Source organism: Bidens hawaiensis, unplaced genomic scaffold (assembly GCF_021521415.1).
Source record: "Bidens hawaiensis isolate Kalapana, Puna unplaced genomic scaffold, B.hawaiensis_p1.1 tig00012228_1, whole genome shotgun sequence".
In the NCBI taxonomy this organism is placed as follows: Eukaryota; Viridiplantae; Streptophyta; class Magnoliopsida; order Asterales; family Asteraceae; genus Bidens; species Bidens hawaiensis.
In genome coordinates, this window is record NW_027491987.1 from 285638 (window position 1) to 357726 (window position 72089).

At 34.6% G+C, this 72089-nt stretch overlaps 1 protein-coding gene and 1 pseudogene across 1 annotated transcript; both read left to right on the forward strand.

The window, feature by feature from the left end:
- The first annotated feature begins 24980 nt into the window (after positions 1-24980).
- Positions 24981-26309, forward strand: LOC143540359 (uncharacterized). The gene is made up of 2 exons (XM_077033445.1): positions 24981-25434; positions 26257-26309. The coding sequence occupies exons 1-2, from the start codon at positions 24981-24983 to the stop codon at positions 26307-26309; spliced, it is 507 nt and encodes a 168-aa protein (XP_076889560.1).
- A 14448-nt stretch (positions 26310-40757) lies between these two features.
- LOC143540360 (ethylene-responsive transcription factor TINY pseudogene) lies at positions 40758-41423 on the forward strand (annotated as a pseudogene).
- Positions 41424-72089: the final 30666 nt, after the last annotated feature.

Below are 72089 nucleotides of genomic sequence, written 5' to 3' on the forward strand. Positions count from 1 at the left end.
CTAAACATTTCCTCAAATGGACACGTGAAAAGTAGGATGAATCCCCGCGAGCTCCTCGGGCAATTCCAACCTATACGCTTCCTCACCAACATGGGACAATATACGGAACGGACCAATAAACCTTAGACTAAGCTTCCCTCTCTTACGAAAACGAATAATACCCTTCCAAGGAGAAACTTTCAACATAACCCGATCCCCAGCCTCAAACACAATAGGTTCCCCAATTACGCTCTGACATAATCCATTCCACCTGTAAGGCTTCGTTCTAAACGTTGGCTATCTGTTTCAAAATATTGGGTTTAAGAAAAAGCTAGTAAGATTTCACACGAATAGGTTTCGGTCTCTCCTTCCTGCTCAACGCGTCGGCTACCACGTTAGCCTTACAGGGATGGTGCATAATCTCCAAATCGTAATCCTTAATCAACTCTAGTCACCGATGCTGACGCATATTCAATTCCTTTTGCTCGAAGAAATACTTTAAGCTCTTATGATCTGTATAGATAACACAAGGGACACCGTACAGATAATGTTGCCACAACTTAAGTGCAAACACAACCGCCACAATCTCCAAATCGTGGGTAGGATAATTCGCCTCGTGAGGCTTTAACTGCCGCGAGGCATAAGCCATGACTCGGCCTCGCTGCATCAGAACACACCCAAGCCCCTGGTAAAAGACATCAGAATAAACAACCAGATCATCATTGCCATCGGGTAAAGCTAAAATCGGGGCATTAGTCAACTTGTTCTTTAATTCGAGAAAAGCCTCCTCCTGCTCGGTACCCCAAACAAACTTAACACTTTTCTTGGTCAACTTGGTCAATGACGAAGCAATTTTTGAAAAGTCAGGAATGAAGCGGTGGTAATACCTTGCCAAGCCAAGAAAGCTACGAATTCCGGACAGAGGCTTGGGAGATTCCCATTCGTTTACGGCTTCCACCTTTGTAGGGTCAACCAAAATACCACTCAGGTTAATAACATGACACAAGAACTGAACCTCCCGTAACCAAAAAGAACACTTAGAAAATTTCACATACAACTTGTTCTTTCGCAGAGCTTCCAAAACTTCCGTGAGTTGACCGGCGTGATCGTATTCACTTTTAGAATACACAAGAATGTCATCAATGAACACAATAACCGAACGATCGAGCATCGGCCTACACACCCGGTTCATAAGATCCATGAACACAGCCGATGCGTTGGTCAAACCGAAAGACATCAAGAGGAATTCATAATGCCCATAACGAGTGCGGAAGGCAGTCTTAGGGATATCTTCCTCCTGAATTTTCAACTGATGATACCCGGACCTAAGGTCGATCTTCGAGAATCAACTAGCTCCTTGGAGCTGATCAAATAAGTCGTTGATCCTTGGTAGAGGGTACCGATTTTTGATAGTGAGTTTATTCAATTCACGGTAGTCAATGCATATCCGCATGCTACCGTCCTTTTTCCTAACGAACAGGATTGGGGCACCCCAAGGTGAGATGCTCGGTCGAATGAAGCCCTTGTCGAGCAAGTCTTCCAATTGAGCCCTAAATTCTTTCATTTCATTCGGTGCTAGACGATAAGGGGCTCGAGCAACGGGTTTTGCGCCCGGCACAAGGTCTATCTGGAACTCGACCTCGCGGTCCGGCGGCACATCTGACAAATCATCTGGAAATACATCCGGGAAATCCCGAACGATAGGAACATCACCGACGGTAGCCACCTCGTTTTTCATATTTATAGCATACGCTAGATACGCCTCGCAACCCCGCTGCATCAACCTTCCCGCCTTAAGCATAGATATAATATGTGGCATCGCACCATTCCAGTCATCGAAGATCGTAATTTGGGTCCCATCCGGGGCCCTCAGACGAACAAGTATCTTACCACAAATGACCTGAGCATCAACACTCGCGAGCCAGTCCATCCCGAGCACCACATCGAAACAACCAAGCGGCATCAAATACAACCGCACCGGAAATTTATACCCAGAAAACTCGATGGAACAACCTTGAATAGCCCTAGACACGGAAACGGATTTTCCTACGGCGACCTCAACCTCAAACACATCAACCACGCGCTCGGGCGATTTATTCAATGAGGAACAGAAAGCGGTAGACACAAAACTTCTACTGGCGCCCGAATCAAACTAAACTGACGCCTGTAATTCATCAAGTAAAAAGGTACCTGGGATAATGTTATACTACTGCTTAGCAACAGGATCATCACATACGATTCCAAAGGAATAAGGAATTATAACGGTGGAATAAAAGCTAAATAAGGAAAAGTACCTTAAACAACATCCGCATCATCCTTCGCCTCCCTCTTGGAGATGTTGAAGGCCCTCACCCTGTCCTTTGGCTTCTCTTCCATATTCCCCCTCGAGGAAGTCCCCTGACCGGACCCCCCCCCCCCCCCGCCTTACTGGTAGGACAGTTTGATGCCAAGTGACCGGAACCCTTACAGCGGAAACAAGTCAACGTCGGACACTCGAAATAGGGGTGTCCAACCTCATCACAACGAAAACAGGAGCCAGACCCACTCTTACATTCCCCCTTGTGCGGTTTCCCGCACTTCTTGCAATTACCGAACGCCGCATCCCTCCTAAACTCAAAAGTCTCAATCTTTACCCTTTTCTCAGATGAATTGAAATGGCTTCCCCCGGGCCGTTTACCGAACGAATTTGTGTTCCATGTCTTCCTAGTCTCGGTCAGCGGTAATTTTTCCCTCTGATCATATAATGTACCTGCTAGGGTAACTACCGAGTGAAAAGAGTTCATGTCGGTGGTCACCACACCCCTACGAATATCTGCCGGAAGCCCCTTCACATACTTTTAATCCTCTTGGCTTCGGGAGTAACCAAATCGGGACATAAACGGGCCATCTGGTTAAAATTGGTGGTATACTCTTGATGCGTCATATTACCCGCCTCCAAGGTCAAGAATTCCTGTTCAATCTTATCCAATTCATGTGGTGGACAAAAACTGATCAAGAACTAATTTCTTCAAATCATCCCACGTCATCCTCCTAATCGAACGATCACCCATGGCCTGCGCCATATTATCGCACCAACATAGTGCCTCGGAACGAAACGAGGCAGTAGCATAGGTCACCATGTCATCCCCCTTACACTTACTAACTCTCAGAACGACTTTTATCTCCCTCACCCATTGATGTGCTGCAAACGCATCCTTTGTACCATTGAAAGAAGTAGGGTCACATTTCCTAAAGTCACCGTACGAACAACCCCGGGTAGACACACTAATGGTCCGCACCTCATCTTCATGCCCACTCGGCACATACACCTCCTCTTCCTCTTCGACCTGCACCTCCTTACTCTTCCGTCCCTTATCCGAACTCTTACCAACCAATGACTCCTCCATGGCGCTAACGGCCTCAACAACGATCTCGGGAATGGCGCTATGAAGCACCTGGTAAACCTCATCCGCGATTGCCGCGCGCATAGCAGGATCTAAGGCGGGGTTATCCCCCTCCCCATGAATCGGGGCTTCCTGCTGGGAAGTAGGAATCTCATTCTCGGTTTCAGCACGTGGCTTACGACCACGACCACGTACACTAGGACGACCTCTCTTAGCTGCTCGAGTATTAACCATGACTTATCCCTACAAAGACAGAATTTTAACACAGTCAAGTACAAGTGGCATTTAGAACATGTAAGGTAAGGGTAAACTGCTAATGACGTTGATCAAGTGTAATTAGTCGTTTACTTTACCCGCCCATCCTAATCACCCCTGTCCCTAACCACATTAGCCTTCTATCTAACACTTAAACAGTTAATCACATACTGGAAAATTTTAAATTCAAAGGGATGACTAAATAATTTAAAGTTACCTCTTGGCGTGCAGCTACTCGCGGTGGGCATACTGGTCTCTTTTCTTACAGTTCGAGTCCAAGCATTCGGGGATGCTCGGATCCCTCGAACCATGGCTCTGATACCAACTTGTAAGACCCCGAATCCCGGGAATCCTATAGTTGGTATTCATACAAAATACTTAACTCAAAAACAGTTCATTTCGTTAAAACAACCATTTCAGAGTATAATTCAGCGGAAAATCATAATTAATATAACAAGTTCCCAAAACCCGGGAATTATGCCCAAAATCAAACTTCAATGTATTTAATAAAACTTTAAAAGAAAAGTGTTCATCATTAAAACTTCCGACTAAGTATGCCCTCCACTATCCAAGTAGCCTCGTGCACGTCCAAGCGGAAACGCATACTCCTCCTAACTTGAAACTCACACTAACATGCACACAAAGTCAGCTTGAGCTGAGTGAGTTCAAGTTTTAATAATTGACATCTAAAATAATAATAGTCATAATCATTCCAAGAGTTTTAAAAATAAAACAGGTTACAACAGTTAGGCTATCATCAATAATAAGTAATCATCCTTGTATATGTATATAAACATCCTTATAATCATATATGAACATCCTTATAATTATATATAAGCATCCTTGTAAGTATATATGAACATATGAAAGAGCATGGACAGGATCTAGATCTTATGATTACAACGATACATGATGTTTAGGTATACGATTAAGGTCGATATACGTTAGGATTGATACGAATGATGTTGTGAGAATGAATAGGCAGAGTAACGAGAGAGAATTGATAAACACACTTCAAAAGACTTACATTAATGAATAATTTACAGCATATATATAGGGGATGACCACATTCGTTAACATAACAGCTAACGAATGTGTCATTCGTTACATTAAACCACACGAATGAACTCTTCATTCGTTAATACATTTAACACATGACGAATAGCCCTCATTCGTTAATCTGGGTTAACGAATGAGCTTACAGATTAGACGAATGTGTTACATTCGTTACGGGGTAACGAATGTAACATTACATTATATCAAATGGCCCATTTAGCCATATTTACATTAAGATCCCTATACTTTAAACTAATTACATTAATGTCCTGATAAAGACTGAGACGTACAAAACGTGTATCAACAACATACTTATAATTATATATAAACATCCTTATAATTATATATAAACATTCTTGTAAGTATATATGAACATACTTATAATTATATACAAACATCCTTATAATTATATATAAACATCCTTATAAGTATATATGAACATACTTATAATTATATATAAACATCCTTGTAAGTATATATGAACATACTTATAATTATATATAAACATCCTTATAATTATATACCTACATATACTTCATCCACATAATAACATCAGGGTCGAGCACACGTACAACCCAAACACGTAACATCTCATCCAAGTAATAACATCAGGGTCGAGCACACGTACAACCCAAACACATAACATCTCATCCAACGTATGCAAACATAAAGTAGGCATACATAACAACCGTAGTCGATAACGACTACTAACATCGCCAAATATTGGTCATACAATAATACATACATACGATAATATCATCTCAACGCCTACCATATACAAGTAAGCCCATCCAAAATAATTTTTAAACAATTCATCAAGCAAAATCGCTTAGGTGTGCATGCTAGCCTAAAATATTAAAAGAGTAAAAAGGGGGCATCATGAACTCTCCTGACACAAGACACGTATTCACCACGAGCTAGATAATCCCTAAGTAATCCTAAAACTCAAACACCTGTCGGTTTACATACAAACATTACAAACGACATCGAACAGACTCGTTTATCCTACGAGATGTTCTAACATGGTTCGAGTTACATAAAACCTCGACCTCCTCAAACTCAATCATTACAGCCCCCGGGGCCTTACATTCACCAACACGACCCTTAGATACTCCCGGGAATAAAGAATTCCCAATTTACCTCTGGAAGCACTAGGTGACACTAACACGCGCGTCTAAGAGTCGTTTAGGCCATTAACATCCAAATCAGCCCCGTGTGGACCCAACATGATAAAATCACAGCCAATAAGTCCACACGACACTACACGAGTCAAATGGGTTGGTAACTCGCAAGTACAACGCACCAACTATTCAATAAACGCAATTGCGTGTTGTACCGACCCGTTTGAGCAACCGACAACCAATTCAGCCCCATAACTTATAAAAATGATTTTCCAACAGCCCGTACATCAAACCAAATTCCCCCGAGCTGAATTGGTCGTTAATCACTTCGACCCTCGCGTTAAACGCATAAAACTACAATTCTAGTCAACCGAACACTAACAATCAAACTACAACTAGTTGACCAATCTAACGAACACCAATGAACATGATTTAAAAGTATGATATATGGGACATACCTAGGAAGATTTCGGTGCAAAAACTCACTTCAAACAGCCCCGACAAGAACACAATAGAACATCCACCGGTTAAGCCTAAAACGAACTTATCGATCAATAACAAGTCAAACGTGCCATGCGAAGATGCATTTAATTACATAGGATAACCTTTGAAATAAATTATACATCTTTACCTGACTTTAATAAATGTCTTAGGTTTATAAAAATATTTTTATTATATTTTTCTAGTGGACACAAAAATCATAAAAATTCCTCCAACACAGAAAGGTATGTGCAGCTATTTTAGTGCGCAACAAAATGGTTTTATTTTTATAAAAATCATTACCCAGCCAAATTAAATGATTCCAATTGGGTTTGGTTCCTAACTCAAAATACTAACTTCCAGAAGTGGAACCAACCAATTTGGACTTGTCGAAAAAGGGTTATGACGTCGGGAAGACAGACCAGAATACGTCATCCCGCATCAGCTTTGACACTCGATCTTATAAAATCATAAAAAGCATTCAAATCTCGTCCAAAAATTATATATTATGCCTTTCTGGAAACTAGACTCAATGTAGAACATCATAAAAACAAGAATCGATCAAAAAAAATATATTTTCATCAAGTTACAGGCCGAACAATAATCAAGTACAAATCTGTCAGAAATCGTTATTACCAAAACTCAACCCTAACGACCAATAAGCGCGTTAATATGATCAATTAAGGTGTAAAAGACTTGTAGGGACATAGTATGAACCTTCAATTGAAGTTTTATGATCACACCTTGGCTGCAAAAAAAAGAAAAATCGCAGCTCCTTGGCTGCTCTCTTGTCCGATTGGGAATAGGGAGGGGAGGGGGGCTAGGGTTTTTAGTTTTATGATATAAAACATCAAGTTACACCCTAGCCCTTCTAATTCGAGAGATATGGCAACATGAAAAGAAATTTAAATAACTTAACGTACCGGCATGACGAAAAGGTTTCCGAGAAATGTCGGTTAAATCCCGAGGAATATACATACTCTACAAGCTTAAACCCTTTGAACCGAAAAATTTACGGGTGTTAGAAGTCCACCCCCCTTACAATGGGATTCGTCCCCGAATCCCGATACGACAGGAACAACTGCGGATAAAGTTTCATCATCTCTCCTGCGGGTTTATTTAGCAGAAGTTTTTAAAATAAACTATTCCTCATAAAATGTTGGGTTAAAATACCCATTTAACGTTTACAAAGCCTGCTTGAGAAAATACGTTCTTTTTCAGTGAAAGTCTTTGAATAAGGTATTATTATATCGAAAACTTGGGATTTAATACCCATTTGATATTTCAATACATGTCTTTTGAAAACATAATTCTTTATAAAATTCTGAAATAAAATAACTGAGCCACCAGATAATATCTAATGACTATATCTTCAATCTTCAAATCTGTCTTGCTTGTCTGATCTAACACTTTTGTTTTCCTGAAAACTGGGTTGGAAAATACGTTAGCACACCAGCTGATGAACGAAACTGACTCTGTTGTAAAATCTTTTCAATACCATTACGAAATCAACATTAATACCTTTGTGACTACTCATTAGACACCCAATTCAATTGGGATACAATTACCCTAAGTATATGTAAATAAAATATATACACAAGTCAAAGCTTCCGGAGACATGTTGATGATTTGCATGGCCTTAGGAAAATGCTAAGTCACCATGTATGAATGGATCCAGACACATGTATACTTCTAATCAGAGTCTACGTTTCTTATTATTGTAACACAATGTTTTAAGGATTCATAGATCCTATGCAAACATTCTGACTCTTAAAGAGTTTGTAAAAGTTTAAGGTGTGCTCACCTTTTCTGTTTATTATCAGTTTCTGATACTGATTTCTGCTTCTGATTGTTATCTCGGACCTATAGTACGTGAATAACCTTTGTATAAATATCTAGATTAACGATCTAACTTCATACCTTTAGTCTATTTTGCATAGCTTTAACCTTAACAAATCATTTGTTTATATAAAACATTTGGAACTTTAGTCCCTTTGTTTGTTTATTAATTACATGCTACGTTTCTTCTTCAGGAAGAAACATCTATGCTGGGTTTCTTCTTCAAGAAGAAACATTAATTTAACTATAATCTTTGTATATAATATTATATTTCTTAATCATAAAGAAATACTATTTTGGCTATACCCCTTGTGTAACACTCATGCTTAAGTGGAAACGCCCGAGTGTGACGTATAGATTGTTCAAAACACACGTGACACTATTAAGCAACAATATTATCATTAATTCATTCATACTTCAATTACACAAGTTCAAACAAAGAAATTACGTTCAATAAAAGAAAAACAAAAGCAACTTTTCATTATTTTTGTAACCTAATTATAGTATCTTCTTTGCACTTCAACCTCTAATAATTGTACGTGTAGCATGCATATAAAATAAAAGGTCAACCAACAATTAGTTGGTGAGAATCACACAGTTTGATATAAATATGTAAGAAATCGTACAATTCTATGAACATGTGTAACAACGTTAGCAAAGTCCTTTCAAATTGGTAACAACAAATGTACTTGGGTAAATGCATAACGCAAGCAAGGTCCTTTCTAGTTGGGGACAACCAACGTACTCGGATAAATGCACAACTCAAGCAAGATTCTTTCATGTTGGTAACAACCAACGTACTCGGATAAACATACAACGCAAGTAAGCAAATAAATACACAAGTCCATAATACGAATTGTAGTTTCAATAAAGAATAACTTACTAAACATTTGAATATGGTATACATGCTACCCAAAAATGTAAAAGCGTTAAAAAGGGGATGTGAGAAACTCACCTCGAAATCGAAGATAAACTAATAATAAAAGCCGAAAGCATGATAGTGAAACCGAAGCAACCGAATTTCAAGAAATATAATTAAAACAAAAATGAAAACTAACTAACGAAATTATAAAAGTTAAATTAAATTGGTTTTAGGAATTTTGTATTATTTTAATATTATTTTAAGGCATTTTATAATATAATATTATTTTTAAGTTTTAACGAAATTTTAATGTTTTAAATATTATTTTAACTAATATTTAATTAATAATTAACACTATTACAACATTTGCGAATTAAGGATTCTAACGGTAAGTTTATCCCGAAAATCAGCAATTTAGCATATTATAAGGTTAACGAAATTGAATTATAAAATAATATTAAAGTTTATATTATTTAAATTTTAATTCAACTAATAATTTATTATTAATATTTAATTATATTTTCTAAGTACGGATTTGACGGGGTTTTTTCTTGAAAACAATTATTTAACGAAAAAGAATAAGGTTAACGAAACGGAAAATAAAATGTTATAATATTGATGACTTGTTGTGAAACAAAAACGAAAAGTTAATGTTTAATTGAAAGATGATAAGATTTAGTTTATAATAAATTTTATTTAATTTGAACTAATATTATTTGATTTATAAAATTTTAATAATTTAATTGGATTAATATAATATAGGAAAATGATTTTAAAAAATAAAATGTTAAAAACGGCCTGACCCTAGTCATCCTGCCTACACACTCATATACTAACCAGCTGCACTAGCATGTTATTTGAGTTTAGAATGAAAACATGTTATATATATACAAACATAAAAGTTCTTCTTTTTCATATAAACCCTAAGATCTTAATCCTCATAAACTGATCAGTGATTGACCAAATTATATTAGGGGATTCAATTATCGGCTTAAAACAATCACAAATCATATAAAAATAACCTACAATTGTTAAGGAATGAGGATGAATGGAGTTCGGCCGGAGCTCGGACTTGTATTGTTAATTATGAGATTTTAAGAGTAGATTATGTTGTTTTGAAGTTGTGGACACGTTTATATGATGTTTTGCGACCTATTTATAGTGCCAATTTGAATGCATCGTTGTTAATGATCGTTATTGCGTTTGAAAAATATCTGGCGGTTATAATGTGTGGTTATTACACATTACGGAGGTTGATTAATCGTTTATTAGTGTTTGCCGTTACTGGAGAAAATGTTACACGATTTAATTGGGTTTTTTATCAAGTTTTGACGAGTTAAACGTTGCGCCGGAGGTCTCCGGAAATTGGCCAGAATGGCTGGCCGGAAAAGCCGGTCGGGGTGGGTTGGGTTTTGATTTTTTTGTTATTATAATTTAAATAAATTATACAATTGGTCCTCCAAGATTCATATTGTTTTCAAAACAGAAATAAAATGAAGTTACCATTTAGACTTTGTTCTTTGGAATTGGTTTAAGATTTAAAATAAAATTTACGAATTGAATCCTGAATGTTGAAATGTGTTACAAAAGTCATAAGAAATTATAAAAAAAAACTTGGATATTTCTTTCTTATACCCGAATAGTTTTGCAAATCGATTAAATAAGAACTTTAAATCTTGGAGGTTTGTTAATTGAACAAAATGAAAAAGTAAACGAGCGAACGGTAGCGTAAATAATCGGGAATATTATATAGCTTATGAACAACGAACTAGAATACATTGAAACGATGAAGCGAGTCGGATTAACGAATACGAGTACAAATTCAAATAACAATTCATGAATGTCACATAAATACAAAAAACGAACTTGATATATATAGGATTAGTTTTATTTCAGAATGTTTTTTAGCGCAAGAAGTACGAGAAGACATTTGAACCGAACAAAATTTTTCTTTTTATTTTATCTTTATTTAATTAAATGGGTATAATAGTAAAATATTCAGGTTTTATTTTGTAGTAACCAACAAATGTCGTCAGGAGTTTCAAATCATAACTTTTCTATTTATTTTTATTTTGACTGTTAATTTTTCATCATCTAGAATTTCCTTTCATAATTCTTAAGATTTATCTTGATGTTACCAACATATACGTTTGTGGCTAATAAAAATAAGTTAAATATATTAAACATTGTAAGGCCCCCGAGCCCGGGTTCCCTACTTTCACGCTGGTTGCATTTACTCATTCACATAATTCGGAAAATCAAAGTTAATTAAAACATTTCACGGAAATAAAAGTCAACCATTCTTACATAACATAAATACTTTGTTTTAACCGAAATAACATAAGTCTTAAACATTAAATATAAATAACACGTGACTCTTCTTTTCTTCGATGCCAGTCTTTTTTTATTTTCCATGTTTCTCCCTCATGCAACCTGTCTCATCCTATTTGCCCGCGTGCATACTAAAAGTCAGCTACGTTGAGTGAGTTCTAGGTAATGAATTAACATACATACATTCATAGTCATACTTATACGTGTCCGAAGATACGTATTCCATACTATTACTCATTCATACATACATTACGTACGTGCATACGTACTTACATACTTTCTTTCATACTCTTCCTATGATATACCATAAATTATCCTGCTTCTTCTATCTCAGATATTCTTAGGGTCTGGTCCCTCTATCTCAGATATTATCATGGTCTGGTTCCTACAATCTCAGATATTGTTAGGGTCTGGTCCCTCCTGCCTCAATCTCAGATATTATTAGGATCTGGTCCATGTCATCTCAGATATTATTAGGGTCTAATCCCTATCATCTCATATATTATTAGGGTCTGGTTCCTTCGTCTCGTTTACCCATACAACCATACATGTCCTGCCAACTATCCATACCTTCATATCATACGTGCATACTTTACCTGTCTTATGTATATAATATATATATATATATATATACATATTCATTCATATAACATTTAATGCACAATAACTGTAAGGCCCCGTTACCGGTAGCCCTACTTTCGTGTTGGATTTACTCATAAACGCAGTTCTAAATATCAGAGTTAATTAAAACATTCGTGGAATATAAAAGCTTTCATAAAACATTTCATAACAAAACACGTCTTGTCTTAAAACATCATTTTGTCTTTCAAAATAAACGAAACATTAAACTTAAATGTCTTGAGTCTTCCGATGCCAGCCTCTTATTCAGTGCCACGTGTCTCCTCAAGCGAGCTGCCTCATCCTACTCACCTGCGTGCATACTAAAAGTCAGCTACGCTGAGTGAGTTCTAGTTAATCATACACTATACAATACACATAAACTTATATTCTTTCATTCATACTTTCATACTTTCATACTTTCTTTTGTATTAACTTACTTTCATATCTTACGTTATAAAAAGCATTACGCCCTACATTCCTCGAGTATTATTAGGGCTCGGTACCCTCCTTCCTCGAGTATTATTAGGGCTCGGTACCCTCCTTACTCGAGTATTATTAGGGCTCGGTACCCTCTTTCCTCGAGTATTATTAGGGCTCGGTTCCCTCTTTCCTCGAATATTAGTAGGGTTCGGTTCTCTAGTTCTCGAATATTAGTTGGGTTCGATTCCCTCTTCGTTACCGTACATCCATCCTTTTCTGCTTTTATTAACTTTATCACATTCATACACATAAGCATACATATCATACTTACCTTATACTTAGCGTTACAACCTGACAATACGTGCAATATCCGAAGATCGTTCACGTACAGTCAAGCCATCATTCATACATTTCACATTATTCACATAAGGCATACACTTATCTCTTAGGATAAGCGTATTAACAAACATATTGAGTATGCACACAGCCCCGAAAACATGACACATAATTGGGGCTAGAAACTCACCTGAACACGGTTACGTTCACCGTTAATCGTAATCCCTTTCTTCAGTTGTGCACGGCTGACTGTATAACAAGTATACGTATCAATTAACTATCACTTCTCATATCATCTTTCTAGTCTTAACTAGTACCCACAACGAACAGGGGTCCGGGGGCAGCGCCCCTGGCAGCGGGGTCTAGGGGCGGCAGCCCCTAGCAGGGTCCAAGGGGCAGAGCCCCTGGCTGGGGTCGAGCTGGCTTTAGGCGAACTTAACTTTAGGCGAAGTTAAACCTTAAGCGAACTTAGCTTTAGGCGAAGTTATCAGTTAGGCGAACTTGGCTTTAGGCGAAGTTAAACCTTAGGCGAACTTAGCTTTAGGCGAAGTTAAGCTTTGAAGGCGAAGTTACCGTTTTGAAGGCGAAGTTGCCCAGTTCGCAGGCGGAGTTGCCCAGTTCGCTACGGGTTTGGTTTTTATCACGCATTTTGGCGATTTTAATACCCTTGTTATGGTTCGACATCACCCACTAACGTTCCCTAACCATTTCGTTCGTATATATATCCCGTATAAACTATAAAGCTTGGATCTTTAAGCTTAAGTACATTCAATAAAACATAAACTTTAAAGGTCAAGAACATACCTTTTGTGCTCGTTTGGATCTCGTTTAACTTGTTTATTCACAACTAATCGTTTACTCTCTCTCGGATCTTGCTCGTTTCTCTCCCTCGGCCGCCGGCCGTATATGGCGGTGTGTGGTGTGTGTGTGTGTGTTTTGGAGTGTGTTAGAGAATAAGATGGAAATGAATGATGGTTTAGGGTTTAAGGTTGGTTTAGGGATATTTATATCCCTTAAAGCCCATGGACCTAAGGCCCATTCTCATTTAACCCATCTCAATTAGTCTAAGTCCATGATCCGTTCTTTACTCGATATTAATTAATTAATAACGCGAAATCACTAAACGTAACTTTCTTTATTCAACATTATAAATTTTAGGATGTTACAATAACACACGTATCTTACACTTATCACTTAGGATAAGGGGCTAGAACTCACTGATGTGGTCTAAATTATACATATTATTTATATAAATATTTCCTACACTTTTAAATACTTTGAGCCAGGTTTTTATTGAATATTACTCAAGTGGCTAACATTTATGTTTTTTTAAGTTTCTCGAGACAACGATCTAAAATAAAGTGTTATTGTTAAACTTAAAACAAAAAGGTAATAATTCAAACATATTCTAATTCTATATATTTAATTAATATTTTTTGTTGAAAATTTAGTCTATCAAAGTTATATCAAAGGTGCTGAGTTTTAAATAAATAGATAATAATAATAATAAACTCAATATTATATATGCTATGAATTTAACATTCAAATGTGTGGAGAATCTCTCATATCTATGTTCAATTAATGAATGTGATCTAATATTATTTTAAGTTCAAGTCGGTGGGAATCAAAAGGAAAGAAAACCTAATTATTTTATATATAAATTGAGGATTGTGATGCAAGAAAAAAGGAGGCGGCCACGAGACAAATAAGGCCACAACTTTTGACCACGATTTATTGAGCAGAAGAAGGGAACAGCCGACGGGAAGAGTGAATTAAAGAGAAGAGCACGTTGGTTCGATCAGAGAGCGTTTTGGGTTCAATACCTACTCATCCAAGCATCATTATTATTCGGTTTGATTTTATTATTTTCTTTATGAATCCAGTTTTTGAACCTTATTTATTTGTTTTGTTCTTGAGTATGGTTGTTGGCTAAACCTCTTAGACCGCCTAGGCTTATGATGAACCTTTGTTTGACGTTTTATTTTATTTGGGATTTGCTTTTCATTATGGTTTTATGAATCAGTAAAGAGTTTAATATTATTTATTTGATGCATATGTGTGCTTGGTTTTATTTGGTGAATTTTATTGTTTCACAGAGTCTTTAGTAATCGTCTGTCATAGGATTCTGTTTGGTCATTTACTATGTGTTCTTGACTAGTTTGTGATTGATTTATAATAAGATCATAGAAACAATATTATTAATCAAATAAATAAAAGTGTGTTGCTAACCTAAAAAGCTATAAGGTGGTAGGTTATTTGATAGATCTTGGTTGATTAAGATTGCTAGATTTAGTTCTTCGTAAGGAGTCCGTCTAGGTTTGATTTTTCAGCTTTGTCTATTAATGTCGAATGAATTTATTAAACCGTCTTTGATTTCCGCACTGTAAGGTAGGATTTCGTTTTAAAGGTACTCGTTCATAATTAATTAGATAACCGTAAGGAAGTTTAATATTAAAGTTGGTGTTTTTAAGAGCTTAATAGAAATCCATAGGTGTCTTCTTGTGAAGGGTTAGGGGTCCTGTTCGGGTTTTCTCTTAAGTGAATATTTTATTATCCCAGTTCCATAACAAGCATTTTTCGATTAACTGATAACTGAAACTTTGGGGATTCTAGCCTAGGTGATTTTCCATCATCATCTGCATTAAGTCTAAGTTCTAAGTTTAGTCGTCTTTAGTTTTATTAATTAGCTTAAATTAGTTTAAAATTAGTTTATTAGTAAAACCCCCCCTCAACATAATAATAAACAAATAGTCGTGTTTGTAGTTAAGTCTAATTTAACTAGTTAACATAATTAAAAGAGTCTCGTGGGTTTGATATCCAGACTTACTTAGCTGTACTAGAGTCGATCGGTTCACTTGCCGGTTAGTAGTTTATTTAAGTTAAGAGTTTAGAATTATTATTTAGTGTCTAGATTAACGTTTATTTAGTTAATAAACTAATAACTACTTTTAGCACTTCACTCACCTGCAGTCTCTCTGAATTAATAGTATTTCCTTTCTTCAACTGTGCCCGACTAACTGTTAATAACGTACACATATTAATCCTCTATGATTGCTTGTTATTTATTCCTTAAATTAATGGGGTTAACTTTTAAGTTAACTGAACCGACATGTAACCTTCTTTAACCGTTCATATTAATTTTATATACTTGGCCTTATCTTATTAATGATTTGTCTTTATTAGTTTGCATTCTTAACGTCATTTATTATTATCATATTTATATCTATTATTATATCACTTCATTACTATTCGTACTTATTATTATTATAATATAATTATATATTTTTGTAAGTTATCCGTCATTCGTACGTTCCTTTCAATTTCTCCATTTACAACGGGCTCTTACGTTTAAGTGTTTCTGAACGGGCCCCATAAGAAATGAGGTTAGCATGAGGCGGTTTACAGGTTATTAAACGAGTCGGGTCTCGGGTTTCGTTTAAGTTCTAGTATCCATTTACACTTTTATTATTATTATTATTATTATTATTATTCTTTATATTATTTTTTCTGATGTTTTATTATTAAAATTATTATCATTATTATTATATAAGTATTATCCAAACACCCACCCTTAACCCTACTCCCCACCTTCTCTTTCTTCTTTGTCTTCTTTTTTTCCTCTGCCGTCCCCCTTACCTGCTCCGGCCACCACGGGATCCCTCCCTCCGGCCACCATGACCACAACGTCGAAGACATAGGAAGGCCGGTCCATTTCTAGTCACGTCACATTGCAAAGAATTCGCACTCAAGAGCATTCGCGTGGGATGCGAATTAGATCCGGGCAACGATTCACACGGGAAAGAATTCGCACGCCAAACGATTCCCATTCAAGAATTCGCATGCCAACGATTCGCACGGCATGCGACTCAAACTTTGAAAACCATTCGAATCCAAAACGGTTCGCATCTCAAATGATTCGCGTCGCATTTGAAATGATTCGCGTGTCGTGCGAATGTTTTGCTCGAGTCGCACCGGGGCTCATGCGACTGGTTCAGGGTATGACGCAAAGGTTCAGTTGGTCTGTCACACCCCAACCTAAGGCGGAAATGCCGGGGCATGATCCGATTGCTCACAGCTTGAAGATACTATCATAAATAAAATGTGACAATATCTAATTAATTATTTTAATTCAAATGTACACACAATAATCAAATACAACAAAACAATTCACTTAAATAAATACAATCAATTAAATTTAAGTTTGTCTTCAATATAACCTATGTCTTGACTACATTCCATACTTCAATCTAAGCAACCTGTATATGCGTAGAAAATGGAGTTTGTCAACAACACATGTTGAGTGAGATGATCACCAATTTGAAACACTAAATAATAGCACACACATATATATATATAGTTGATGATAATGCGCAAACCAACCATGTGATAATAATCAATCGAATAATAACAAACATGCATACAACCAAATCGTGTGTGCCAATGAAATCGTTGCCAAGCGAATCGGGCTCCGGTTACTAAGGTGGTCGTATGATCATACTAATGAGAACCCTATACAAAAGGGGATATGTTGGACCCATTTGAAACGTTATCAAGTAAACAATTAAACATGTAGTAATTAGCAAATAGCATTCAACTGATATTCACACAATGATTATATTTGCGATTTTGTGTATATATGTCCCCAAAACATTTGAAAACAGTAGATAAAAAGGGGAATGATCAAACTCACCTTAGACGGAAGGCAAGTGATTAATAAATTCGACAAACGAACTAATGATTTAAGCGAGTCGTCCGATATACGTCCAACGAGATTAATGATTAGAATTTGAAACTTTGTGATATGAAACTATAAATAAAAGCGAACTTAATGCCGCTGGAATCAATCCAAACGGATGAGTAGAACTCTAGTTATGTTGATTTTAATGTTTAAACGAGTCGAGTCTGACCAGAATCCGAACTTCGAGTAGGGAGTCGGGTTTTGGTCAGAACCCTTAAAATTACGTTACGAGAATAAAAGTCTTCTGGACCGAATGTTGAATCCGACTAGAAGTATGAGAAAACGCAAAGTCAAACTTGTTGACTATTTTACCTTCATCGGGTTTTAAAGCAATTGACCAGTCAATACCCTTCAATCTCAAAAATTGATTGAAGGTCATTGACTAGGGAATATGTATGAAAACTTTTACAGTTTACAACTTACCCGGAAAGTTAAAGGATTGATGAGAAACGGAAGTCAAAGATCCTAAAGCAAGCAAAGTCAACGAACAAGTCTTGAATCTTTAACGAAGAGGCAAAAACCGAAGGGTTTACGAGCTGGGCAGAAGGTAGGACGGCTGGAGTATGATCTTTAGGGTTTGATTAAAGTTTACAGCAGATGGTTATGTCTTGTTTATATAGGAAAAACATAAAACAAACTAATTATAGGCTTTTTGGCCCGTTTAAGCAAGTATATGCGATTTAAGGAAAGAATAAATGAAATATTAGTAAGAATCTAATCTTGGGCAGAGGGAAATAAATTAGGAATGATATTTTAGTTATATGATGTTTACTTGGACCTTAATTCACTCAAACATGCCTAAAATAAACGATTTTATGCCTTAAATGAGCTCACGAACGAAAACGAGTTGGGATTCTGACCAGGTCAGCCACCGCGCTGCGCGGCCACATGGAGTGGAGCATGTCGCGCGGCGCTCCGGAGCTTAGGAGGGGAAAGTTTCATTTTTTACAAGTTTAGTCCCTATAGTTTGGTGTATGGTCTTTAAATGCACTTTTTGATGAAATCATTAGGATTTAAACGTCATTTCAAGTACGAGGGCCTAAAGTGAACATTAGGAATTTAATACTTATAAATATTTGATTTTTGATTAATAATAGTGATCCAAAATATTCCCAGGTCGGTTTAAACGTAAATGAATACGATTTGAAAAATCCGAAATGTTACATGGTCTGGGTTCTGGTTCTTAAGGGTTCAGATCTAGGTTTGGATCTTGCGGAAGTAATGAATGTAGCCGGAGGGTTCTTATTGTTCTGCTGTTGTGAAGCTTGGGTTCATTTCGGGTCCTGATTCGAGTTTTCCGGCTACCGAGCTGTTTGGGATCCGGGTCTCGTTGACACACGTTTACACCGATTATTATTATTATTTGGATTTTGCCACATCCCATGTTAATGTTATTATTATTTTTCTTAATTACCTTATTATTATTATTTGATTCGATTGAAGCTTATCTAATCGGGTTCGTTTATGTTTAACTTTCAAAGGTCCATTCGTTCATTGATATTGGATCCAGAATAGAAATGAGATGAGAAAGAAAGACGAATCCCTAATTCTGAACATACCTTGATGATTGATAAACTAGATATGGATGAAGTTGGATTGGAATGTTTGGTACAGGATTTTTTTGTGTGTGTAAGGATATGTGTGACAATGATTGGAGAATGATGATGGAATGGTGAGGATAAGGATGTGATTAGGGTTTTAGAGGTTTAAATAGGCAAAGCCCAATGGTTTTTAGGCCCATAAGCATGTTTAAGTCCACTAACCTTACTACCTTATCATTTCCTACAATTGTTATTTAATTAGTTTAAACAACGCCACACGACACGATAACTAAAATAAACTCTCAATATTTTGTTTACTTATTATCGAAACGAGGACGTTACAAACATCATTATATCGTATTATATAGTTTAACATATTCATATACATATACATACGATCAACAATGTCTGGGTTACACATGACTTAGAATCTTGGATAACTTTATAATTACCTTATTTCCTAGACATAGCTACTTGTTCCTCTTAGAATAATCATTCCCAAAACTTTTACATACAACCAAATCTAGAAAGTTTTTCAACTTTATACGAATTCGTAAAAGTACCTACATAGTACATAAATGATTCTACACATGGCAAAATTTACACATATACAAATCGAAATACCGCCTACACAATACATTATGAACCTACACACGCTAAAATTTACACGTACACAATTCAAACTACCACTTATACAATACACATATGAATCTACAGACAATAAAATTTACACATACACAATACATTTATGAATCTACACAGCAAATAAATGATGCATATTATAAAATTTACACATACACAATTCGAAATACCAACTACATAGTACATATATAAACCTACACTTGATAAAATTTACACATACACAATTCGAATTACCACCTACACAGTACATATATGAACCTACACAAGTTAAAGTTTACGCATACACAATTCAAAATACCACATATACAGTACACAATAAACTCTCAATTTTTTTTGTATTAATTTACATATAATAAATAACGGATCATGCTAATAACCTATGATTATAAAATTTTCTCATACATATTCTGATACCACCTAAGCGGTACATAAATGAACCTACACAGTACAAAATAAAATTTACACAAGTTACATACTATAGTTTAGGATGCTCTTTTCAGTGTTGGAAACTTCTATAGTAAACTAATATAAAGCTACACAAATCCTACAGAATATTTAAGCTATTCCCTATATTTATTTAAACTAAAAAATAGTGTTAAACGTAAACAAAAAAGAATAAAACAGAAATCACCCACACAATACATTATTATACAAACATTTATTCCGCTAGCACATACGAATTTGAATTCAGCGGGTAACTACACTTTCACAAATCGTCTACACATACTTGTATGCTTCAAATTTTGATGTGCCGGTAATATATGAAGAAAACCATAATATACAACGTAATGTTGCAGTATTTGTGTGCTTTATTAACAAATCCTAAAAACAAATAAACAACTTACGCGGCCGTAAATTCCAAAAAAATATATATCATAATTTTAATGTAAGAAAGAATATAGTAATATTCATATATAACTCTATGACCATTGATTAGGCATAAAAAAATGAAACTGTTGAATACAATAATGTCTAGCTTAATGAGGGCTACATCACAAAAGACATACGTACCCTTTTTAATTAAAAATGTGTCACAAGTATGTGTTTGTTTTATGAATTTGCCATTTCTTTTGTAGACCATTGATTAAGCGCAATTAATGGTTCAGATTCACTTCTCACTATAATATTATTTCTTGCATGAATCATCCCCTATATATATGTGTGTATATATATATAAGGTTAGGTTAGAATAGAAACCCACTTGAGTTGTGAAAACTCTAAAAACCCATTATCAACCACATGCTTTTAATTAAAAATTAAATCTTGTGGTACACAATAAAGTTAATAAAAAAATGTAAAAGTAAATTTACACTTTATCTCTCCTTAAAACATATATAAAAATTAGTAAAAAAATAGCAAAACATTTTTTTTTAACTTTTCGACTTTTTTTATTAAATGTAACAACATATATTACGTAACACCGTGAAAATACCCCATCTAGCTTTGGGCCAGCAATGTCAAGATTAGAAGTTAAGGGCTAAAAATACCAATTCTAAAAATTAAAGGACTGAAAATGAAAATTTTGGGTTTTTTGACCCATCGCGCTACGCGATGATCCTCTGACTAACTTCATCGCGCTACGCGACAGAGAATCACACAATTCAAGAAAAAGGTAGGCGTAGCGCTACGCGACGAAGAAACTCACTGGTCTCATTGGGCTACGCGATGACCAGGTTAAGTAACCCGGGACACGTGGCCAACCACGTGTCAACACATGGCAGCGTCTGATTAATTGCGGCGTCGCGCAACGCGATGGCATTGGGGAAAAGGCCATCGCGCTACGCGATGGTCTGCAAAACTTGCCTATAAAAGGGCAGCTACGGGTTCAAGCTATTTCATCCCATTTTCACCTTAGTTTTTACATAGTTAACCTTGGTAAGCATGCAAGGGAGTTCCGAGGTGTCGAGGGCTGTTTTTACGAAGAGACGAGGAGTCGTTACACTATTTAACGAGCTGCTGATCTTGTAACGAAGTACAAGTTGAACTACTGCTGATTTCTTAGCTCTTAAGTTCCATCGAGCTGATTAAGGTAGGATTAAGGTTAAGTTACTTTACTTACTTGAAATACATAAGATATAGCTTAGTTAAGGGTATAGTCGTTAAACTATAATTATTTTCCAAGTAATGTTTATAAAGCATAGACGTTGCTTCCACGTGAAGTAATGTTATCAAAACTATTATTTTGACGGGCATGTAGTAACTGGAAGGGGGGTATCATTAGTAGACTCTTCTTGCCTAAGGAAAGCAATTCGTACAAATCCCAATCAACCGCGGGACCCGTTTGCTTACCTGGAGAAGTTTGCCAACGTGATATCCTTTATTAGGCCAAAGCGTGCTATTCCAAACGTCATCTGTAAATTCAAAGTATTTTCATAAAACGACTATAACTATACTAAGGTTAGGTCAGATTTAAGATTCTGCTGATCAGACCTTGAGTCTGCTGAACTGAAACAGACTTAAAGTCTACTGAATAGTATCAACTAGATACTTATGTATACCTATTATGAACATATGATTGGAGTCATAGAAGATCGCTCGAGATGGCTCGTTTTTAAATATTACAAATCCTTGTATTATTAATATCACGGTTTTGTAAAACTGAAACTCGGTTGTTTAATTCCTAAGTAATTTTGATAATGTAAATTAATATTTTAATATTTAAAGACTTCCGCTAAAATAAACCCGCTACTCTCATACATTTACAAAATAGGTACCAACTGATGGTCACACTTCTAGGCCCTGGATTGGGGTGTGATAGGTTGGTATCAGAGCCATCGGTTTCAGCGAATTAGGTATTAAAATTAGTACCTAAGCTTTAATCATTTATCTGATAAGTAGGGATAAGTTATGATTGGTAGTCTACCTATCCCTAAGTTAATATATATACAGATGTCTTACAAAAACTACTACAGACAAAAACGTCGGGTCGCAAGGCGATCTAATCCTGCCCCCGATGTTGAGCCGTCTGACCGAGTTAGCACAAATTTTGGTCCTAAGTGGCCAACTGTTTTGGTAAATCCGACTGAACCGATGCACGTAAACCCGGCTGATCTGAATCCGATGAATTTAAACCAGTCAAACCCTGTTGATCAAATCGATCCTTACTTGGCTTACGGAAGCCAACCAATTTATGCTCCGGGAAGTCCAGAAATGCCAATCGAAATATCCAGTGATATGGAAGTTCAAAGTAGAGTTAAGCAAGCAAGAAACCGAACTATTATCCATATGATATGGAAGTTCAAAGTAGAGTTAAGCAAGAAACCAGTACTGAATCTTCGAGTTAGATGAACTGCCATTCAGACCAGAGTTTATGGCATTTTGGATCACCCCCACCAGGTGCTCAAACTTTAGCTGAACCAAGTAGAAGATCGGTTTATTATTCTGATAATCCTAATTTTCCACCGTATCACAGACCTGTACCAACCATAGATGAATAAGCAAACAAGATACGGGAAGAAGCCCGCCTGATTGAAGAATTCTATACAACCAATCTACCTGATGAGGAAATGCAGACATATATAGCTAATCCTCACTTGTATCCGAGAGAAAACGCTTATCTTTTTCCTTTGGCATCCGCACCGGTAGGGTATCCCAACCCACCCAACTCGGTGATGGATGAATTAAGAAATGAAAGGATCAAGAAGAAAAAGATGGGTGATAAGATAATAAAAAAATGTGATAAGATGAAAAAGATGGTTAAGAAATGGACCAAAGATTAGAATTATATAACTACTACTGTTGTATTTCTATCTTTTGTAATACTATGAATAAAAGTTTGCGTGTTGTGTTCTAAATTTATGTATTCCTATGATATACAGAATGTCTGAACAACGAGAAACCCTAGTCAGTCAAGGGAGTCAAGCTGATAAAGCAAAGACCCCTGAAAATAATAATTCACTGCCTAAAGAATACATTGGAGAAATTCGTGATATGATAAAAGAAACGATTTCTCCGTTAATCAAAGAAGGTGTAACTCCTTTAATAAAAATCGTTAAAGACCACACCGTGAATTCAAAAAGTGTGGCTATGTCAAAATCAAGATCAATTAAACAACCAAGTCATAGCATATCTGTTCATTCTAAACCAAAAGATTCAAAAAGGACGAGGGATGATAAAACAAAGGAACTAAAAGATAAGGGATACGAGAGTTCTACTGCTGAGTATGAGCCAAGACAAATAAAGAAAAAGAAAGTCAATACGGGATGTACGTTTAAGGACTTTCAAGTATACAAACCGAAAGAATTTTATAGGGATAAAGGTGCGATTGTTACTCTTCGTTGGCTCGAGGAAATGGAGTCAATAATTATTATCAGTAAGTGTACCGAAGAGGAGAGTATCCAGTACTCGACCCAAATGTTTAAGGGAGAAGCGCTGAAATGGTGGAATACGTTGATAGACGTGAAAGGAAGAAACAATTTGTATAATCTCGAATGGGAAACTTTTAAGGAACTGATCAAACAAAGATTTTGTCCTATCCACGAGGTTGATCAGATTCAAACCAAGCTTTGCAATCATAAGGTCATTAGCATTAATCTCAAGGAATACAACACGAAGTTCCTTGAATACTGTAGACTTGTACCGCATATGGTTACACCAGAGTACAACAAAGTAACCAGATACATTTATGGGTTGCCAAAGGAAATTCGTGATCATGTAAGATCACATATGCCTGCTAGCATTGAGTCTGCAATTGAATTAGCAGGATATCTGATGGAAAGTATGATTCGAAATAAGGACGAAGAGAAAAAGATGATGTCAGAAAGGAAGAGAGAGAATGATGGTAGACAAAAGTTTGGAAGGGGTAACGAGAAGACAGTAGTTTTCAATCGGCCACTGTGTAAAAACTGTGGAAAGAAACATGAGGGAAAGTGCATGAGATCGGTTGTGAGGTCCGAAGTTCGTAAATTTGATCCATTCTCGACTTGTAATTTCTACAAGAGACCAGGGCACAAGGAGGAGGATTGTAGGAAGAAGTTAATTGTCTGTTTCGATTGTGGTGAGAAAGGACACTTTAGTGCGGAATGCACTAAGTGGAAACCGGCAATCGGAGGCGCCAGCGGTAGTGGCGCTAGAAACGAAGGGAAGAAAGGGAATGCATGAGCTTTCATGCTTAACACTCAGAAGGCGGGAGAATTACCAAACGTGATTACTGGTACTTTTCTTATCAATAATGTTTATGCTAAAGTATTATTTGATTCAGGAGCTAATCAAAGCTTTATAGATTATAAGTTTTGTAGTCTATTGAATGAACCTCTAGCTAAATTGAATAATCAATATGAAGTAGAAACGGCTAATGGGAACTTAATCCGAATATCTGAGGTATTAAATAGTTATATTACTTTAACCGGATATGAAATGCCAGTGCAATTGTTACCAATGGAATTAGCTGGATTTGATATTATTTTAGGGATGGACTGGTTAGCAGCCAACCAAGCCCAAATATTATGTAACAAAAAATCTATTGAAATTTTAACTCCAAATAAGAAAATGATTCGTATAGCTGGTGATAAAGATTCTGGTAAGATAGGAATCATTTCAAAAATAAAAGCTAGTCATTGTTTGGGAAAAGGTTGCTTAGCATTCATGGCTAATGTAACCAAGGAGCCCGAGCCTAAGAAATTTAAAGAGGTCCCAATTGTTGCTGAATTCAAGGATGTATTTCCTGATGAATTACCTGGAATTCTGCCCGATCGAGAAGTTGAGTTTAGAATCGATTTAGTTCCCGGAACAGCTCCAATTGCTAAATCTCCTTATAGACTAGCACCAACTGAGATGAAGGAACTGAAAAAGCAGTTGGATGAGTTACTGGAGAAAGGATTTATACGAACAAGTTCTTCACCCTGGGGAGCTCCAATATTGTTTGTTAAGAAGAAAGACGGATCAATGAGGATGTGTATTGACTATCGGGAATTGAATAAAGTCACGATCAAGAATCGATATCCGTTGCCAAGGATTGATGATCTTTTCGATCAATTACAAGGTGCAAGTTGTTTTTTTAAAATTGATCTTAGATCCGGGTATCATCAACTGAAGGTTCAGGAAGAAGATATATCCAAGACTGCATTTAGAACCCGATATGGACATTATGAGTTCACTGTTATGCCTTTTGGACTCACTAATGCTCCAGCAGCTTTTATGGATATGATGAACCGAATCTGCAAACCTTACTTAGATAAGTTTGTTATTGTCTTTATTGATGACATTCTTATCTATTCCAAGACGAAAGAAGAACACCAAGCTCATTTGAAAACCATACTCGAAACATTAAGGAAAGAGAAGCTTTATGCCAAATTCTCAAAATGTGAATTCTGGTTATCTGAAGTACAGTTTCTTGGACATATTGTTAATGAGAAGGGTATTCAAGTAGATCCTGCAAAGATTGAAGCTATTACTAAATGGGAGAAACCCAAGACTCCGACTCAAGTAAGAAGTTTTCTGGGGTTAGCTAGCTACTATCGGAGATTTATACAAAATTTTTCACGAATAGCGGTTCCATTGACATCATTGACCCGCAAATCTGTTAAATTTGAATGGGGACTGAAGCAAGAAGAGGCATTTGAAACTCTTAAACAGAAACTGACAAACGCACCTATCTTAGCCTTACCTGAGGGGCAAGATAATTTCATTGTATATTGTGATGCTTCGCATACAGGAATGGGATGTGTTTTAATGCAAGAAAAGAAAGTAATTGCTTATGTTTCATGACAATTAAAGGTTCACGAGAAAAATTACACCACTCATGATCTGGAGTTGGGAGCTATAATTTTTGCATTAAAGTTATGGCAACACTATTTATATGGTGTAAAGTTTACAGTTTATACTGATCACAAAAGTCTGAAGCACATATTTGATCAGAAAGAATTGAACATGAGACAGAGGCGATGGATGGAAACGTTAAACAATTATGATTGTGAGATAGTTTACCATGAAGGTAAAGCTAATGTGGTAGCTGATGCTTTAAGTAGAAAAGAGCACGAAAAGCCAAAAGGAGTACGAGCCTTGAGGTTAGAACTCAAAATTGATTTATTAACTGAAATCAAGGAAGCTCAGAAGTTAGCATTAGAAGAAAATAACATAAAGGCTGAAAAAGAAAATGGAACAATAGATCAATTAGTTAAGGGCGATGATGATATACTCAGATTAGGGAAAAGAATCTGGATACCAATGGTAGGGAGCTTGCGGGAGAAATATTAGAAGAAGCTCACAAATCTAAGTATATGATGCATCCAGGAAGCGATAAGATGTATCATAATCTCAAGGGTGAGTATTGGTGGATCGGAATGAAGAAAGAGATTGCCTTGTATGTGGCTAAGTGTCTGACATGTTCAAACGTTAAAGCCGAGCATCAAAAGTCGTTGGGTTTGTTAACACAACCTGAAATTCCGATTTGGAAATGGGATATGATTACCATGGATTTTATTATGAAATTACCCAAGACGTCCCGACAAAATGATGCTGTCTGGGTCATTGTTGATAGATTGACCAAATCAGCCCATTTCATTCCAATTCAGGAAACATATAGCATGGATAAATTGGCGCAACTATATGTGGAAAATATTGTATCATTGCATGGTGTGTCGTTGTCAATCATATCCGATAGAGATAGTCGTTTCACTTCTAACTTCTGGAGAAGTTTTCAAAAAGCAATGGGTACGCGGTTAAATTTGAGTACTGCTTATCATCCGCAGACGGATGGACAAAGTGAGAGAACAATTCAAACATTAGAAGATATGCTTCGCGCTTGTGTTATAGATCTAGGGGAAGCTGGGATACTCACCTAGCATTGATGGAATTTTCGTACAACAATAGCTATCACACAAGCATACAAATGGCTCCATATGAAGCACTATACGGACGAAAATGTAGAACACCTGTACGTTGGTCTGAAATTGGTGATAATTAGTTATCAGGTCCAGAGATGGTTCAAAGAACAACTGACCAAGTAATACAAATCCGAGAAAGATTAAAAGCAGCGCGTGATAGACAGAAGAGTTATGCTGATGTAAGACGAAAACCGTTAGAATTCAAAGAAAAAGACAAGGTGTTGCTCAAAGTATCACCTTGGAAAGGTGTGGTTCGTTTTGGAAAGAAAGGGAAGTTAAGTCCGCGTTTTGTTGGACCATTCAAAATTGTGGAAAGAATAGGTCCTGTAGCTTATCGACTTGAGTTACCCGAAGAAATGCAAGGAATCCATGATGTATTTCACGTATCGAATGTACGAAAATGTTTGGCTGATGAGACACTTGCTATGCCTCTAAAAGACGTACAAGTGAATAAGAGACTCAAGTTTGTAGAGGAGCCAATACAGATTGAAGATAGTTAAATCAAGTTTCTAAAGCGCAAAAGGTTAAAATTGGTCAAAGTAAGATGGAATTCCCAACATGGTCCGGAATTCACTTGGGAACTTGAGTCCGAAATGAAACGAAAATATCCACATCTCTTTACATAAATCTCGAGGACGAGATTTTCCTAAAGGTGGGGAGGATGTAACACCGTGAAAATACCCCATCTAGTTTTGGGCCAATAATGTCAAGATTAGAAGTTAAGGGGCTAAAAATGCCAATTCTGAAAATTAAAGGACTGAAAATGAAAATTTTGGGTTTTTAGACCCATCGCGGTACGTGATGGTCCTCTGACTAACTTCATCGCGCTACGCGACAGAGAATCACACAATTCAAGAAAAAGGTAGGCGTCGCGCTACGCGACGAAGAAACTCATTGGTCTCATCGCGCTACGCGATGACCAGGTTAAGTAACCCGGGACACGTGGCCAACCACGTGTCAACACATGGCAGCTTCTGATTAATTGCGGCGTCGCGCTACGCGACGGCCTTGGGGAAAAGGCCATCGTGCTACGCGATGGTTTGCAAAACTTGCCTATAAAAGGGCAGCTACGGGTTCAAGCCATTTCATCCCATTTTCACCTTAGTTTTCACATAGTTAACCTTGGTAAGCGTGTAAGGGAGTTCCGAGGTGTCGAGGGCTGTTTTTGCGAAGAGACGAGGAGTCGTTACACTATTTAACGAGCTGCTGATCTTGTAACGAAGTACAAGTTGAACTGCTGCTGATTTCTTAGCTCTTAAGTTCCATCGAGCTGATTAAGGTAGGATTAAGGTTAAATTACTTTACTAGTTACTTGATTTACATAAGATATAGCTTAGTTAAGAGTATAGTCGTTAAACTATAATTATTTTCCAAGTAATGTTTATAAAGCAAAGACGTTGCTTCCACCGTGAAGTAATGTTATCAAAACTATTATTTTGACGGGCATGTAGTAACTGGAGAGGGGGTATCATTAGTAGACTCTTCTTGCCTAAGGAAAGCAATTCGTACAAATCCCAATCAACCGCGGGACCCGTTTGCTTACCTGGAGAAGTTTGCCAACGTGATATCCTTTATTAGGCCAAAGCGTGCTATTCCAAAAGTCATGTGTAAATTCAAATTTTTTTCATAAAACGACTATAACTATACTAAGGTTAGATCAGACTTCAGAGTCTGCTGATTAGACCTTGAGTCTGCTGAACTGAATCAGACATTAAGTCTGCTGATCAGACCTTGAGTTTGCTGAACTGAAACAGACTTAAAGTCTACTGAATAGTATCAACTAGATACTTATGTATACCTATTATGAACATAGGTTTTTAAGCATAATGAGAAGAGGAGTTTGATATTATCTACTGATATACGAGGTGAACACGTTAACCTTTTTACTGTCTGAACTGATTTTACTCTTGTAATAGACAGGTTGTTTATTACAAAGAGTCTGACAAATGTTTGCATGAGATATAATCTCTAAAATCTTTATAATACAAAATAGATAATAAAAAGCAACTCAGACCGAATACACTTGTGTCTGGATCCAAACATAACTGATAATTGGCATACAAAACCAAGTCAGTCATAACCGGTTCTCCAACAGAGTTATATATCCTAGGGGAAGGTTATCTCCGAACAGGGGCTATATACTCGGGGAACCTTTGAATTGTGTGTGTAGGGCAGTGGTACAAATCCCGGGAATGGACAGGCATTCCTGCTGAGTTTGTGAAACAGAAAACTATGTTTGTATTTAACGACTGTTATAAAGATTTTATCGAGTCAACGTTTCACCAGCATATAGCTGACGTGTTTTTCCACCCATGCAGGTAACTAGATGACAATAGATGATATACAAGGATTGGAGTCATAGAAGATCGCTCGAGATGGCTCGTTTTTAAATATTACAAATCCTTGTATTATTAATATCACGGTTTTGTAAAACTGAAACATGGCTGTTTAATTCCTAAGTAATTTTGATAATGTAAATTAATATTTTAATATTTAAAGTCTTCCGCTAAAATAAACCCGCTACTCTGATACATTTACAAAACAGGTACCAACTGATGGTCACACTTCTAGGCCCTGGATCGGGGTGTGACATATTATATGTAAAAAAAAACGATGTTACATAGGGTTTACACAGGTTTTTACAACTCAAATGGGTTTTCATTCTATACTTTGCTTATATATATATATATGGGTCTAGTTTCGGGCTTGAAAAGTAACGAATGTTACACATTGTATGTAAAAGCTTACGTTTCTAAATCATGAAAAAACAATATTTTGGCTATAACCTCTGCTTATTAAAAGTTAGGTTATACTTACATGTAATCAAGGTTCGGGCTACACCCCCGACTATGTCTAAGTTATAATAATAATAAAATAATACTTAAAGCGGAACACATACTTAACACGAGTACAAGGATTTAGACGCCTAAGAATGATCGAGCAGCACTTCTACTTTATTTCGCGTTCTAGAGCTTAAATCGTCTGAACTTCGGAACTTGGCACACACTTCAAGACTTGGCACGCTTCCCGAGGCTAACTGTGTGAAAGTGAGTGTAAAATTTGTGTTTGGTGTATGAAATGAGAAATGCCGTGACCCCCCCCCCCCCCATATAGCCAAAATTCGTGACCCATTGCGTATCGTTATGACTCACCAATATCGTCAGAAGTTGCCACGTGGCCTGTCACATATCTCCACGTGGCGGACACGTCTCCTTGGTTGCTTAACCTGGTCATCGCGTACTCCGATGACCTGTGATTCAGAGCTGTCGCGTAGCGCGACACCGCACTTCCTGGGGTTTGGTGAGACTTACATCGCGTAACGTAATGAGTTTGATTAAGTTCCATGGCGTAGCGCGATCGAAAGAAAAGTCAGATTTTACACTTTTGGTCCCTTGTCTTTGATAACTTGTCACGTCTTGGTCTTGTTTTCATTTTCCAAAAATATTAAAGGCGGCTTGCGAAGTGCAAAGTGTGTCTTCAAAGCGTCATGTGGGATGTTCCACTTTCTTCTTTCTTTCCATGTGGGATGAAATGTCTTATTTTCCTAACCTGAGATGTTTTATTTCCTTCTCTCTTTTTCCTATTATTTATCTTGAGAATATTTTTGATCTCTCATCTCTACTATGTTGTCAAATTTTGAATCGAAATTTTAGGGATGCTAGAGCAAAGCCTAGAAACTTGTTTACACATATGAGATTCATTAAATGGTCTGATATATTTCAAAGATTTGGTCTTTAATTAGTCAAAAACCTGACAACATTGTATGCTTCTGCTTCGTTGCTTCATATATTCTTAACTTATAGTTTTTCATATAAGACAGTAATACGTACTGCACTGATTTGATGAAATGGATCCTGAACGTTATATACATTTCATATTTGTATCAAAAGTTCTTAATCCTGATTTACTTATTTTTTTCATTACTTTTTGCTTCTAACCTGAACGATATATATATATATTTCACGTTGTGAACCGGGGGTTATTACCTAGCTAACGATTTTAAAGAATTACGAAAAAAGATTGCACAAATGACTCCAAATAGAAACTTAACTAATAATATTTTTTTATCTCTTTATTTAATATATTAATAGAAAAAGAATAAGAAAATAATGCCAAAATCCATATAATTAAACAATAATGGTTTCATAGGGCATTCGAGAATGCCCTCATCATATATTCATCGTAAAGTTAAAATATAATAATGCATGATATGACAACTAAAATGGGTTTTGTGAAATAACACTTTATATGATTAGAAGAGCATATTATTTTACTACGTGAAACTTTTTCTACGTGAAATTGGCCACCTCATGGATATTTTCGCTAGGCCGCTTTGTGAATTTTTTTTATTTATTTTTAGGTCTAAATATTAGAAAATAATGAGATTGGGTTGATTTAAAAATAATTAAATATTTTCAAAATTATAAATTTTAATGAAACATTTAAGATGAATGCCGTGTAATATTCTTTTCAAGATAAACAATAGAAAACAAGATGTCTAAAATGTTTTAAATAAAAATTAAAGCACTTGCAAATATTGTTTTTGTCGTATTACGATTTTGTTTTTAGGGTTTTCACTTTCGTTTGCTATAGTTTGTGTCGCTAACGTAACAACACTGTAATAAACTGGACCAAACCGAATCAATCCCAACTGAATTTCTGATGCTTCCCCGTCTCAACCTTGACTTGAGATTTGTTGCTAATTTTGTAAATCACCGTAAGTAAAGAAATAATAAAAATTAAAAATAACCTACCACGCCCTCTTCATCACCGACACCATAATCAACCGCCATCTAGGGATGAGATTTATGAGATTTTTTCCCTAATACCCATACTCATTCAGTTCTCGTACCGGTACCTATACCCTTCATAGGTACGAGTACCCAGATTTACTGATTTTAGGTATGGGCACTTTCGGGTACAACTACTGGTACATGTACGAGTATTACGGGTACTCGGAACCCATTTAGAATATGCAGGGGTTCTAACACTCATGAGTGAACTATCCATGATTTTGCTTTATATCTTTCAATCTTCCCATCGATCGATAGACAAATCTTATCCCTTGTTTCTGTCGATTGTATGTTTTGGTATTCATTACTTGTTTATGAATGGATTTTATATTATGGTATTCATTACTTTCGGTTTTCGTGGTAGTATTACGGTTTTCGTGGTAGTATTTAATTGATTGTCGATAGCATACCGATACCGATACAAAGTTTAGTAGAGATTTAAAAAAATGGAAAAGAACAAAGGGGTACTAACACGAGTATCGTACCGAAAGTAAATGTACCGTAAAAGTCGGTACGGGTACTAGTACTCATATTAACTAATTTTCGGTGCGTGAACTTTCGACTACAAGTACACGTACAAGTACATATATGATACCCGCTCATCCCTACCACCAGCTACTTCGCCGTCACCACCACCAGCATCAGCACCATCGACTTCATTATCACTATCACCACCGCCAATTTTTATCTATGTCCCTACAATAACCACAACTCTCATTGTCGTGTCGTTTTCTTGAAAGGCCGACATTTGGAATGAAAACAACTAATCAAAAGACCTAGAGAACTAGGCCGACATCTTACCCTAGGCTGTACGAGAGACATGATATAATTGACCATCAAAGACTTACTGTTTTTTTTTAAACAGCCATCAAAATATCAAATATTTATTACTTTGCCATTATATATAGTTAAATAGACCTCACTATCACCAACTTATATGGGAGATATGAGGGATGATCCTTGCTTGTCAGGGTTCGAGTCCTGATCTCACCCGGTTTTACCAGCTCCTCGCTGTCGTGCCCTTTGGCGGGCGTGGGGTTCAGGTTTTATCCGGGTAATCCCTCAATAGGTGGACCGCTAGGGGCTCCGTCCGTCCGGACTCGTGGCCGGCTCAGGCTACCTTTAGCCAATGGGGGCCGTGTATGGAGTACCCGGACCCGGCGTTACTTAGTTGATCGTTCCAAAAAAAAAAGACCTAAATACATATATGCTACAAATTAAAGCATCTTGGTTATTATTATTATTAGTATTATTGATTTTAATATTAATATTATTAGTCCTCATTATATAAGGTTTTGAAAAATACAACGTAGCATAAAGACAATATGAGACTAGCCTACTTGATAGAGGCTTGTGCCTTTTAATAAAAGGTCTCGGGTTTAAAAACAGGAATGAGGTATAGTAATTTGGTGTGGTGCATGAGTATCATAAAAAAACTAAATAGTAGATAAACTTAATTAATATAATAGAGCTGTATCAATCGCCTGCCCTTTCAAAACATTTTTGTCCTCAAGAACGGACCGATTTCCTCATGGTGCTTGCCATTCCACTCTTCCGGTCGCATTCGACGCAGTAACAACGTCCTGCTAAGGTGGTCGGCCCTCACATTTTGCGGGGGTGTTCCCCTGATAAACCATACCACCGGCTGCCACCTAACTGTCGTTGTGCCACTACAAGAGTAGAACTCTCTGGCATAATACACAGTGGACTAAAACCCAAATGGACCCGAGATTCAAACGGACAACCTCGCAAGGCCTAGCTCAAATTCTTCATTGCTATAATCCACAAAAAGTGACACAAGTAGAGATCAAACTTAGGTCTCTACTGAAAAGCCCAAGCCTCCTAGCTACAATTAGACCACAAGTAAGAATTATATAAAAAAAATAATAGATAATATGATAATGTCAAAAAGCTTTACTTGTAAACAGACAACCCTTTCAAAATAGAGAGGACTACAAAATAACCAACTACATCAATACAAATTTACACCAATTTGATCAAAGAATAAACTTATGTTTCGATCTAATTTTAAAACCACGAAAACCCTAAGGACTTGATATCTCCAATAATGTCTTCAATCTTTACAACTTTTCCTTCATGTAAATTCTCAATTCTCGCTTTCTAAATACGCCAACAAGCAATAATAATGATCTCTTGAAAAACCTCCTTCTCTATAACTTCCAAACCCACATGTGGGGTAAGCTCCATGAGATCTCTCACTAAAACACAAACATCAGAGGGACCTTGTACCAAACACTAACATGTTGCAACGCCACCGACGCCCCTAACAAGTTATAAAAATGTGGTCTGCTGAGTCACGGCCCAAATCATAGAGCACACACCTTAAAGATTCCACTTGAATGCTCCTCATACCCAACGCCTTGAAGGTCGGAATTCGGTTCTTCTCCCCCTCCAAGCGAAAATGTTACACTTAATTGGCATCCATTTGCATCAGCTAAAGACATACAACCGGCTCACATCTATATTAGGGACCATCAGATGTTTAATCGATCTCGCCGAAAACTCCCCTTAAGACTCACTCAGCAACTACTAAGAATCCGCACGGCCATTCTAACTGGTAGTAGTAATCGTTTTGAGCAGTTTTCCCATTTAAGAATTTTCTCTTCCGAGGCCAGATTCCAGTTCCAAGAAATCTTATTATCATCCCGTCGAACACATCTCTAACTCTGCAATTCATAGCTATCTTTAAATTTAGATTAAGCTTGTAAAAAACAATTTATATATATATATATATAATATATATATATATATATATAATTGCAAATGTAGTTGTGCATTGGTAGTTGTAATTTTGGCTTCAATGGTTTCACTCGTTGAGGTTGTTTTTTTTACTCAATTTTTTTAGCTAGAATACTTTTATATATTTTATAATTTGAGCTTAAATACATTTTTCACTTACTGATTTTTTGGTAAATCAATTACGAAATTTTTTTCTATAATCCCTAAAATTTTAACTTTGGGTCTACAAATGTATTTATTCATAGGTAGCTGTAACTTTGGCTTCAATGGTTCCATTTATTTAGGTTGTTTTTTTTACACATTTTTTTTTACTTTTAGGCTTTAGCCATCATACGTTTATATATTTTATAATTTGATAGCTTAATACTTTTTTCACTTTCAACTTTGGTTTTCTTTTTTTTTTGTCTTTTACAATCTTTTCAATCTGCGTTTGGGTCTAAATTTTACGAGTTAACAGCCGCAACGCCGTGCGTGGTTCAATGTATTTACACATATTTTTCCCGTTTAACAGCTATATCACAACGTGTGGGGTCCTAAATCAACTTAGTTATTGTTTTCGATTTAACGTGTCACATGTGTTAACACTTTTACGTATGCTTTTCTTTTAGTTTTACTTTTTTTTCCGTTTATTATTTCTTTTTTTTGTATTAACCTTTCCATTGTTGGTGGTCGGTGGCAGTGGTTTGGCACTGGTGCTACTTGGCATGGTTATGCCTACGCTGCAACGTGAGAGCTTTTTTTAATGGTAAATCAATTCAGGTTACTGCCATAAAGAAGGGACGGTGACTAAAAGCGATGATGGTGATGACTTCATGTTTTCATGCGAAGTGGAGGTGTAATAAACAATTTTACACCCCTGTCGCAACACAGGGGGTGCCAACACTAGTTATTAGATAATAATCTAGTTCATATTTGTTTTACTAGTTTACTTAATTTCAAAAAAAAAAGAAAAATATTTAAAAATGATTTTTTAATACTGAAAAATATTGAACTTACATGCCTTTAGTGAGAAAAACAAAATGACTTTTAATAGAACATTTAAGAGACTTGGTAATTATTGGTGGAAATATTATACTACTAGCTTTTAGTCCGCGTGTCACGCGGGTTACTTTTATTTTTCCATTTATATTATTATGAATATACAATTTTCTTGTACGATGGGTTTAAGTATTAAAATAAAATATTACATGAATTAATAAATTATATTTATAGATGAAGGTTAGTTTCTTTAGTTCATCTATGTTTGTATGGACATTGTTATAATCTAAGAATTATATAGTATGCAATGCTTTTTAACATGTTTAATGTAAGCTGTTTTTTGTAGTCCTGTGTGGTTTCATTTCATTTTGTCTAGAATTATAAAATTTTTTAGTTTTATTAATTTCAGTTTGCGGGTTTTCAGTATTTTTGTATGTGTTTGTTGTTTGTTGTTAGGTTGGAGTTTAAGTATAGTTTTTTTGATGATCCTGTTGATTCAATATGGAAGTCCGTGTTCATATACAACGTATGAAGCTAAAATTCAATATATAATGAAAATCGCCAAATTTACAGTAAATTTTCACGATTTCGTCCGAAAATTTATTTGGTATGGAGCCCGATCACCTCTCGGTAGCTTCGGTCACCCCTATGAAATTTAAGTGTGAATGCAGTGTTTAATTTTTTTAATATTATCTCTGTATATCAAATTAAACACTGAATTTGGAGTAATGTCATGACATTTTAATTGATGTTTAATATTAAAAATAATTTCATGACATTTTTAATTTATGTTATCGTATCGTTTCTAATATTTATATATTTTTAAATTTTAATTTTATTTGTTGTAAGAGAGTTAATTGTACATTTAGGGTTTGATTATGAAAGAGTTTCACAAATAAATAAGATGTTATAACTCATTTAAAAGATCTGGGTTTGGTGAGACCCATGATCCGCCCGTATTATGGGAGTTGTTTTACATTTTTCGTGTTTTAATATTTATGTTTTGGATTTTAATTTTCTTTATTGTACGAAAGTTAATAATATACTTAGGTTTGATAAAGAAATGGTTTCACAAATAAATGATATGTTATAACTCGTTTAAAATCTATCTGGATTTTGTAATCCATGGCCCACTTATTTTTTTACTATAAAATTGTTTCCATCATGTCGTTAATATACAATGGAAAAGTGAGTTGTTGCTATTTGCTAAAGTAAGAATAATGTAAAGTGGATGGTTGGTGTGGCAAGTATTGTTGGCTGCATATCACACTAATTGATGAAACAAATGTTGCACCTTTGTCATTCTGTACTTGCTATGCATACATATCAAAGAATGTTTTATGTTGTAGTGGTGAATGGCTTATGTTGTATTTGCTAGGATAATATTATTTTTTTCCATTTTGGACACTTTTCATGAAACTTCATCTAATTGAAGGGCACATTTTTTGCCACTCAATGGCCATTATAATAAGCAACAACAGTTATAAAATCAACATTCTTCATTTAATTTCTTGTCATTCTTTCCCTTTAAACACTTGGGTATTAATCTTGATAAATATTCTCTTGTTGAGATAGCTACAAATGTATAAACCTTATGTTATAAGACAACTGATCACAAATTGTTTTACTTCATTTTTTCTTGAAAATTCTCAACAAGAGAGATGACATTTTTAAAAATATGAGCAGCTCCATTACGCCATAATACCTAAACAAAGAAGAACCAAGTGACCGATCATCAAATTAATAATGATTGTAGAATCAATTTGCAGACAAATACTAATAATAGCAAAACATGAAGAAATCAAAAGTTACCAGGGTAAGAAAATGATCATTATCATTAGCATCAGTTTGACATCCAAATAACATGTACCGGTTACACTTCTTTGTAGCATTTAATTGAACAGACATATTAATAGTTGACAAAATGCATACAATATGAGCAAGACCTTAAAATCAACCCTTGGATGGAAAACATGAACTCTATTAGGCTACATATTAACAGACGAACTGCATAATGCATTTTGAAATTTTTTAGCATAAATCTTATTCACCTTCACCGTACCAACATCAAAATCCTGAATAAAATGAATTTTGTAGCGGCATATAGTGGTTTATGAGATTTTGGTTCTTATTTTAGGTAGAGATACTACCATTGGAAATTTGGAATTTGAGCTAAAGGTCAATTTAATGGAGGCTTTGAAAGCTAAACACAGCCCTATTTGAATAATTGTTGCATCTATCCATCTATCCATCCGCATGTGTGTTTTTATTTGATAGAAGCTTTGTTCATTTATGTTAGTGAACTTTAGTTCTCGTTCTTTCATCTAAATCGTTTATGATCGTTCGTACGTTCATTTATGTTCGCTAGTCCACGCTTGCTTTAAATGTTTGTTTACGTTTGTTAATAAATTCATTTAAACTTTTTAGGGCCTTTTTCTAAACCGAACTAACCTCTTTACGAGGGCCTTTTTCTAAACGATACAAATTCCAATCCAACCACCACACCCGCACACGTAACCTTCAAGGCCGCATCTTTAATCCGATAGGTGATCAATTCCCGTTCCTTATTACCGTTTAATGTATTCTCCTTAGAAACTAACTCACTCGTCTCAACCGCTATGCTTATATTTTCACGTTAAAAATGCGTCATTATATGACAGATGCTTGTTTTTGATTTCATGGTAATCCAGCAATTAGTCCTCCTGTTTCACAAGAAAACTTTAGCCTTGTATGATTATAAAACATGTATTAAAAAATATATGTGTGTAACAAATATTATGAATGGTGAATTACCACTTACCAGCATAAATTCGTGCAATCAGACCACACAAATACTTGCATTAGAGTTATTAGTACAAAATATGCACAAAAAAAGTTATCAAATATAATAAAGTACCTTGTTGTTAGCATCTGAGTTAAACTTCATGGTTTGATCTGCATTACAAAAATTGAACAAATTAGCAGTTGAAAACAATACATACATACAATGCATAAAATTTGTGATCCTTAAACCAAGTTAGTTTACACCTAAGTTTATTGGTTTGGAAACTGAACTGACCCTAGTCAAAACATTATCCCATGTCAAAAGTTTAGGTTTAGTGGTTAACCAAAGCGAACTAACAGGAAATAACAGAATAATCGAATCAAAATTAACCGAAATCGATCGGTAATGGTTTTTCAACAATCGAAGTGTTTAGTTATGATTTCAGTTAAGATAGAGCTAAGAGAAAAGAGGATAAAAAATCGTGAAGTTGTATGGCGGGCCTCCAAGAGTCTCGGGCCATCTTCACATCAGTTCCGGTAAATAATGAATGCACTTTGGAGTTTGGACAGTGTTCGACCTGTTTCTCACCCATCATAAAAACACCCCCCTAAACCTAACAGCGACAAATTATACCCTTGACCTAGACTAAAATTCATAATAATTACTACATATCCGAGTAATTTAGCTTTGATTTCGCAACAAAATATCATTCAAACCTCAATCGCAGCTCTTAACAAAGAGAACGGAGTGGGCCTTAGGAGTTAGGGTTTGAATTGAGTGGATGCGTGAGACGTAGAGGCCATCAGGCAATGAAGGAGAATTTGTGGATCTGATTTGGCAGGATTATGGTTTTGAGTAGTCTTGGTTTATAGAATGGAAGAGTTAGGGTTTAAAAGGATATAGTTTGACCCGATCTAAACCCATTTGAAGACCCAAGAACCCATTTGAAGACCCAAGAATCGCGAATTTTAAAGCTTAAATGGGTTAAAAACGGGCTAAATCTAAGGAGAGTTCGTCATTTACAAATGAAGCAATCTGGTGACCTCCATAAAAGAGGGGAGCAACTACATCGCGACACGTAGGATTTTAAGGGTTTGTTTATATATTATAGATATATTAAAGAAAACATAATGCTATAGTGTTTCCTTTAATATATAGTATAATTTTACACCTTTAGTCCTTGAATTTTAGATTATTTCAATTTAGTCCTCTCAAGTTTTAAATTGTTTTTTTTTTGTGCTAAACTTTGTTTTCTTTTCACTTTAACATCCCTAAAGTTTTCATGGTTTTACTATGTACCTTAACATGTGTTTTTCTTCCCATATAGTTTTTTGTTATTACTTATACATTTAAGTTATTGATTCTTTGGTAATGTTTAGCATATGATATTTTAAAAACTTTAGTATGCCGTTACGGCATGCTCATATTTTATATGTCATGCCGTTAAAACAAAGTTGTATACGCAACAAGTTATGTAAGTTTCGAAGAAAACGGAGTTTTTTTCGTAATAGAATATTTTTTTTGTATTGTAACCACATACCGAGTGTTGGTAAAACATCAATGCCGTAATGAGCCGAACCAATACCAACCAAGTTCTTTTGATAGTTAGATAAACTTTTATTTTGTTGTGCCGAAGTGATATTCGTTACGATGTGTTTGCGTATTCGCGTTTTAATATGCGGGTCCGTTGTCGAGTTCCCCGCACAAAGCGCGTCGGGAACACTCTAGTTTGTTTATAAAATACAAAAAAATATAAACTGATAGTTTATCAATTATCATGCAATATAATATTGTTTGAAAATTGAAGTCACATTTCCTAGTAAGACATAAAAGGTTCTTTTATTTCTCATTCCAGATACTCTCTCACTATGCACATGTATGTTTAAGTGTGTATATATATATGGGCTCACACAAACATATATAGGTGCATTTAGTCTCCAACATATGTCAACCACTCTATTTCTTCTTTTCACCTAAACCTCACATTCCTTCGTTAACTTTCTCCCCCTAAACTTCACTTCTCATCGCCACAACAATGGATGAGCTTTCCAACACTAACATGTTCACCAATGACCCGAGTTCGAAAACGGGCAAGCGGACTCAAAAACCGGATAGCAAAAGTAACGGTAAACATCTGGTTTATAGAGGGGTTCGGATGCGGGCATGGGGCAAATGGGTATCCGAGATCCGAGAACCTAAAAAAAAATCTCGGATTTGGCTTGGTACATTTTCGGACCCAGAAATGGCCGCACGTGCACATGACGTGGCGGCACTAACTATTAAAGGATCCGCAGCAATCCTTAATTTCCCCGAACTCGCCCATGTTTTGCCCCGACCCGACACGTGTGCTCCACGTGACATCCAAGCAGCAGCCACTAAAGCTGCTGCTATGAGTCACCTTAACCTCACCGCATTGGACGCTACAAGTACAACAACCTCCACGTCATCTTCATCGGCGTATTCTGTAGCGTCCACGTCAGCATCCACGTTGGATGAGGTGTCAACAGAGACACCGCCAGTGAATGATTTGGATGAGATACTTGAGTTACCGAGTCTAGGAGAGAGTTACGACTTGGCTGAGTCGAGAAATGATTATGTCTTTGTCGATTCGGGCTGGGAATATTACTCGTCGCCAGCGGTATGGGCGGCGGATTGCGACGGTGGCTATTTCGCCGGAGAGTACTCATGGCAACATTATTAGATGACATTCGAAAATGAATTTTTCAGCGTTTTCTTTTTTGTAATATTTTTCTAGTTTTTTTTTTTAATTGGTTTGTGGCACTTTTGCATTATTGGAAATTTTTTATTTCAATAAAAATGGGCTAATATATTTAAGGAAAAAAGCAATATGTAATTGATCCTAGTTTTAATTATGCATGTATTTCAAGTTTGTTTTCATAATTAATTTGGAAGATTAAATTAATAAAAAAATTAAGATGTTTGAACAATCGTTCTTAATGAAACAAACTAAATCTCAGTTAGTTTCGTTAATGTTTTCATAACCGGAAAGGACTCGCTAGAACAGGAATCATATATATACCGGTTAGATTATGAGTATGTGAACGTTTTTATTTGAACTGACTGGCTATCGGTTGGACCAGGTGATCAAACAAAATTTTAAAATTTTGGTATATTGGTTTTTATTAATCTTAACTATTGTCTTTTGGTCACTGTCAGTCCCAACTAATAAATTGGCTACTGGCGGTCCCAACTTTTAACGTATTTGTTCATAATGGTCCGCGACTAACAGAATCCTAACGCCATTAGTTTTAGGTCGTCGGAAAAACGTGTTTGGCCGGAAAAGTCAAATTTGTTGCCGGATTACACCACCTGAACACCGCAACCACCACCACTTGAGCACCATCAACCGATTACGACGATGGTTCTAGGGTTTCCGGCGACCTCAATAATTGGGGCTTTTACTAGAAAAAGGTTCCTAAAGGTCCAATACAAAGTTACCAAGATGTTTGGGACGAAAATGCTGAGTTTTCGGGAAAAAATTTGAGTTTTCCGGCCAAAAACGTTTTTCCGGCGACTTGAAACTAAAGACGTTAGGATTCTATTAGTTACGGACCGTTATGAACAAATACGTTAAAAGTTGGGACCGTTAATTAACAGCCAATCCGTTAGTTGGGACCGGTAGTGACTATAAAACAGTAGTTGGGATTAATAAAAACCAATATACCTAAAATTTTCTTCCAAAATAACTTACTACTTTATGCTCTATATTCATTTTACTTCATAATTTACTAAAGTATTGTTGTATCTTATTTTATACTAATTATTTAGGAAAAATGGTTTTTATTGGTCCCAACTTTTTCATTTTTGCCGGCGCTGGTCTCAACTTTCATTTTGGCTGGCAACGGTCCCAACTTCAACATTCGTTACTTCCACCAGTCCGCGACTGACGGTGCGGGCGGTGGTAGTGGGGGTTGGTGGCGGTGGAATGAAGGGGGTTTGATGGAGGTGGAGGAAGGGGTGGGGAGGAGGACGGTGGGAGTTTGGTCGGCGACAGCGAGGGGTTCGCCGGAAGCGAAGACGGAGAGGGCGGATCCGGTGGTTTTGAGTGAGCGTTGAAGAGTTAGGGTTCTGGTGGCTGCCACGTAATAAACCAATAATCCACGGTGGCTGCCACGTAATATGTTTTTGACAACTCACATTGACATGTAAGCAAAAACATAACGGAGTTAGTGCTCCGTCAGTCGCGGACTGGTGGAAGCAACGAATGTTGAAGTTGGGACCGTTGCCAGCCAAAATGAAAGTTGGGACCAGCGCCGGCAAAAATGAAAAAGTTGGGACCAATAAAAACCATTTTTCCTAAACCAATAATCCACGGTGGCTGCCACGTAATATGTTTTGACAACTCAGATTGACACGTAAGCAAAAACATAACGGAGTTAGTGCTCCGTCAGTCGCGGACTGGTGGAAGCAACGAATGTTGAAGTTGGGACCGTTGCCAGCCAAAATGAAAGTTGGGACCAGCGCCGGCAAAAATGAAAAAGTTGGGACCAATAAAAACCATTTTTCCAATTATTTATTAGGTCATTCAGTGTTGAATCCAGCCTAACCAATAAACCAGAAAAGTTGTTGATTCCATAACCAGTCTGGTTATGAAAACATATCAGATCCGCTAATTCAATAGCTTTATATGATTTTTATATTTATCTGATATTTAAAAATTGATTATTTGAAACTCTTAAGTCTTTAAATATTTATTTAACCTGTAGTAAATAAAAAATAGAGATCTTGGGTTTGAGTCTCACTTGTAACGAAAAAAAATATGAGGTTTTAAGTTAGGTTAGGGAATTTTCTCAGGGCTTTATCCTAATAGTGAAATGAAAATGATCAGGTAAATTGATGGTTAGTCAGTTTTCTAAATAGCCATACAAGAAATAAAAATATACTTTTTTTATTGCAATTTCAGGACTTAATAAACGTGTTTCTTTGCCATCACCTTCAGTTATTTAATGACAAAACAGTATTAATTATTCGAGAATGACATTGCCCTACGTCTTAATTAATGTAACAAGATATTTATATCAAGTTCAAAGAGTGGTCCTAGATCATAATATCTTCAATGTACTTGGAAACATTGAACTTTCTTAAATTTCTTTGTTAGAATAGATACAAGTCATACAACAGGTGAAACATAACGTTTTAAATTTCCTCTAAAACTAGAGTGAGTTTTTTATGAGACGCAACTAACCATTCATACTGATTTTTATGCTTCAATTCGAAGTCACCAAAGAACATCATCAAAGAGGAAACCCACCATTTTGAAAAAAACCCACTTGAGTTAGTTTCTGAACCCGACACCTTAATATAATGATATCCGAAGCCTTTACTATCACACTCATGCCATTAAATCATACAACCGATTGATGTAAAACACTACACTAAAACATGTCATTTAGGATCGTATTTAGTGCAAGATCCATGATATTTTGAACGTGCTGATTGGCATTTTTGTTGTTTGGAAGTCTTTCAACTCGAAATCTAAAATTGTCCATTGTCACATTAATAGCTACAACATGTTTGAGGTAATCATAATATGAAAAGCTAATCACCACGCAATAATCATTTAGGAAAAACAATTAAAGTACTTAATCCAATTCGACACACACTTTATGTTTTCCAAATACGTTGTATAAAAAATTAAAAAATTGTGGGGTCTATCCCCTAAATACAATGCGAGTTTTTCATTTTGATCTGCTACCCCACCATGATTGTGTAACATTTCGGATTTTTCTTAATTGTATTCGTTTGCGTTTACCCGATTTGGGAAAGTAATTAGGATCTTTCACATTTATAAAATCTTGCATTTATTAGTATTTAAGTTTGATTACCTTATATTATATTATCATAACATACAAACTAATCAAACATTGGAAACCCTTAAAATCGTTTAAAACGGTTAAAAAAACGCATTTTTATAGAAGTTCAGGAACTAAAAATGCTATTTTTGGAAATCTGATAAAACACTACATGACGTGTAGCCCGACGGGGTTCCCACCTTTTGTTCGGATAGCGCGATCTACTTCAGATCAACAAATATTGATTTTTGTTCTATTCGTTTTCGATCCTCCAAATCTCTTCCTAACTGATTTAAAAGACATGTAAACTCCAAGTAAATGTACCTAGACCTATTATAACTCTCTAACTCATTTTCTTGTTCAATAAGGTTGAATCTTTCGGGTGCATTGTTTGATGTACTTCATAAACGAGCGGGTGCATTGTTTGATGTACTTCATAAACAAGCCCGCCTACTTATTTTACTATCAATAAATGATTTTCAACCTTTACTATTTAAACTAACCTCTCATAAAACCCTAAATACTTCTGTAAACTCAGCTTCCATCTCTAATTTTTCATGCATATGGTGTTAATGGTATTTTTATTCAAGAATCTTTATTCTTCAGTTTGACTTTTGTGCTTCAAGACTTTTTGACTCGTATTTTCTTATCGTCCCTTTATCTTTCCGGGTAAGTTGTCTTACGGTAAAGCGTTTATTTTTATCTAACTAACAAAAGCTCTCAATCAATTTTACTAATTTAAGGAGTTTCGTTGGCCAATTTGATTCTGACCCGTTTAAAATTCAATTTTGGTACGTTTTCAATTACTATACCTTCTGGTCAAAACTAATTTTCTGGCTAGAAGACTTTTACGTTTGTTTTGATATTTTGAGTTTAATAGACGGAACTCGACTCCCAATTCAAAGTTTGGATTCTGAACATTACCAACTCGCTTAAACATTAAAAACCTTATGTCTTAAGTTTTATTCGTCCGTTTGACCTAATTCCAACGGCTATGTTCTCTTTTTTAATTCTATTTTAATGTCTCAAAGTTTTAGGTTTACTTGTGTCGGATTAGTCAGCACGTTAAAATCTCGAGCTTTAGTTCTCTTTATTTTATTATCTTTTTCTCACCTAATTAACGAGGTGAGTATTCACTCCCCATTTTTTTTTATTGTTTTAAACCGTTTGGGACCTTATACACACCTTATAATAATTTTTTATATCGTAATACGTCACTTGCAAATTATGAATATTGTGTGGTTGATCAATAAATGCTCATATGCTATTTGCTTACTTGCTTATTTGTTTATTTATCGCATTCGGACCATCATAATATATCGCAGTAAGTATGATCATACGCCGTCTTAGTATCCATAGCCGGATTCTCTAGGCATGTCAAATGACACCAATGATTTGCTCACTATTTAATTGTTGATGCTCATGATATTGATTTGCAGTTTTCTCGTATATTATATTTTTCAACAACTGGTGATTGTTTTTGTAACACTCGTTAATTTTCAAACCCAAAATCGAACCATTTTGAATTTTTGGATATACATATATATTTATATAAAGTTACGTTTCATGTATTTTATGTGACATTCGTCATTTTTTTTATTTGTATTTAAATTTGTATTGATATCATTAAACTGAACCGTTTTGTCGTTTCAATGTATTCTTGTTATTCGTTCTTCATTAATATTCACGATGATTTAAGTTTATCGTTTGCTCACTTTCTATTCATTTTGTTCAATTAACAAAACTTCGGGATTTGAAGTTTCTATTTAAACGATACTCAAACTATACGGGTAAAATACGAAAATATCCAAGAATTATAACTTTCAATGCATTATTAAAACATATCAAAGTTCAGGATCTAATTAGTATTTATATTTTTAAAATAACATGAAAGATCAAAGGCATTTGTGTAATTTTATTTAAATTACAATAATATAATAATTACCCACCCATGCCATCATTTTCCCGGCCAGTAATTCCGGCCAGGCTGCTGGTGAGCCGCAAGAAGTTCTGGCGAGGTTTAAAATCCATCAAAACATGCGTATTAACCCAAACTCGTAACGACTATAAACCGTATTGACAAATCATTACATCGTTCAAAACTCATTACAACGGCCTAATTGGTGCGTATACAATCCTAAAACGGTCTGGTAACCGCCGGACTTTTAATAAAATTACAATTACGATCATTAATCATCCCACGCTCCAATTAAGTCTATAAATAGCAACTAAATCATTGACTAAACTCGTTCATAACAACAATTCAACCGAAAACACTCTCTAAATCACCAAAATTGATCATCTAAGTTCGTTTTTCCGGCCATCATCGTTCACCATCATTCCGACACATTTTCAGGTAATGTTTATATGGTTTTGAATCATTTTTTGCCACAAATTAAAACCCCTAACCTAATTTCAACAAACATGGATCGGAATTGAAGAATTGAAAATCTAGGGTCTTAATGTAGAAAAAGATGAATATGAGTTACAATATAAATATTTTTGAAACTGTCCTAATAAAAACAAACAGGCTAGTTCAGTTGCTTTGTTCTATTGAGTTTGAGCCAAAAGACCCGGGTTCAAACCCAGGCCAACACATTTTATTTATTTATTTATTATCATTTTATTTTATTATATAACTAAACTAAATTGTTATTAATTATTATAATCAAATTAAATTATTTTAAGTTAAATAAAAATTAGTTATAAATTATTTTTTATCAAGTTTCATCTAAAAAGCTAACTTTTCATAGCCGTTAAAGTTTTGTGAAAACTCGATTAATATTATATTATTATATTTTATTTACATTTCGTTAATATCTTCAAATACGCTAACGTAATCATATTCGGAATAATATTAGACCGATAAAATCCATGTCTATAATTACTATAATTCTCATATTAATAAGAAATTAATAGTTAAATAATATTAAAATAATAATAAAATCGTTAAAATCCTGTTAAAGCTTAAAACAATATAATAATACAAAATACCTTAAACTAATACACACACACACATATATATATATATATATATATATTAAAAAAATGCAAAATTCCTAAAACTAAATTATTTAACTTTCATACTGTCACACCCCGTTGAGCAATATGCAGAAGCATAAAACGGAAATGTAACAGATACAACTGGTATCAAATACATTGTTCATAAAGAAACATTACTAACTAATTTACAATATATCACATTGTTCTAACATCTTTTTCAGACTAGGTGATACAATCCAAACTAGTTCTTCAACTACTTTACTTCTAACTCAAATGTTCACAGCATCTTTCACAACCCGAACACGAAACACATAAGCAATCTATTCCACCTTTCTAATTACCTGAAAAGCATGTTTAAAAACGGTCAACTACGAATATTTGGCGAGTTTCATAAGTTTTAACGAAATCAGTTCTGCGTACCACACGGTCATAGTTGCTTGTACGCGCATATATAAAAATTTATTTTCGTTTGTATATATGTACAACTGTGTCTCTGTGTGTACATATGCAGGCATGTAAGTTTGTAATATGAATTTGAAATTACAATAAAGTCGTGACTGTTTATTCGTATTGCGTATTTCCAAATTCCGTGTTTAATCAACCACTGTGATACCCCTTTCGCCCATAACGGTTCCATATAAAATCAACCACTGTGGCCCCCCCTTCCGCCCACAACGGTTTCTCGTAACATCAACCACTGTGGCCCCGCTTCCGCCCACAATGATTCCATGTAAACTCAAACATTACACAGTGTACACACAAATGATTAGTAATTTTCTGCAAATAGTATTTCCTACGCCTCTTCACGTAGCATGTATATAGACACACATACACATATAATATTTAGCACGTATCACCAAACACTATGGCAACCCATCCGCCCACAACATGCATAATCACATTATTTTCTTAACATTCATGTCATAATCAAGTTAGTTTATTTAGTTGCAGCAGTTAGTCTTTAATTTTGTATTTTAATTATAGTTCATGAGGTTTGATCGCTTCAATTTCTTTAACGAGCTTTCGGTTGTTATTTCAAGTTTATTTTCAATTTCAAGGTGAGTTTCTCACGCCCCTTTTTTAACGTTTTTACATTTTTGGGGGTAGCATATATATCTTATCGAGTCAATTGTTTACTTGTTCATTTACAAAACCATAATTCATATCATGGACTTGTGTGTTTACTTGATTACTTGCTCAAAACTTACTTGCACATGGTATCCTCACCCTTTGCACTCAAGACCATTTTGTTATGAGTGAAAAATGGCCTCATTATCCGAGTATGTTGGTTGTTACCAACTGAAAAGCACCATGCGCAATTATCCGAGTACATTGGTTGTTACTAACTGTCACACCCCGACTCATGGCCTAGGTGTGTGATTGTCAGTTGGTACCTGTTTTGTAAATATATCAGAGTAGCGGATTCATTTTAGCGGAAGTCTTAATTTATTAAATTATTAATTTACACTATCAAAATTACTCTGGAATTAATACCCGAGTTTGTAGTTTTACAAAACAGTGATATTAATATTACAAGGATTTATAAGTATTCAAAAACGAGCCATCTTAAGCGATCTTCTATGACTCCAATCCTTGTGTACTATCTACTGTTATCTAATTACCTGCAAGGGTAGGAAAACACGTCAGCAATGTGCTGGTGAAACAGTGACTTAATAAATCAGCTTATAACAGTCGTTAAATACAAACATAGTTTTCTGTTCACAAACTCAGCATGAATGCCTGTCATTCCCGGGATTTGTACCACTTCCCTACACACACAATTCAAAGGTTCCCCGAGTACATAGCCCATGTTCGGAGACAACCTTCCCCTAGGCTATGTAACCATGTTGGAGAACCGATTATGACTGACTTGGTTTTATCTGCCAATTATCAGTTATGTTTGGATCCAGACACATGTGTATTCGGTTTGAGTTGCTTTTTATTATCTATTTTGTATTATAACGATTTAAGAGATAATATCTCATGCAAACATTTATCAGACTCTTTGTAATAAACAACCCGTCTATTACATGAGTAAAATCAGTTCAAACAGTAAAAGGTTAACGTGTTCACCTTGTATAATCAGTAGACAATATACAATAAATATACCGCGTCACCTTGTTATGTTCTAGTGTAACCAAATGCGGTACAAGTCGGCAATACTCAAGGAATTTAGTGTTATATTCTTTGATATTTGTGCCTATAACTTTATGATTCCAAAGCTTAGTTTGGATTTGATCCACCTCATGAATAGGACAGAACCTTTGCTTGATTAACTCTTTAAAAGTCTTCCATTCCAGGTTATACATATTACTTCTCCCTTTCACATCAATCAATGTATTCCACCATTCCAGCGCCTCTCCCTTGAACATCTGGGATGAGTACTGGATACTTTCTTCTTCGGTACATTTACTTATAATAATTATTAACTCAATCTCCTCGAGCCAACGAAGCTTTGTTATTGCCCCTTTATCCCCATAGAATTCCTTTGATTTATACACTTGGAAATCTTTGAACGTGCATCCCGTGCTGACTTTTACTCTTTTTATCTTGCTCGGGACATGTTCAGAAGTGGAACTTTCATAACCCTCATTTTTCTTTTCATTTTCATCTCTTGTCCTCTTTGATTCTTTTCTTTTGGAGTGTACAGACACACTATGGCTTGACTGTATTTGTTTTGTTGATTTTGATTTAGCCAAACTTTTAGAATTGGCCGTGTGTTCTCGAACTATTTTTATTAGAGGAGTCACAGCTTCATTGATTAGCGGGGAAACTGTTTCCTTTATCATATCACGAATTCCTCCAATGTATTCTTCCTGGATTGATTTAGTATTATTTTCAGGAGCTTTGCCTTTATCAGCTTGACTCCTTTGACTTACTTGTTCTCTTTGTTCAGACATTCTGTGAATCACGTAAATTCATGGATTTAAAACACAAAACACAAGCTTTTATTCATAATAGTACAGAAGGATAGAAAAATACAACATGTTTAAACAACATTATTTATATAATCATAATCCTTGGCCCATTTCTTAACTAGGCTCTTCATTTTGTCACATTTCTTGATGATCTTGTTGCTTATCTTTTTCTTTTTAACCCTCTCGTTTCTTAGTTCGTCCATCACCGAGTTAGGAGGGTTAGGATATCCTAACGGTGCGGATACAAAAGGGAAAAGATAAGCGGTTTCCCTTGGATACAGGTGAGGATTTGCTACATAAGCCTGCATTTCCTCGTCGGGAAGGTTGGTTGTATAAAACTCCTCAATTAAACGGGCCTCCTCCCGTGTCTCATTTGCTTGTTCAGCCTCAGGCGGTATAGGACCTTAGTATGGTGGAAAACCAGGAACCTCAGAATAGTGGATTGGTCTTGCTAGAATCTGGGCACCTGGTGGCGGTGATCCAAAATGCCACAGACTCTGGTTGGAATGACAATTCATCCGGCTAGAGGATTCAGTACTTGTTTCTTGTTTACCCCTACTCTGAATTTCCATATCATATGGATAGTAGTTTGGGGTACCAGTCAGCGGAACACTTTCTGAAGTGTCACTTGATTTTTCAATTGGCATTTCAGGGCTTCCTGGAGCATATGCTGGTTGGCTTCCGTAAGCCAGGTAGGGATCGATTTGATCGATAGGGTATTGGTTCATCTGATTCATCAGATTTGGATTCAGCAGGTTATTAAAGTTATTCAGATCAGCCGGGTTTGTGTACACCGGTTCAGTCGGGTTCACCGATACAGTTGGCCACTTAGGACCAAAATTTGTGCTAGATCTATCAGACGGCTCGGCATCGGGAGCAGGATTTTACCTCCTTGCAACCCGACGTTTTTATCCGTAATAATTTGTATACGACATTTGTATATATATAAACTTAGGGATAGGTAGACTACCAATCATAACTTATCCCTACTTAATAGATAAATGCTTAAAGCTTAGGTACTAATTTATATTAATACCTAATTCGCTGAAACCGATGGCTCTTATACCAACCTGTCACACCCCGACTCAGGGCCTAGGTGTATCAGAGCAGCGGATGCATTTTAGCAGAAGTCTTAATTTATTAAAATATTAATTTACATTATCAAAATTACTCGGGAATTAAATACCCGAGTTTGTAGTTTTACAAAATAGTGATATTAATATTACAAGGATTTATAAGTATTCAAAAACGAGCCATCTTAAGCGATCTTCTATGACTCCAATCCTTGTGTACTATCTACTGTCATCTAATTACCTGCAAGGGTAGGAAAACACTTCAGCTATGTGCTGGTGAAACGTTAACTCGTTAAATTAGTTTATAACAGTCGTTAAATACAAACATTGTTTTCTATTCACAAACTCAACAGGAATGCCTGTTATTCCCGGGATTTGTACCACTTCCCTACACACACAATTCAAAGGTTCCCCGAGTACATAGCCCGTGTTCGGAGACAACCTTCCCCTAGGCTATGTAATCCTGTTGGAGAACCGGTTATGACTGACTTGGTTTAATCTGTCAATTAACAGTTATGTTTGGATCCAGACACATGTGTATTCGGTCTGAGTTTCTTTTTATTATCTATTTTGTATTATAACTATTTTAGAGATCATATCTCATGCAAACATTTATCAGACTCTTTGTAACAAACAACCCGTATATTACATGAGTAAAATCAGTTCAGACAGTAAAAGGTTAACGTGTTCTCCTTGTATAATCAGTAGATAATATCAAACTCCTAAACTTCAGTATGCTATTCACCTATATTCATAATAGGTATGCATAAGTACCTAGTTGATATTATTTAGCAGACTTTAAGTCTTTTTCAGTTCAGCAGACTCAAGGTTTGATCAGCAGACTTGATGTATGATTCAGTTCAGTAAACTCGAGGTGTGATCAACAGAATCTTAGGTTTGACCTAACCTTAATATAGTTATAGTCGTTTTATGAAAAAAAAATTGGATTTACATATGACGTTTGGAATAGCACACTTTAGCCTAATAAAGGATATCACGTTGGCAAACTTCTCCATGTAAGCAAACGGGTCCCGCGGTTGATACAAATTGCTTTCCTTAGACAAGAAGAGTCTACTATTGATATCCCCCTTCCATTTACCACGTGCCCGTCAAAATAGTAGTTTTGATAACATTGCTTCACATGGAAGCAACGTCTTTACTTTGTAAAACATTACTTGGAAAACATTTACAATTTAACAACTATACCCTTAACTAGGTTCTAATAACTATATAGTAAAGTAAATAGTAAAGTAACTTAACCTTAATCCTACGTTAATCGGCTAGTCGGAGTGAAAAGTAAGAAAAAAGCATCAATTCAACTTGTGCTTCGTTTACGAGATCAGCAGCTCGTTTAACAGCGTAACAACACCTCGTTTCTTCCCGAGAACAGCCCTCGGAACCCCGGAACTTCCCAGCACGCTTCCCGATGTTAACTATGTGAAAATTAAGGTGAAAATGGGATGAAAACGACTGAACTCGTAGCTGCCCTATTTATAGCCGAAATTGATACGCGAAGATGCAGGTTATGGCGGTTTGCGATACGCGAAATTGCATGTACGGCGCCGCAATCTTGCATGTCAATCCCGTGCTACCACGTGTCGACACGTCATTGGATAAGCTTTGAATCGTGTGCCAGCAACTTCACGATACGCGAAGATGTTTAGCTTTGCATCTTCGCGATACGCGAAGATGCATAAATTTCAGAATTTATATTTTCAGTCCTCATACTTCCGGGTTTGGCATTTTAGCCCCTTTAACTTCTAAAATTTTCAATTTTGGCCCAAAATTAGATGGGGTATTTTCACGATGTTACACCAACTGAAAAGGACCTTACTTGCTCGATTATCACATATCTCATAGAATTGCATGCTTTTATATTATATATAACAAAACTTGTGTGCACTCACTAACTATTTGTTTAGTTAACCTACAGGTGCAGTCATTAGAGAATGAGACATGGAGAAGAGACTAGAGCTTAGGTTATAAAAAGAAATAGACAAGTTGTTTATTTGTTCATATAATTTTCTTGTATTTCTTGTTACAACTTGTGTACTTGATGTTGAAATTAATTAATGATAATATTGTCACTTAATAGTGTCACATATATTTTGAGCAATCTGTACGTTACACTCAGGCGTTTCCGCTTATGCCAAGGTGTTACATATTTGCTCAACTTTATGTTGACAAACCTATTGTATTTTCTACGCATATTGTAGGTTATATACATGGTTGAAGTGAAGATATGAAGAACTTAGTTTGGCTTTAGGTTATTTAATAAAAAGACAAGCTTGGATGATTTGGTTTGTTCTTTCGGATATTTATTTGTGTTTTTTGAGACGACGTGTATTTGATTTAAATTTAATAAAATAATTTAGATATTGCCTTAAATATTGTATGATAGTGTCTTGTGAGCGTGAGCAATCAATTTGTGCCCCAGCATTTCCGCCTTAGGTTGGGTCTGACAAATTGGTATCAAAGCCGAAGGCTATAAGATAAGCCACTAGAAATTACCTAGTAGCATGCTTAGGGCCCTATACGTGCTTTTGTGTGACGTTATGTGTTTTATTTAGTTGTTAGCAGATTATTATATATTTATTTATTTTATTATTTAATCATATACACACAAACACTAGGCCACACCTCACTCTCAGAATATTTTCTTACTTGAATTTTTTATAAAAACCTTAGATTTCTTTTATTTGAATTCATTACAGAAAATTTCTTAAGAATTCCCATTATTTATTTTTATTTTACTATTTCTCCTTGAAGAAAAAGAGATGACGTGTTCTAGTAGTAACCGTAAGGGGAAGAACCTGTAAGTATGATCATACATCGTTTTAGTAACCATAGCCTGATTCGTTAGGCATGCCAAATGACACCAATTATTTGCTCAGTATTTAATTGTTGATGCTCTTGATATTGATTTGCAGTTTTCTCGTATATTATATTTATCAACAACTGATGATTATTTGCTCAACTTTATGTTGACAAACATATTCTATTTTGTACGCATATTACAGGTTATATACATGGTTGAAGTGAATATATGAGGAACTTAGTCTGGCTTTAGGTTATTTAATAAAAAGACAAGCTTGAATGTTTTTGTTTGTTCTTTTGGATATTTATTTTTGTTTTTTATAACGCCATGTATTTGATTTGAATGTAATAAATAATTTAGATATTGTCGTAAATATTGTATGATAGTGTCTTGTGAGCCGTGAGTAATCTGTTTGTGCCCCAGTATTTCCGCCTTAGGTTGGGTGTGACAGATTGGTATCAAAGCTGAAGGCTGTAAGATAGGCCATTAGAAATTGCCTAGTAGCATGCTTAGGACCCTATACGTGCTTTTGTGGGGCTTTATGTGTTTTATTTAGGTTTATATTCAGCTGAGGATGTTTCCACATGTGCTTTCGTAGCATCGAAGGCACAATCTAGAGGTTGCATAACCACATTTTTGGGGATTGTGGTGTAGATGGGTTGTATTCGGATTATGGGTGTGCGTTGGATTATTTGCATAATTCCCTTCCCTGGTTTGATCTTTGCGGGTTCACTAATAAGGACACCCCCCCCCCCTCTAAAAATCAATCTGCTTTGGCGAGTGCCCATTATAAAATTGTCCAAAATTTGGGAGAGAAGTTTAGCTTATCCAGTCACCAGAGAGCGGTGTTAGAATGTCTTCAGGCTACCAACGCTTAGGATTTTTTTACCATCATCTCCGTCGAAGGGTTAGGCCAGCACATGCCAACAGAGGAGACCATGCCATTCTTAAATATCATTTACTGATCCCGCTGTTCCCGTTGATGAGCCATTTCCGGTTTGTTGTAAAGTTTGTTTAGATAATTTTGGTGAACATGCGGTTCATTGCAACGAACATCTGGGGTTTAAATATAGACATGATTTTTTCAAAGATGTCCTTTGTGATGTGTTAAAACAAGCGGGGATCTCGGCAAAAAAAAAGCTCTTGTGAATTTCCTGACGGATTCACTTGAAGGGAGGTCTACTCTCCGGTCGACAGAAGTTCTTGTGTTTGGATGGGTAGGGGAAACACACTTGTATTAACCTTACTAGGGCATCCCCCTTTGTCAAGATTAGAGACACCGGGCTTCTTATTAGGCAAGCTGTGTTGAAGGTGGAATCAGGAAAAATTGCTAAGCATGAGAAAGCATGTGCCGAGAATCATCATGTCTTCATTCCTTTTGCCTTTGATACATTTGGGTCCTTGCCCCCGAAGCCTTTACGTTTCTGAAAAGAGTTCAGCGGGTCGTGCACAGTAACTTATCAATGTCAAAGAACTATAACTTTGTTTTTAGTATGATCGAGTTTGCCATTCAAAAGGGGATGGCGACGCAACTTGTTGTCCGCTTACCTGCCTCTTTATTGTAATTGGATCCTTTTTATTATAACTTAATTAATGAATACTACCTCTTTAACAAAAGGATAAAATTTCTTTTAATTTCTATTAAAATTTAATTGAGCTTTTTAGTGATGTCACAAACTTCATTTTATTTATAGAAATTACACATTTACCCCCCCATTTTATTATATTTCGTTTTTCTTATCCCCATAGGATGTTTTCTTTTCAAGGAAACTGCCGTCATACTCAACATCATTCCACCTAAGCCTTCGACCGTCGTATGGCCGCTTGTATAGGCAAGGAGATGGCTGCTGCAATTTCGAGAATACTAACCCAAATCCAAAACATCAATGTAACCAGTCCAACCTCTTCCACTAACCGCTCTGCGGGTAACTACAAACCATTCACCTCTACTCACCCTTATAATAAGAAACGTAAGAACCTAGCTGTAACCAACCTACCTAGCCGAAAGTCTCTCCAGCTTTTCCAAACAAAAAAACCCTATAATGGGCCGTATCCCATCTGAAATACTTGCAACCATCACCACCTTATCTAAACTAATTAACTTTTTTAAACCTTTGAGTTATCACTCCCAATCTTTTACTATTTTTAAACCTTTTGGGGACCTTATGCGTACCTTATAATATTTTTATATCGTAATACGTCACTTGCAAAACACGAATATTGTGTGGTTGATCAATTTAAAATGCCTATACGCTATTTGCTTACTTGCTTATTTGTTTATTTCGCATTCGGAGAAGGTCATCATAATATATCGCAGTAAGTATGATCATATGCCGTATCAGTAGCCATAACCCGATTCTCTAGGCATGGTCAAATGACACCAATTAATTGTTGATGCTCATGATATTGATTTGCAGTTTTCTCGTATATTATATTTATAAACAACTAGTGATTACTTGCTCAACTTTATGTTTACAAACCTATTGTATTTTGTATACATATTGCAGGTTATATACATGGTTGAAGTGAAGATATGAATAACTTTGTTTGGCCCTTTAGGTTATTTAATAAAAAGACAAGCTTTGATGTTTTTGTTGTTCTTTTGGATATTTATTTGTGTTTGTTAAGATGATGTGTATTTGATTTGAATTTAATAAAATAATTTATATATTGTCGTAAATGTTGTACAGCAGTATCTTGTGAGCCATGAGCAATGAGTTTGCGCCCAGACATTTTAACCTTAGATTGGGGTGTGACAGATTGGTATTAAAGCCGAAGTCTATAAGATAGGCCTTTAGAAGTTGCCTAGTAGCATGCTTAGGAACTTATACGTGTTTTTTGTGGACTTTTGTGTTTTATTTAGTTGTTATAGCTTATTAGATATTTATTTATTTTATTATTTAATCATGTACACACAAACTCCGAGGCTACGACTAACTCTTAAAATATTTTCTCTCTTGAATATTTTTTTATAAAAACCCAATATTTGTTTTGTTTGATTTTAATTATGGGATAAGAGGCTCGTGGGATTGATGTGAGGGGGTGGTGATGGCTATATCGGGCGAATATGAAGTGTGTAGATACAAGTTAGGCATAGGAGTGATAGACAATTCTGGATCCGTTTTGTCAAAGAGTAAGGAAGCTATAGGTAATGCAACAATGAATCACACGGAGAGTTCGATCCTGGCTCAGGATGAATGCTGCCAGCATGCTCAACACATTCAAGTCAGATGAGAAATGGTGTTTCCGGTGGTGGGCAGGTGAGTAACGCGTTAGAACCAACCCCTAGGATAGGAACAACGGTTGGAAATAGCTGCTAATGCCCTGTAGGCTGATGAGCAAAATGAGGAATCCGCCGTACGAGGGCTCGCATTTGATTAGCTAGTTAGTGAGTAATAGTTTACCAAGACAATGATTAGTAGCTGGTTCGAAAGGATAATCAGCCACACCACGACCAAGACACTACTTAGACTCCTACAGTAGACAATATTGGGGACTTTTCCTTAATGGCCAATAGCTTGACAAAGCAATGTCGCGTGGAGGACAAGGCCTACGGATCATGAACTTCTTTTCCCGAAGAAAAAAGATAAATTTATCATTTTTTTAGTTCCATAGTTGAATAGAATGCAAAGGGAAGTAAAAGCTTATTATCCACCTTTTATAATTATCCAAATTTTTATGTCTAATACACCATATAGTGTTCGAACTGTATATGAACAATAATCAATTTTAGCTAGAATGGTTTATTGTGGAACCTTACCATCTCTAATCCATTCAACGCATGCAATTTCTTTTCCGTTGATACTACTGCAAGTTGCACTTAAATTCTTTGTGTATCCGCTTGCTCAATTAATTCTATAATCTTTTTCATTGTTTAACGTAAAACAACTCTATTAACCCGCGCTCTAGGTTAGTCATTCTCTATCTAGTAGCTTGGTATTCAAGCAATATTGGGTATGGAGTAGTCATTTGAAAGCTTTATTTGCTAGAGTGAATACATTCAATTTTGTGAAAGGTGTGTGTATGTATGTGTATACAGTGGATGGTTCATGCGAGAAGTGTAGGAAATTAATCGTGACCCTCGATGTTGTTTGATCAATTGTCTATAATGTAAATGGCATTAATGTAATAATAGTTTCCTCATTTTAATGAGTTTTAATACTAAAAGGGCACTTTGGTATTTTTGTTTGTGGTAGCAGATTATTAAACGGCTTCACCATAATTGCATCCCTCAAATCTCTCAACTCTCAAATCCTCAATGTCTCCCTCTGACATAAATCCTCAAACCATTTATTTGATTCAGAAAATCTTCATTAATTTCTTGAAGATTCATAATCAAGTTTATAAGAAGCTCATGCTCTTGTTAAAAGCAGTTAATTTTCTGTTATTATATGCAATGGTTGAAGCTTATTTATTTATTATTTTTACACTTTTTTTTTCACTTTTATAATTAACCAGCGAAAAGGCATTTCTCAGTTTCAATACAATAGGCATTTCTCAGTTTCAATTCCTTAATTGAATGATCTTTATATTATTGATTTGGGGTAAAAACTTGTGGTTTTTTTTTAGTTAAATTAAGGATAATTTTGCTATTTTGTTATTTGGTCATCCAAAGTTATTATTTTTTTTACAAATGAAACCCATTAATTTACATCATATCATATGACGTTAGATTAGTATGTCGAATCATATAAAGGTATGCTCGAGTAATGTGTAGGTATGTTCGATTCTTGTGTAGGTATACTCGATTCATGTGTAGGTATGTGTAAAACTTGGTGCAACACCAACTTGAAGGACCCGAATGACTAATACGAAAGGTGTAAGGGTGGTACACAATAGGCAGTTTGGTGGAAATCTAAAGTTTAGGGACCAAGTTGAATAACTTGGTACCAAAGTTATCTTTTATTTATTATTAAATAAATTAAGTCTAGTTTGATTATTTTTCCTAGTTTGAGTAGGATTAGAATTGTGGGTGTTATATATACCCATCAAAAGAATTATATTTAGTCAGCAGTATGTATTCCGTTATTGTTTATTATTAATAAAAAGTGTCGCATAAGGTTTATACAAATTACGTGTTCTTGATTCTTGATTCACTTATCTAAGGTAACAGTACGCTCGATTCATGCGTACGTTTGTTTGATTTCTGTGTAGGTATGCTCGATTCATGTGTAGGAATGCTTGATACATTTGTAGGTATGATCGCTTAATGTGTAGGTCTAATTGTAGATAGTCTGCTCGACTCAATGTAGGTACAATTTCGAATGATGTAGACAACAAACGAATTAACTATGTGGTGAAGTGATAGAATAATTTTTTTGTGTGCATACAACTACAAGATTTAGCCTTCGTAAGAAATTATTATTTTTTGTGTTATTTTTATATTATTCTTTTTTGTAAATCTGGTTCTGATTTGTTAATAGTTACATACATAGTTAAATGATAAACATACAGAAACAAGATCTTCATTCAATTATGTTTTCTTGTTATTTTTTACTATTTGAATTTAAAGATTTACATGAATTTTGTTTATTCAGCAGCTAGAAAAAGTGAGAGAATTGCAAAGAACATGTCATTTTGCAAGTCCCACACTACACAAGAAGTCATACACTGTTCCTTTTATGTTTAACATGCATGACAAAATATATCCAACATTGTTCCTTTTTTTAGTGTAGTTATATAGTTTTACGTTTTACCTGCACTAAACACGTTTTTTATAGTAGAAAATGTGCAGGTAATCTATATAGCAAGACTCTGTATGGCCATATGTAAAATGTGTGGGTAGTTTTTAATGTGTGAAGGGCTCGGTACGTTCATGTGTGATTATGTGTAAAGCTCTGTAAGTTCATGTATAAGTTAATGTCTAATTTTATGTAGGCAATCTGTAATCTGTGTAGGGCTCTTTAAATTTATGCGTAAGTTCATGTCTGATTATGTATAGGGCTCTGTAAGTTTATGTTTAAGTTAACGTCTGATTATGTGTAGGTAATTTATAATTTATGTAGGGATCTGTAAGTTCACATCTAATTAAATAAGCCCGATCATTATTATCTAGTGTGTTTGATCTTAAATATTAGTCGATAGCATAGTGGTTGCTGATAGTATTGATGCTGAGAAGAAAAGAAGAACGTCGAAAGCAGAGAAGGGTAAACACGAAAAGATCTCATATTATCGAGGAGATTTCAAATCTTAATGAAAGTTTGGTTAATCCAAGATAGACGGACAACTTTTTTTTTTGTTTTTTATTTTAGTCTTGTATTGCTAAACATTATCTTTTGGTTTAGGTTATGTAGTTGGCATCTTGTTACGGCCAGATAATGGAGTTTGGAAAAAGTTAGAACTCTAGATTTGTTTTTTTGTCATGATTAAGGATTTGGATGTATTAATGAAATGGGTTTGAAATCTGATTGTGAAAATTGTATCTCATAGTTCTTTTATGAATGTTTAAATTAATGAACCCACATTATATCTGTAAATGCTTAGGTTCGTGATTAATCAAATCAAAATAATTTTCTAAATTAATGAAATTGGGCATTGTAGTGAAAAGTTGAAATCACATGAAAGTAACTTGATTATATTAACTGGGTTAAAATAAAATGAAAAACTTATAAATTATTAATATACTAATGTGTAACTTAAAATTAATTAGAAATACTTACCGAAAAAAGAAAAATGCACATTTACTAACCTACCATTCTAATTAAATAATTAAAATTTAAAAGATAATTACATGATTGATTAAAATATCTTCTCGCACTTCTCGTATTAAGAAATACTTCTTAAACGAACTTAATCATATATATATATATATATATATAGGGGATGGATCATGCGAGAAGTGATATTATAGCGAGAAGTGCGAGAAATGAATCTAGACCATTGATTGTGTTTAATCAATGGTCAACAATAGAAATGACATTATCGTAAATAAAACACATATTTATGACATATTTTTAATTAAAAAGGGCATGCATGTCTTTTATGGTGTTGGCCTAATTAAACCAGGCATTAATAAATTCGTCGGTTATTTTTTCTAGCATAATTAACGCTCATAAGATGATTAATATTAGTTTAATACATATACATGATACATAAAAACGTACTCCAACTTGTCTCAAGTGACTACACGACATTAGTTTTACCTACACTACATTAGATATTTATACACGACATTAGTTATGACAACACAGCATTTGAAAGTGTCGCTACGCTACATTAAATATGTCCAAAATACATTAGTTATGACTACATAACATTTGAAAGTGTGTTTACACTACACTACATTAGTTTTGCCTACACAACACTATATATATCTACACTACATTAGTTATGACTATACGACACTTGAAAGTGTGCCTACACTACATTTGAAAGTGAGCCTACGCTACATCAGTTTTGCCTACACTACATATGATATTTCTACACCACATTAGTTATGACTATATAACACTTGAAAGTGTGCCTACCCTATATTAGTTTTGCCTACACAACATTTGATATATCTACACAACATTAGTTATGACTACACAACATTTGAAACTAAGCCTACATTACATTAGTTTTTCCAAGACTATATATGATATGTCTACACTATATTAGTTATAAATATACAAAATTTGAAAAGTGTGCATACACTAGATTACGTAACTTTATCTACATTACATAAGATAACCTACACTACATTAGTTGATTAAAATCAAGCAAAAAAAAGGTTTGTTGGATTTTAATAATCCCTATTAATTGGTATTGGCCGATGATAATCTCTATTCATTTTATTACCACTGGCGGTCCCAAATTTAAAAAAGTTGGCCCCCAATGGTCTCCCGTTAAAAATGACTTGACGGCGTTATACTTTTTTTCCGAATTTCAAACTAATGTTTTAAGGCTTTTGATCGGAAGGAGGATAGAGTCAATTGATGTAAAACTTCGTTCAAAACGGTGCTCCAAAACGACGAAACAATGCTTCAATTAGGGTGTTTTAACTTACAATTAACAAAAATCAAGTCGTCCGGATCACCATTTCGACCTAAGTTTTACATCAATCGACTCGTATCCTCCTTCCGATCAAAAGCCCTAAAACATTAGTTTGAAATTCGGAAAAAAGTATAACGCCGTTAAGTCATTTTTAACGGGACACCATTGGGGGCCAACTTTTTTAAATTTGGGACCGCCAGTGGTGATAAAATGAATAAGGATTATTATTGGTCAATACCAGTCAATAGGGATTATTAAAATCCAATAAACCAAAAAAAAAACACATCACATTAGATATAAAATAAAAAAAAATAATTAGCCATGTGTTAGAATAAAATGATTTTAGATCAAATGGATTTTAATTGTTCAAATTTTAGATGAAATAAATAAATAATAATAATAATAACTTATCGTTTGTTAGTAACTTAACATTAATTAAACCATTAATGAGTATGAGTTAAAAAACAAAACATTTTATATGTTACTAAAATACCCTTTTATTTAAATAATAAGAAATTAAAAAAGAAATCATATGATTGGTTATAATCTCTTCTCGCTCTAAGAAACATTTCTGAAATGAACCAAATCATATATATATATATATATATAAACACACACGCATATGCCATTTTAAGAATACATATGCTAAGTTTGTTTAATTAACTCTTTTCAATTTCAAGCAAGTGATGTTTTTTTTTTATTATATATGTTTGTTTTTCATTAATAATCAAAAAACAACCAAACGATTTATAATGAAGTGGCAGGTAAGATGGTTTAGATAGTTCAATTGAATTTGTTTTGGCTAAGGGGCTATTTGGTAGCTTATTAATGATTCTATTAAAAGATCACCTTTGAATTAGTCAGAGATAGGATGTAGAGTGTATTTGGTTCATCAAAAATATACATTTTAATTGTTCATGGTTTAGTTTCAGAAATATGCTGAATGATATAGAGGCTATAGAAAGAGATAATAATTATGATAATTTCCTTATTCATAGAACTGTATCAGTATTTATACCCTTTGGGTATTTTTCGTTTATGATAATAAAACTTATCAAATTCTTGGGTTATTTTTGGGTGACGGGCGAGGGAGACTAGGATATTTCTAGGTTATTTATGGGGTACCAAGGGCTACAAGATTTTTAATGTAAAGAATGGAAAGATGATAGTATCTAGAGACATGAGGTCTATTGAAAACACATTTCCTCGTGACTCACAAATTGACCATGAGGAAGATGAGGAACCGAAAATTTTTGAGTTTCCAACATGGTATTATGATGATCAAAATCCACACAAAAACCCGAGAAACATTTAAGCAGAAAACAGGACGAAATCCAAAAGCCCAAACAATGATATGGAGGAGAATATGCATGGAAGTGATATCGTCATGCAAAATGATACAAATATTGGCAATTTTCCACAAAACAAAGGGCCAAAACAAGTTGTTGAACCCACAACACAAACTAAAATTTTGGGCAGACCAATGTGGCTGAATCCACGACCCAAATAGAAACAAAACATGAAGAGCCCATGAGGGAAAAACTAAATAGAACTCGCCCTGCTCGACTAAATGATTATGTTGTGAATCTCCCACTATCCATTGATCAAACTTCACCCTAGTCCAACCAACAATCGTCAACGGTATACCCTATTGCAAATTTTATTTCTTATGATAGATTTTCCAATTCATATAAAGCTTTTTTGATGGCCATCAGTTTTAACAATGAGCGAAAGACTTTTAAACAAGCAGTTCAAAATGAAAATTGGAGAGAGGCAATGAAGAAAGAAATACATGCATTTGAAACTAATGGCACATGGACCCTTGAAGATCTACCGGAGGTAAAACGAGCCATAGATTCAAAGTGGGTGTGCAAATTAAAATACAAGCCAAACGAGGAGATAGAAAGATGCAAAGCAAGGTTGGTGGAAAAGGTTTCACTCAAATGGAAAGAATTGACTTTCATGATACCTTTGCCCCGATGGCTAAACTCGTCATTATTCGTACACTCTTAGCAGTTGAATTTAAGAGGAACTGGATAATTCATCAATTGGATGTCAATAATGCATTTTTGCATGGTGATTTAGAAGAACAAATTTACATGAAAATCCCACAGTTTTTGCATGGTGATTTAGAAGAACAAATAATGCATTTTTGACAAAAGGAATGAAACAAAGGCTTGCAATCTAAAGAAATCCCTCTATGGGCCGAAATAGGCGTCTAGGAACTGGTATCAAAAGTTTACATCTGCATTGCACGAGTTTGGCTTTGAACAATCTAAACCTAATCACTCAATTTTTACATTTAAAACAACAAGTACCTTTGTGGATGCTCTTAGTTATGTAGATAATGTTATCATATTAGGTAACAACTGAAAGAAACCTGAGGAAACAAAGAGTTTTCTTAATAGAAAATTGGGTATCAAAGACCTTGGTGTTCTAAAATATTTTCAAGGAACCGAAGTAGCACGCACAAAATATGGTCTAGTCCTTAGTCATAGAAAGTATGTGATGGACGTCTTAGAAGATAGTGGTATGTTGGGTTGTAAACCGAGTGCTTTTCCTATGGAACAAAACACCAAACTTAGTAGAGACGATGAAGAAGTGTGTGCTGATGCTGTAAAGTATAGACGACTAGTGGGTCGGTTTCTCTATTTAGAAGCCACTAGACCTGACATTACTTATTCTGTCAACGCTCTTAGTCAGTTTGTTGCTACACAACAGAATCATATGGAAGCAGCTATAAGAGTTCTCAGATACTTGAAGTCTACTCCCGGTCAAGGTATTCTACTTCCAAATAGTGGTGGGATGAACCTCACTGGCTATACCGATTCAGATTAGCTTGGGTATCAAGATTGAAGACGATCACAAACTGGTTATGCTTTAATTCTAGGAGGGGCGCCTGTTTCTTGGAACAGATTGTTGAGTTATTCACGAAAGCTCTTGCGCTAAACAGTTGTGGTATCTACTTAACAAGTTGGGCATTTGTGATCTCCATGCTCCAACTTGCGGGGGAGTATAGAAAGAGATAATAATTATGATAATTTCCTTACTTACAGAATTGTAGTAGTATTTATACCCTTTGGGTATTTTTCGTTTATGATAATAAAACATATCGAATTCTTTAAAGGCTGTCTTTTAATCAGTCAGGTCTTTTAATGATTTAGCACAAGAATACCAAAAACCCCTAAATTTGTCTTTATTGGTGTAAACAGCATGCTAGCTCCAATTGTGCATGCTAACATTGTATGCTAGTGTTAATGAATTATTGTAGGTAAACATGGCATTCAAGAGTTAGAAGGACAATTGACAACTTCAATTCTCACACATGTAAGCATTAAAATGAGGAATTTAGTACTCACAAGGTGAGATGTTGGACATTGATCGTTACAAGATGAAAGGTACTCATGTTCTAATAAGTTATCAACAGGAAGTATTATTCTACATATGGTATTGCAAACAATGAATGTTTGTTACCCTTGTTAATAAAAGCTATGATCTCCATCACGAGAATTGAAAACCATAAAATTTGCAATTCTCACCAGGTTAAATTAAACGTATCTCTCACAATTGTCTGAGCTCTCCATATAAAAGAACCTCAAGTTGCCGATGAAAGAATTTTTAGTTTTCAAAGGTTAAAAGAACATTTTTCTTAATAATTTAACGCGTATTTAAAAGAAAACAATTTATAATTATAACGAACATGACTAAGTACTTTATCCCGCGCGGGGCCAAGTTTGTATAAATGTTTCACGTTGCAGCGGCACAAATCAGTATGATTTTTGCTTTTGCTTCGTTACAGTAATTACCCACTAAACTCAAAAGATAATAGTAAATACTCAAAATGATATTGGTACTCGTATACTAATGACATGAAAATAACATATTTAAAACAACGTGTATTCAGTTAGTGGTTAGCATATTTAATCAGGATCGGTTAGTTTCGTGGTAGTCCAAAATTAAAACAAAAAAATAAATTGGTCAATGTAAATACTAAAAATTAACATATTTAAATAAATGAAGTGAATTAATTTAGCAATACAAAACTATTTTGTATTTAAATAGTCATTTAATTAATTTATAAAACAAATGAAAACAGAAAAAAACAAAACCAAAATTTAAAAAAAAAAAAAAAGGTAAACTAAGATAAGCAACTCAAGAAATAAAAGGGTGCCGCTAGGAATCAGCCTAAGTCACATTAGTGAATAAACCATGCTAACTACCAGTCTACCATACCACCACTCAAGTGCCTGTTTAAATTTCATCTTTTAGAAATATATATATTCAAAATAATAACTAATAAAATATTTAAAAATTTTCTTTGAGACCAAATCATAAATTTTTATCTATATATCTCTTAACGAAACCTTTAAAAGTTCTCTGATTGCTTCTTACATTCTCTCAAGCCATCAGATTGTTTTATTTGTAAATTGATGCTTCTCATGCATTTGACCCGAATTCATGGGTATGGGTCTCACCAAACCCAGATAGCCCTTGAACGGATTGTAACATGTCATTAAATTAAAAATTAATCCCACCAAATATTTGATATGAAAATTAATCATATAAAACAGGGATATACTAAAAATTAATAGCCAATTTTTTTAAAAGATATTATTTATAATTAAGAAATAATTTTATAGTAAAATAAATAAACGTATCATGGGTCTCACCAAGTCCAGATAACTTTAAACGGGTTATAACATCATATTTATTTGTGAACCCTTTAATCATTAAATCCTAAGTATATAATTAACTTCCTTACAATAAATAAAACTAAAATCCAAAAAAATATATAAATATTAGTAACGAACAATGTAAAACAACCCCCGTAATAAGAATGATAAAAACTAATATAATAATATATATAATGTATATTCTCATTCTCATAAAATATATAAACTAACATCAGATTTTTAAAGAACCTGTGAAATACCTTGATTGAATAACTTGAGTTCTACACCAAAAAAACGTTGATCTTCACACAACAACTTATTTTTTATTTTCAATTACAAACTATTTTAAGTTAATGTATATGTCTAGGAACATGGTTCACTTTTATTAAAAATAATCAATAAAATAAATTTTACAATACTCTTATTATACAAAGGAAATATTTTAGCACAATACTGTGTATAAAATCGAATAAAATAAATATAGACTATAACTATATATATATATAGGAAGAGGATCAAGAGAAAAATCACCTTTAGAGAGAAAACTTAAAAACTCATAAAGAATTATTTTTAATTAAATATAAAAAAATATTTTCAAATTTCCGTTTTTGCTATTATTCTTATATTTTAGTTCCCTTCACTCGAAAAAAATAAAAAATTAAAAAAAAACCCGCTGTAATACACATACGTATTACTGTGCGAAACCGTTGTATTACACATGTGTATTACTATGTATTTTTAAGTTCAATGGTGTTTAGTTGTATATATTCAATATTTGTGTATTGTATATGTGTAGTAGTGTTGTATTATATGAAAAAAAAATAATAATAAAATAAAAGTCAATGTAATGCACATGTGCGTTAATGTTGTATTACACATACGTACTAAGTTGTAATCGATGTGCGTATTAGTCTTATATTGCATATATACAATAGTGTGTATTAAATATGTGCAATAGTGTTGTATACTTTGCAATACAAACACTTTTGCATACATGCAATGCACACCATTACACATGTGCACTACACCGACGAGGTTACCGGCAAGGTTATTTATTTATTTATTTATTTTTTTGGAACCAATAGCAAATATAAGAATCATGGAAAAATCAAAAACTTCAAAAAAAATTTTAAAAAAAAGTTAAAAATAGTTTTTAGGTGTTTTTAGGAGTTTTCAAGTTTTCTCTGTAAGTGGAGTTTTCACTGGATCCCACCCCTATATATATATATATATATAATATGATTCAAACCAACATCTTTGCTGAAAAGTGAAAACTTCAATAGATACTTCGTGATTCGAATGGTCCACATGTTGAGTATCTACGTCTTTGTCTTTGTTTTCTTTGTTATGGTCGGGAATTCATGTTCTTACTGCAACCCCGTTGACAGAATGAATGGAGGAAAAATTGAGTGTTGGTTAAGCCACGTATTAAATACTTTTCTCTTAAAACAAAATAGATTTCGTGATCTCTTACTAGACGAGCGTGTACCTTCTAACGAGAATAGTAGGTGTACTCCAAAGATGGCTCCCGCACCCAAAAATGCACCAGGATTGATATGTATTCTTGATTAATGGAAAAATAAAAATAAAAAGATGATGGTATTGGAGAGTACTCCTTTCTTAAGATATGGAATATAAACAAAATTCCACATACTACGTCAATTTTTGGTATAGTGGGGCATTTATATATATCCCTTTCTAATTTCACTTATTACTTATATTCCTAATGCTAAACATTTAATTACATACTAGGTAAGAATTCGTATGATATACGGACGGTTAAAAATACAACAAAAAGAATGAAGTTAATAATATTTTAATAGCATACCTTATAGATTTATATTGTAATCACCAATTTAACGGATTATTTTGCATATAATGCCGGAATGAAAAAAATAACTAATAAAAAACAGTTTAATAACATAAATAATAAGATACATAAACAATTATACAACTTTAAATGAACATACAAAATACAATTATCAGAATATCTCATAACATGAGACATTTGTAGTCCTTTTTGTGGCATTACCATTCTTATCTAATATCAATAGTTTTAGTTATTCCCTACTTAAGAAATTCAAACGCGAATACAATAACATACATTTAAAACTTTTACAATATAACACAAGTCATAATATCTTTTAATTACAAAACAACATTTACTAATCATCTGGTGTGAAATTTTCTTTTAAACTCCTCAAACTTATGTTACATTCTTTCTTACTTCCTCGTCTTCCATTTGTTGCATTCCTTGTTTCATAACATTAAATTACGTTAAGTACTTTTGAAAAAGAAAAAAACGTTTATTACTTCTTAACAAATTTGATACTATTTTAAAATAACTTGTTTGAACCGATGCTCATTCTGATCATAACCCGGGTCGAACCAAAATCATTTTACTCAGAAACCCATTAACATAAACTTATTTTGAACTAAATATGAATGTAACCTTCCATTTAAATTCACATAAAAAATAAGAATACATGAAAAATGAATGTTAAGCTACAAAACACCAACAATTTGCCTGTTTGATTGACTTCATCAACAAAAAAACATAAACGTAACCAAAAAATACAATAAAAAAACCCAAATCAAATGGACCTCATGAAAGGATGAGATCAGTATTGTATCAGTACTAGTTAAATAGGAATGGATACGAGTATTCAGAAAAAAAATCTCATCCCTAACCTCATGTAATATGATGAAATAGTAGTGTAATCTTTTTGGCCCACAATTACATGAAAGTATATCTAATATGCATGTATTAAACAAATTAAATAAATTTATTTTAGATGCCAATGCACGTGAAAACTTCATACGTGTACATACTTCCAAATTAGTTTACTCATCCATCTCCTAACAATGTTATATTTTCTCTATAAGCTGCAACATTTTAAGTTTCTTTAAAATTGACCGTTCTACACACGGATACAAAACATTTCAAAGCGTCGTATGTGTGTAGATATCATAAAAATATTTTACCTTGTTATCTGCAAACTACAAGATGGAAAAATATGTTTAAATGGTGTGAATATGAAACTATATAAATATACAAATCACTGAATTGCTAAAATAATTGTCGTACTAAAACACGAAGCATAAAATCAGTTATAAATAATTAATTGTAATCAAAATCGGTTTTTAAATCATTTGAAAGGAAATAATTGGTTATGATTCTAGAAAACATTAATTAGTGAGGTTATGATTCTAGAAAACATTAATTAGTGAATTATGCGGCAACTCTATAGATAGAAACCGAATGACTTGGAAGCCTATATGAACATGCTAATTATAGGCCATGTGGATATCTTATTTTGATTTAATAGTATAGTAAGATGCGAGGTTCTAGAAGTTGAATCTAATTTAACTAAATTTGAATTATTTTATTAGCAAGCACTTATGAGAATGTATGTTATTTACAGAAAGAAATCTTACTCTAATAGTTATAAGTTATATTAGATTTTTCCTTCTCTAAACCATATAAATTGTATATCTCTCTATTTCATTAAAATTAACTAATAAAATGACCATTTTACCTTTAATGAAAGTAACTAAAATGCTAATTTACATATATCCCCATATTAATAGTAACAATTACATAAATTCCCAATTTAAACCCAAACCGAGTCTGTTGTAAGACGAACATATCGAAGCTAACAAATTTAGTTGGGTCAATTTTTTAATCGTTAACAAATATAAAATATTTTTATGGGTGGTTTTTTCATTTAGCATTAAACCATAATTACTTGTATAATTGTTCGTGTTTAATCGTTTGATCGTTATTCGTTTTCGTTTACAAGCCTATTAAATTAAGCTAACAATAACTGTTATAATTACTTTTGAAAAATATAAGAAAGAAAATCAAATAAAGATTAATATAAAAGACTAATTCAAATACAAATCTCTTAATTGATCTCACTATTCGATAACTAACTTAAAAATTTTGATGTTATTTTTTTTTTCACTTACTAGCCTCTTACCTTCACAAATGTTTTTCAGAAAAATAGTTTTGCTGGTTAAATATCTCACTATTCTATGGTGGAAATGATAGCTGCTTTTTTTACTAGGAAATTGTAAATTTAAGAAAAAATACAATGATAATTACATACTAGAAGAAGAAATATATATTTAGCATTTGGAGATATGTAATAATGGAATTTAATGGTGGGATAAAAATCCTATATTAAACGACTTATGAATCTCATTTTAAAATCACCTAAAGAGAATCTAAACATCCCATTTACTGGGATAACTAATCTTCCAATAAGCAAGATTAATTTCTTTAATAATAGTTTCTTGAGGAAATTTCTAAAAAAGTTTCTTTTAGAAGGAGAAGTTTTAAAATAGTCCTTTTTGTTGATTATTCTTAAGAATTTGTACTTATGAGACACATTGAAAAAAGATACATATATTATGAAGGAGCAGGCCAAAGATTTAAAGATATGTAGGGAGCAGACCAAATATAAAAAAATATAGATGGGAAAGTCCAAATTATTTTAAAATATTGATAAAAAAGTTCTTATTTTTTCTTAACTTTTCTTCTCAAAATATTGTCTCCCAAGACTGTTTTTTTATATTTTCTACCTGGCCGTACATATCTTCAAATTCTTGGAAAATGGGCTTTTTAAATTCGTCTTGAGAGACACATTTCATAGACATTTGTTCTTAGAAGACGAGATTATTGTATTTTTCAAAATAATCTTCTTCTTTCATCCTTCATGTTACACACACATACACACACACACACACACACACACACACACACATATATATATAGAGGGATCTTTTGAGAACCATGTTGAGTTTTAAGAACTCAATAACTCCATTCTAGGTCACACATATAATTAAATGGATTGGAATATGTGATTGAGATTAATCCTGACAAAAAAAATAAAGTAGGAGAGAGAATAAAGATGTAAGTGGTTACACTAACTTTTACGTCCGTTACACATGTGTAAAAAGTCGACTCGGTGCGTAAAAAATTATGTAATTTCTTTTACGTGTATGTAACCTGCATATATTACGCATGTGTAAAAAATTCGAAAACAAATCTTTACACTAAGTTCTTTTGAGTTCTTAAAACACAAAGGGA

What these genes read in the sequence shown, in the direction of transcription:
- LOC143540359 (XM_077033445.1), top strand. Translation starts at nt 24,981, where the DNA reads ATGGAATTAGCTGGATTTGATATTATTTTAGGGATGGACTGGTTAGCA. An exon ending in GAAAGGATTTATACGAACAA is followed by an intron (nt 25,435 to 26,256) that starts GTTCTTCACCCT and finishes CTTCGCATACAG; the next exon opens with GAATGGGATGTGTTTTAATG.